Source organism: Protopterus annectens, chromosome 3.part1 (assembly GCF_019279795.1).
Source record: "Protopterus annectens isolate FY-2018-M chromosome 3.part1, PAN1.0, whole genome shotgun sequence".
Lineage (NCBI taxonomy): Eukaryota > Metazoa > Chordata > Ceratodontiformes > Protopteridae > Protopterus > Protopterus annectens.
The window spans coordinates 778,843,174-778,915,262 of record NC_056732.1 but is presented as its reverse complement, the minus strand read 5'-3'; positions in this window follow the sequence as shown (position 1 = coordinate 778,915,262).

The following is a 72,089-nucleotide window of genomic DNA, read 5'->3' as shown; positions in this document are numbered from 1 at the left end:
AATGCATTCACTGTGCAGTGACAGAGACCTAGTTCAAGGCTCCAGAGAGCACCCCTGCATTACCAGGCTATAATTCATACCACACCTTTCAGCCACCTAACCTGGACTTAAACACTAAAGGTGGAGGCATGTCCATATTCATTAAGGATATCCACACCTCCAGGCTAGTTGCTCAGCATAATGCATCCGAGATTATCCAAGTGCTACTAACTCTGGGCAAGACCGCAATCCAAATTGTAGCTTGCTACAGATCCCCCACCATGCCCCAGGATTCCCACTCCTAATTTCTTGATACACTAGAAAATATTAGGGTACAACCCAACACTCTAATAATGGGCGATTTTGACTACCCCACCATTAACTGGGAAAACTACTCATGTACCAACTTTTTTGTTCAACGTTTTCTGGAATTGATAAATTCCAATGCCTTGGATCAACTAATCCACACCCCCACCAGGGGCAGCAGTATCCTAGACTGGGTCATTACCAACATGGGTGACTGGTGTTCCATACCAGAGGTCATTTCCTTGTTGGTCAGATCCGACCACAAGCTAATCAGCCTAGACATCCACATCCCGCCCAACCCCCCATTAGGGAAACCACCGTAAAACATTTCTCCAAAGCCAACTTCACACTTCTTAAGACAGAAGTGGCCAACTTCACGACACCCATGCAGATGGACAGTCGAGGTACAACTGCTGAATCCTACAAAAATGCACTTTATAAGCACTTACACGAGGGCATGGATCGTCCTATCCCTAACAGAACCAAGATGCTATCCTCCAAAAAAAGGAAGCTAATCTGGTGGTCCCCTGCCATAAACATACTCTACAACATTAGAAAAAAACTGTTGCAAAAAAAAGAGTAAAATCCCATGACTGGAGGAACTCCCTGGTCAGCCTCAGTAAGAAGCTGATATCCCTCATGAAATCCTCCAAAGCTAGTTATGAAAACAAAATTACCACTGATTCTAAAGACAACCACAAAGCATTCTATAGATATGTCAAGAATCTCAATGGCAACAATCAGATCTGCTCTGAGTTACTGCACAATGGCACTAAATATACAGAACCAACTGATATTGCCAACATTCTTGCAGATAGGTTCATTGCTAACTTTACCTCCCCCTCATCCCCTAAAGGGCCCATCTCTATACCAGAATAATGCAAAATTCCTGTAATCATGGCTGCACAGGTAAAAAACACACTCTCCAAAGCCAAGAACACAGCATCCATGGGACCTGACAACATCCCAGGCTGCATTTTCCATGAAGTACAGAATGAACTGGCACAACACCTAAGCACCATGTTCAATAATGGCCTCACCTCAGGCTTTGTTCCCACTGAATAGTGCACAGTGATGGTTATCCCACTCCACAAAGGGGAGCCACAATGGACCCTGGGAACTACCGCCCATTAAACTAACGAGCCTGGTCTGCAAGGCCATGGAATGTATCATCATGGAACTTATAAAAAAAAGACATTGGTAATCTACAAACTGTGGACCCTACCCAGTTTGGGTTTGTAAAAGGCAGATCATGTCTCCTAAACCAGATTGACTTCTTTGAAGCAGTCACCAAAGCTGTAGATGAGGGTAAGGTGGTTCACATAGCCTATCGAGATCTCACCAATGCTTTTGAACCATCCCCCGTCTGAAATTATAGATAAACTCACTAAACTGGGTATAAATCCCTATGTCACAAGATGGGTTGCCAACTGCCTCACTGACAGATCCCATACTGTGAAAGTAGCAGACTCCGTCCTGGCTCCTCTCCTGTTTGGTATCTACTTTTCTGAAGTACAGGCTAACACAGAAGTTCTTTGGATAATGAAGTTTGCAGATGACTGAAAAATAGGAACCATAACTGAAACTCCTAATGATGTGGAAATCCTACAAAAGGGCCTCACTGAGACAGATGCCTGGTGTCAAAGCCATGCCTCAAACTCAATGCCAAAAAGTGCATTGTCGTCCCCTTTGGTAAAAACTCTGTACCCGTGAGCTACCACATAGGTGGTAGTCTACTTAACACTGAAAGTGTGATAAGAGACCTTGGGACACAGGTGGACAGTAGTCTCTCCTTTGATAATCACATTGCCACAGTAGCGAGGAAATCCTTCTATGTGACACAAACAAGGTTGAAACAGCAAGCACCAAAGCAGTAAGTCCACAATTAGAGGAACCAGACCGTAGGATGAAGCATAAAATGACTTTTTAATCGTGTCTACTTAAAAACAGTATCAAATCTTTCCTTTACCAAAAAGAACTCTGAATTACATCCAAAAGAACAATTGAAATCAAGCGCTTTCGCTTGGCTCAAATACCAAGCTTTATCAAGATGGATTACATACTAGAAGGGGACCATTAATGTAGGGCTCTCCTCCAATCATGTGACTACAGATCGTAATTAAAACTTAAAGCTATAATTAATTTGAGAATATTGCATAATGTTTTAAAATACAGAATCATGAATTGTTATTCATATTTGATCTGCCATACTAACCTGGCTACACATATTAAATCATTATAACATATTCCATAAATATTTACAAAAAAATGATAATAATAATAATAATAAAATCTGGAATTAAAAAATCTAGTACTAGAAAATCATTCTACAGAACATACATTGCTCTGGTCCTTGTTTATATATCCCAAGTTCTTGTTTAATGAAATATACACACAATAAATATATGAATAAATATTTTTAGTTATTTTTTAAAAATGCTGATATGAAATGTGTATGAATAAATAGTGTATAAGTATATTTAAATGACCAATAACATAATTATAAATCAAAACAATTTTATAAACAGCTTCTAAATGCAATTCATCTACTATTCATGTCTTATTCACAATCTAGCCATTCTTAATTTCAGGACACTTCTTATATTAATATTGTCATTCAGGCCTGGACTACTGGCAGCATCTAATTTAATTCACACCTCATCACAAAAGGTTTCTCATCCAGGAAAAAAGAGGTCATTGTTCTCCTCTACTCATCACTCATTAGATCCACTATAGAGTACAACGCCCCTTTTGGTATGTACTTCACAAGACATCTATAACAACTGGAAAGGCCACAGAAATACCTCACAAAGAGGATTACCAGCTTCAAACAGATGTCCTATGCAGACCATCTCAAAAAACTCCAGCTTTACTCCATTACTCAGAGGTGATCTCTGCCTAACATACAAAGCTATGTCAAACCCAGAGCTGTTGGACATGCTCCACTTAAAGAAATCCAAATCCCACTGAGCTACATGCTCTAGGGGCCTAAACCTTGTCACCACAATAAACAAAACATGCTGGAGGGATAGATTCCTGTCCAAGAGACTTCCCATACTCTGGAACAAACTACCTATCTATATCAAACAAAGCTCCTCCTTAGCACTCTACAAGAAGAATCTTGATGATTTCATGGGAATTAGGAAATTCACCCCAGGGTTCACCTCTGTGGGTCTGCTCGACAGGGGCACAAGAAAATAATTTTCTTGGGTGGCGAAAGCCAGAGTACCTTTTTGGCTAGGCTTGTATAGGCCCTAGGTCCGATAGCCTAGTACCTACCTATGAACCTATGAAGCTATACTGCTTACCTTCACCTAGCCAAATCCTCTGACAATAATTCCCAGTCAGCCATAATACATAAACATACACAGCTAGTCATCAACCTGTATGTTACCAGATGGGTAGCTAACTGACTCAATGATAGTACCCACTCAGTCAAACTAGTGGAAGCCACCTCTAGTAGTAGACCCTTAAAGAACAATGTATCCCAAAGATTGGTGTGGGGCATCTACTGTTTGAGATATACTTTTCTGAGGTGCAAGACAAAACCAGTGGTCTGTGCTTGCCCAGATTTACAGATGACTGCAAGCTGGCCACTGTCTTACATTCTCCTAAGTGATGTGAGCATCATCCAAGAGGCCCTTAACCAAATTAATGACTGATGCCAGAATCATTGCCTCAAACTGAATACCAGGAAATACATCATTATCCCTGTTGTGGTAGATGTCATCCACACTAATTATGACAGTATTTACAATGTGCTGAGCATGCAATCAGGCATGAGGCAACTTGTGCACCAAGGTTGATAGCAACCTGACAGTTCCCACCATGTTGGCACCATTGTACGGAAGGCTGTCTACATGGCCCACCTCCCAAATAAGGGTATGTCATCCAGGAACATCTCTCAACTCCTCCCTTATCAGACCTATTATAAAGTACAATGGCTCATTTGGCATGTACTTTGACAAGCACATCCAGCAGTTGCAGAAACCACAGAGGTCCCTGACCAGGAAAATCCAGGTTCTGCAACACCTATCCTATATATACAGGTGGAAAGTCCTGTCCCTCTACTCGGTCTCATATAGACTAATCATAGGTGACCTATGTCTCGCATACAAGTCAATTTCCAAACCAGCCTTGATGGAGTTTCTGTATATCCATAAGACAAACCCCACTTGTGCAACCTGAATGCAATGCCCTCACCTGGTCTGTGGAATGAATAGTAATTGTTAGCAGGATAGATTTGTGTCCAAAACAATACACTGTCTGTGAAATACACTCGCTCCCCATGTCTAGCAGAGTACCTCTCTATCCATCTTTAAGAAGAAGCTGGATGACTGCATGTGAATCAGAAAAGACAACCCTGGGATCCCACCTGTGTTCCAGCTGGACAGGGGAAACAGGTGCTGACTTAGAAGGGTCATGGGCAAAAATATGAGCTAGGCTTATGAGAGCATTCGGGCAATAGCCTAGTATCAGCCTATGAACCTATGCACCTAGTACTTTACATGTTTCCTGCATGTATTGCAGACTGTCCTGCAATGTTGCCTTAAATGAATCCCTGTGAGTCTGAACAGTGTAGCTACTGCAGTGATAGGGTATTCTCTTGTTCCTTTATTAGTTATTATCATATTCCTTGTCGTTGTGTCTGGTCTGTATAGTACTAAGTCAGCTCTTAAAGTATTTGCATATGCAATTGGTGACACTGTATAGCTCACTCCAATAGCCTTGGTCTTGGTCACACTTACCATTTTGCTAATATGCTAATCACACAGTAGGATTTGTCACCCTTTGTTGAGGGTCTTACAGTAGCTGTTAAAGAGATGGATTGTGGCACTCAGAACTACCTTAAAGTCTGGGCTGAAGGGCCCATAGGTAGCAAAGTTGTGTCAGACTTTACCAGGAGTGTGTGTGTGTGTGTGTGTGTGTGTGTGTGTGTGTGAGAGAGATTCAAAACTCAAATAGCAAAGTGCATGTGTCAGCTACTTTGCCAGGGACTCAAAGTATTGGTTGGACAGAGAGACTGATGGATGTTTTGGATTGACTGCTCTTCTGAGATGTTAACTTCATAGGTGTGCCAGTGTGGAGTGTTATTGGGGATGTAGAGAGAGGGAGAAACCATCCTCACACAGACTGTGACCTCTGTGTGCTTTGAAGGGTAATTGTAATTTAATGCACATGTACTTGTTATCCTGCCATTGTGTAAATCCCTCACTGGTGGTACTGGCAAGTATTTAGGATCCCTGCTGATTGGGCCAGTGCAGGGGCATCACACTGACAGTACATACTGGTGGATACAGATGGCATATCACATCATGAATAATCATTGAGCCCCTGTCAGTCTGACAATGTCATACAGGATTATTTCACAGATTGCCCAGGTCTCCCTGACCATTCCTGACAAACTCTGCCTAGGTGAGTGTGTACTCCACACTTGTTTCTAATTGTCTCACACCTATGGCTAGCATACCTGGTGACCCCTGCAGCAGGACAGCAAGTTATAAGTAGTAGTAGTAGGTGGGTGCTGGCACTGGGTCAGCAGCAGTGCTTACATACTGAGCATGAAATGTAAGGGAATGGATACAGTACCATATACCCAGGTACAATCACTGCACCCCCAGGGGTCTGGCATGCCACAGACACATTCCCCAAACTATGTGGACAGACATCATATATTGTTCAAGTGGTGTGCAGAAATACACATTTGTCTGGCAGGGGAGTCTACATCTTTCAGGCACATGTACACATTCTACAAACATCTGGGTGCTGAGGATGTCAGACACCTATGACGAGGTCACCCTACAACACATATGCATTGATCTCAGTTATTGTGTAGCTCAGATGTTCCTGGAATGTCCACATGCACCTGTAGGAGCACTCATTTATTTGTGGACTGTAGGCTGGAAGACATGGTACTGTAACACTGCCCATAGGGGACACCCAGCAGTTGATGGCACTGATGTGTGTGGACACATAACAAGACAGTCTGTCACAGTAGATAGGCCACTTATAGTATTCCTGGTACCATACCAGGTTACTAGGCTGTGGGCCCTGAGCAGCCATATCCCTAGGCCACATGTTAGCCCATGTGTATGCAAGGCAGCAGCTGATGTCCCCATCCAACAGGGACACAGGTGGTATCCCAAGGGTGTATGTGCCATTAACCATCCAGTTGACCATGTTATGCCTGCAAAGGTGTAGGTAGCTACTCTGCCTGATGTGGACAGGGTGCCCATTCCACTATAGGGTGATTATGTTTGACACACATCCAAGCTGCCAACAAGGCCAGTCCAGGTCACTCACCAGGTGGAGGTTGTTTGTCTGTGTGTGTGTGTGTGTGTGTGTGTGTGTGTGTGTGTGTGTGTGTGTGTGTGTGTGTGTGTGTGTGTGTGTGTGTGTGTTAACAGATTGGTGCATGACCTGCACTTATGCAGCAGTCCCAGCAATCTGGAGTGTGTGATTGCCTGGCATGCCAGAGTGAGGTGACTCCTGAGGGGTATGTATGACACCGGGTAGAGGGTTGTCCTTATAGCCTATAGGTGTAGGATGGATATCAGATGGGCTGGTATGTCCTGGTAGAGAACTTCTGTGATGTCCCCAGCTGCTGCATGTGCCATCTGATGTGAATGATGAATGGAGGATAATGCACATTAATGGTCCTCATTGGAGGAACATGAAACATCAGGATCAGGAGTGCAGTGCATGCTGTAATGCCAGTATGGTGACACTACCCACACACACATACTGTGCTGATAGATGGCAGGGTTATGATGTGGGAGTTAGTGGTGGATAGTGCTAGCAAATTTGGATGTGCAGGATTTGTAAATAATGGTACCCAATGTATGTGTTCCTGTGATGTGCTTCCCTATTCATGTCTTTCAGGTGGAATGTATCGACGCCGCCAGTCAGTGTTTTCTGAAGCTGAGACTGCAGCTATCCTGTATGAACTAAGACTGCATCACACGGTCATGTTGGGGAGGAGCAGACAGCAAGTGCAACAATAGACTGCCCTGTGGACAGAACTAGTGACAACTGTCAACAATCTTGGGCAGCATGGGTTAATGTAGGAACACGTCAGGCACCGCACTATTTACCTTATCCACCATGCCTGGAAAGGGTCTGCAGCTTTGGCCATGAACCATACAGCGACAGGTGTGGGCCTACTCTGCAAGACCCACTAACAGAGGAGTTCCTCGTCAACTTGGGCAGCCACTGCACCCCATGAAACAATACAAAGACATATCGTGGAGGTGTGTGGCACACAGCAAAAAGGTGAGAAGCATCCAGGTAAGGCCCCAGTGGACATCACTTCAATACTGTATCATTCATACTGGCATCCTTGGAGTATCTGAATGCATATGTCAGGTCAAACTGCATTTGTGGGTGGGGTTTTGTAATGCACACAAGTACATATCTATTGTGAATGACAGCAAATTGTGTAGTATAAGAGCTCGTACTGTACATGTTCAGACATGCATCAATTATTCTGTACCAATGCCACATGTGAGTGTGCTGACAATACCTCTCTCCCACAACTACATAGGTCCTTCTGGTCTGGCTGGGTAAAAGCTGCCTGAATCCGATGAGTATGAAAATGTCTTGTTGTGGCTCACCAATACCCTAGGCATGTTAAGGGCATGCATTTTTCCACACACACAAGTGTTACTCTTAGCCATATTGCAATATGTTCATGTTCACTTGTAGTGGGGTTAACTGCAGTGCATCACAGTGGTCATCAAAGGAGCATATTCATAGGAGTGGTAACATACTGGCATGTACATTTCCTTAGGTGTTGCCACTGAGCTATACAGGGGTACATCAATATTGTGTACACAGGTGCAGAGTGTGTTAAGTGAAGGTCCATCACATACTACCACTCCTAGTGTATTTCAGAGGTGTATATTAGTAGCAACATTAAGTGGGCATAGATGCACTGCATGTTTTTGAGGGTCTGTCCAGAGTGTGTCTGTTGTGGTCTGATTGTGTGTCATGCATGTCATCATTCAGAAATTGTGTGGTCTGTATAATGTCTTTGTGTGACCTCACCTGTATGTGTATGTGTGTGTGTGTGTGTGTGTGTGTGTGTGTGTGTGTGTGTGTGTGTGTGTGTGTGTGTGTGTGTGTGTGTATCAGCAAACATTATAGTGCAAGTATTAATTTACATATGTTGTCTTCCCTTCACAGGTGAACATGGGGGTTGGCGTCTCTCCCCCTCACAACCTGATGTCAGTGTCTTAGCCGACTCTGATGATGATGGTGGTCATAGTGAGGTACAGGTGGGGTTGTTGGGGGATGAATCTGTGCCATTGGTTAATATCCCACTTTCAACCACAATGTCCACACACACAGTCAGCATGCCTACACATACCCAGTCCCCAGCAGCCACATATAATGGACAGTTGGAGGGTGGTGGCATGGGACAGGCTAGTGTGGTGTCTATGGCAAGTGTGAGTGTAGACACTAGCCATAGCCAGAGAGCAGGTGAGGTCCCACACAGGCAGCTGGACAGGGGTGCTCAAAGAAGGACTGCCGGTTTTCCAGCCCCTGTCAGAGGTGTCATCTGACACATGTTTCTGTCCATTATGGAGGCCCCGACACATTCTGAATGCTACACCAGACAGATGCTCAGGGTCATGAATGCAGCACTTCCTGCCATGTATGACAACAACTACGTCATTGGTGATGCAACACGTCATTTTGCTGATGTGGATTGACGGTGGGGTGAGACATTGTCATTGCTCGACTGTGCAATGTCTGTGCTTGAGCATGTGGTGGGAGTAGGGTGCTGGCCACGTGGACATAGGTCAGCAACAAGATCAGCTGAGAGCCCACGTGGCAGTGCACATTCACACTCCTGTAGTGGAAGTACCACCAGCACTACCGAAGGGAGGGTGCTGTCAACACCACATCGGAGAAGACCATGGGCACGTTGTCCTGGCCGGTCCTGTCAGGGACACAGATCCAGCAGACAGCAGTCACCATCAAGGAGTAGACTGCATCTGGCCTTGGGCCTGGTGGTGCCAGTGAGACTCCTGGCAGAACCAGTTCCCATGTCCATGGCTGGAGACAGTGAACTGTACATCCTGCCATGTATGGTCCATGGCTGTCCCACATATCCTTGTGTAGGGCAACCACATGGGTTGACTGTGTGCATACAAACACTCACACATCTCTATCACAGGCATGTCACCACCAGACACACACAGCTCCTCTGCATGGCCCAGTTGAACACAACTCCTCCAGACACACACACATGATGGCAACTGTATGGCCTAGCCTAGGCCTCTGGGAAACCCATGCCACACCATGTGCATGTGATGAGACCTGTGTCACATCCCTGTTATCGATGCAGGGACATGCTAATATGGGTCTGATGCACAGGGTAAATATAGTACAGTGTAGTAATGTAATGCTGTGTAAGGTGCTGTCTGCTGGCAATTGTCATGCATACAGATTGAAGCATATGTACCTTTTTAGCCATGATGCATTATTGATGTTAGTACTGCTGACTGACTTTAGTCTCACATACTGTATTCTGTTTGTGTTCCTGATGTCTGTGTCTGCAGGCTGTGGGCCTGCTGACATTACCAAAGATGAGTATGGCAGAGTGGAAACAGTGACCTTTTCATAGCCAAGGTACACCTGTATATGTACATGTTTACCAGGTGTGTATCCATGCAACACTGTGTGAGGGACAATGGGGGCAGACACTGTGACCTTGCATACATAACCCTTGGCAAAGCCAGCTAGCCTTCATACATGTCACCTAGGTGTTCTGTAGTACCACAGGCTCATACATACAGAGGAGGTTACTTGAGTACTGGCATTAGGTCCATCACAAGCCTAGCCATTACTTTAACCCCAACAGATTCACCTATCAGCATCTGTTGACCCTGCCATTTCTTTCCCATCCACTCAACCTCAATGCAGTTGATGAGGTATGCATGGTACTGTGTTTGACAGGTTTGGGGAGTGTATTCCTGACACAGGTCAGCCTTTGTTAGCCAAACTTGAGTATCATCAGCATGCGTGTCTGCTCTCTCAATTGTGAATCTGGCTTCTCGTGCTGTTAGTGCACACAGAGTCATAGTCTTGTACATGGGGCAGCTGTTGAAGGGCTGAGCACAACATTGCCATCTTGGCATGCCACAAACACCTGTGGACAACATGACCCCTAACCAGTGGGAGAGTACAGATTAGAGGCTGGAACAGGTGTTGCAGGCCATGCCTCACCTTTGCCGGTGTTAACATAGCCTTTACAGATGCTGCAGGTGTCTGCATAGCTGCATAGCAGACCAGCCATGCTACTAATGTATTGTTGTACTGACTGAGGACTATTAAGAGGTAATGTCCACATTTGGATTGATGCAGTCCCTTCACCTATGTGGTGAACCACATACAAGCAATTCCTGACAACTGCCAATACTTGTTGCCTGAATTCAACTATGTTGCCATATGGACTACCCAGGTCTGTCACCACACTCTGTGTGTTTACAGGGCTGGTACTGATATGGGAAATAGTACGGACATGTCCTTGCCATATGATGGCATGCTGACACTGTTGTCTGCATTCAGCTGGAGGATAGGACATTGAAAGCATTTCATACACACTGAATGGCCCATTGCAGTATGTTAACAGCAGTATGTGGCTTAATGAGAGACTGCAAAATACACTTCACACAGCATTAGGCTGTACCTACATACGTGGATGGTGCAAATAAGTATTTATGCCTATATACATGTGGATTATTGGGGACACCAGGTAGTCACAGGGCCTTCACATGTCTACATATTGCACACACATAGGCAACACACAGTGTGTGTGTGTGACATTATCAAATGTGGAGTTTGGGACACAACTTATAGTAATGCGACAGTTGGCAGGACATAGCATGCCCACGGCAGGTACAACACACAGGACTTTCTTTGGTTTGCTACTATGATGCCTTCTTTGTGTGATATTACCTTAGCTTACAGTATTTCTCATAACATTAAGGTGCTTATGATGTGCAATAACTGCTTTAAGCAATAAGTACGGAGCTGTATGACATGTTTCTTGTTCTACAGTCTTGGGACCTCTTTTCACTGTGTCAGTTGTTGTCACTGGTAACAGGTTGCCAAACATGGACTGCAACCTTCAGGGTGGTACAGACATACCTCTCAACTGTGCAGATTTCCACAGAATGTCCAGATTCTTGCCTCATATTTTTGGTCCATTTTCTCATAAACTTATGTAATTTTGGCAAATCATTGCCAAATCATTGAGGGTTGATGTCAAAAAAGTAACAGGTTCATAGGTTTATAGGTAGCTACTAGGCTATTGGCCCTGGGGGCCTATACAAGCCCAGCCAAAAATGTACCCTGGCTTTTGCCACCCAAGATAATTATTTTCCTGTGCCACTGTCAAGCAGAGCCACAGAGGTGACCCCTGGGGTGAATTTCCTATTTCCCATCCAATCATCAAGATTTTTCTTGAAGAGTGCTAATGAGGAGCTTTGTTTGATATAGATAGGTAGTTTATTCAAGAGTATGGGAAGTCTCTGAGACAGGAATCTATCCCTCCAGCATGTTCTGTTTATTGTGGTGACAAGGTTTAGGTCCCTAGTGCATGTAGCTCAGAGGATTTCTTTAAGTGGAGCATGTCCAACAGCTCTGGGTTTGACAATAGCTTTGTATGTTAGGCTGAGATCACCCCTGAGTAGGCGATATGCGACGGAGTAAAGCTGGAGTTTTTAGAGACGGTCTGCGTAGCGCATCTGTTTGAGGCCGGTAATCCTCTTTGTGAGGTATTTCTGTGGCCTTTCCAGTTGTTGTAGATGCCTTGTGAGGTACATACCAAAAGGGGCACTGTACTCTATAATGGGTCTAATGAGTGATGAGTAGAGGGGAACAATGAGCTCTTTTTTTCTGGATGAGAAACCTTTTGTGATGAGGTGTGCCACATAGAAGGATTTCCTGACTACTGTGGCGATATGATTATCAAATGAGAGACTACTGTCCACCTGTGTCCCAAGATATCTTATCACACTTTTGGTGTTAAGTATACTATCACCTATGTTGTAGTTCATGGGTAAAGAGTTTTTACCAAAGGGGATGACAGTGCACTTTTTGGCATTGAGCTTGAGGCCATGCCTTTGACACCAGGCATCTGTCTCAGTGAGGCCCTTTTGTAGGATGTCCACATAGTTAGGAGTTTCGATTATGGCTCCTAGTTTGCAGTCATCTGTGAACTTCGTTAGCCAAAGACCTTCTGTGTTAGCCTATACTTCTGAGAAGTAGATACCAAACAGGAGAGGACCCAGGACTGAACCCTGTGGTACTCCACTTGTCACTGGTCTGAAGTCGGATTTGGAGTCTGCTACTTTCACAGTGTGGGTTCTGTCAGTGAGCCATTTGGCAACCCATCTTGTGACATAGGGATTTATACCTAGTTTAGTGCATTTATCTATAATTTCAGAGTGGGGGATGGTGTTGAAGCCTTGACAAGATCTAGATAGGCTGTGTGAACCACCTTACCCTTGTCTACGGCTTTGGTGACTGCTTCAAAGAAGTCTATCAGGTTTAGGAGTCATGATCTGCCTTTTACAAACCTGAACTGGGTGGGGTCCAACGTTTGGAAATTATCAATGTCTTTATTTATAAGTTCCATGATGATACGTTCCATGGCCTTGGAGACCAGGCTCATCAGGCTAATGGGGTGGTAGTTCCCAGGGTCCGTGGTAGCTCCCCCTTGTGGAATGGGATAACTGTCACTGTGCACCATTCAGCAGGCACAAAGCCTGAGGTGAGGCTATGATTGAACATGGTACTTAGGTGGGTGCCAGTTTGTTCTGTAGTTTGTGTAGAACGCAGCCTGGGATGTTATCTGGTCCCATGGATGCTGTGTTCTTGGCTTTGGAGAGTGTGGTTTTTACCTGTGCAGCCATGATTACAGGAACTTTGCATTCTTCTGGTATAGAGATGGGCTCTTTAGGGGGTGAGAGGGGGGTAAAGTTAGCACTGAACCTATCTGCCAGGATGTTGGCAATATCAGTTGGGTCTGTATATGTAGTGCCATTGTGCTGTTACTCAGAGCAGATCTGAGTGTTGCCATTGAGATTCTTGACATAGGTATTGAATGCTTTAGGGTTGTCTTTAGAATCAGTGGCAATTTTGTTTTCATAACTAGCTTTGGAGGATTTTTATCAGGGATCACAGCTTCTTACTGAGGCTGACCAGGGAGCTCCTCCACTCATGGGATTTTACTCTCTTTTGCAACAGTTTCTTCCTTCTGTTGTACTGTTTGTTTATGGCAGGGGACCACCAGATTGGCTTCCTTTTTTTGGAGGATAGCATCTTACTTCTGTTTGGGATAGCACGATCCATGCACTCACGTAAGTGCTTATAAAGTGCAATTGTGTAGGATTCAGTAGTCGTAACTGTATTGTCCATCTGCATGGGTGTCATGACGTTCACCACTTCTGTCTTAAGAAGCATGAAGTTGGCTTTGGAGAATTTTTTTACCATGGTTTCCTTAATGGGGGGTAGGGGCAGGATGTGGATATCTAGGGTAATTAGCTTATGGTCAGATCGGACCAATGAGGCGCTGACTTCAGGTGTGGAACACTGGTCACTCATGTTGGTAATGACTAGATCTAGGATATTGTTGCCCCTGGTGGGGGTGTGGATAAGTTGATCCAGGGCATTGGAGTTTATGAATTCCAGAAAGCGCTGAGCGAAGGAGTTGGTACATGAGTAGTTTTCCCAGTTAATGGTGGGGTAGTTGAAATCGCCCATTATTAGGATGTTTGTTTGAACCCTAATATTTTCCAGTACATTAAAAAAAGAGGAGTGGGAATCCTGGTGCTTGGTGGGTGATCTGTAGCAATCTACAATTTGGATTGCAGTTTTGCCCAGAGTTAGTTGCACTTGGATAACCTCGGCTGCATTATGCTGAGCAACTAGCCTGGAGTTGTGGATATCCTTAATGAATATGGACACACCTCTGCCTTTGGTGTTCCAGTCCAGGTTACATGGCTGAGAAGTGTGGTATGAGTTATAGCCTAGTAGTGCAGTGGTGCTCTCTGGAGCCTTGAACCAGGTCTCAGTCACTGCACAGATATCAATGTTCTCCATTATAACGAGTGCCTCGAGTGAGTGCATTTTGAGATTTAGACTTCTAGCATTGAGTAGCATCACCATCAGTTTTTGCTTGCCTGTTCCTGTTACGGTGGTGAATTTGTCATTTGAACCTTTCCTAAAAAAGGCACTATAGGGGTGGCAAGAACCTTAGCCAGCATCCAGAATCCCAGGGGTGACAGGTGCAGGCCATCTCTGGCAATGTATCATGGTCTGTCGACCATCTCATCCTAGGCAGACAGATACTGGATCCCTTTAGAATGGCACCAGAAGCTTAGCCAATTGTTGAAGTCAATCATTTTATCCTTGAACTGCGGCATCATTCTGCGTGATGGCAGAATGCTACTCAGGGATAGGGTCATACCTGCCTGGGCTACAAGATCGGAGAGCTCTTCCATGTCTCTTTTCATGTAGTCCAGGGAGGTACATCTCAGGTCGTTCACACCAACATGGACAATGACAGATTTGTATTTGTACTTGTGGAGTGACCTGAGTGCGTGGGTTATGTGGCGGATCCTGGCACCCGACAGGCAGCTTACAGTAACCTTCTCCTTGTTTAGCCTGGTGAGTGGGACATCAGTATGCCTGGCTATAGAATCACCTATGACTAGTGTGTTGGGTACGTTGTTTTGCCTTATTGGCTGTGGTTGAACGGCACACTGAGTATGCGGGCTATGTGTCATTTGGGTTGTGTTGGGGGGGTGGAGGTTGCTTGCATTTCTCCTTTGGAGGTCTCTGTTGTTTGAGCCGATTATTATCCAGAGCCTCCGTGAATGTTTTTGTGTTTCTATGTCTGGATTTTGGTGGTGTAGATTTAGTGAGACTATGCGATGAGTGTGGTGTGGTGCAAGTGTTTACCTTCTCCTCTTGACTGTCAAGTTCAGTCTTGATTGGAGAGAGCTTTGCCTCCAGTTTGGCTAGATAAGTGCATCTCTCACAGGTTGTAGTGTTGAGTGGTAGGAGGAGAGGGTTGTCTGTGTACATGAGGCAATTTCTACACTGCCCCCAAGATGCCCTGATTCATCAGATAGACAGTAAAGAACACTGGGAGCTGACCCGTGGACATGCCTGAATAAAAAAAAATTTCCTCTAGATAAGTGAGGAAAGTGAGTACAAGAGCTGTTTTTCTCTAAGAAAGTGAGGAAAGTAAGTATCAAAACTGTTTCCCTCTAGGTAATGAGGAAGGTTGAGCGCTGTAGTAATTAGTAGGTTATTTAGTGCTTACAAGTTCTGAACAAGTGCTGATCATGAATAAGCAAATTCAAGTGCTAAAACTAAGAATATGTATCTGGACTAAACTAGTTACAGGAAAGGGGGGAAACAAGTGCAAATGCAGGCTTTTAAATCAGAAAGTTGAGAGAGATGGAAAAAACTGTCCAAACGGCCAATAACTAAAATTTCTGGGCCAGAACCACTCCTTATGTGGCAGATAGGTTACCTGGTGCTTACCACTCCCACTGATAAGCTAGAAGGCTTCCCTCCAACAGAGAAAGCTTGGGGGCTTAGAACAGTCCTGGATACAGCAAATCTGAATCTGGACTACACTAGTTACAGGAAAGGTATTTATATATATATAGTGCAGAAGGAGTCTATTAGGTAGAATGAGGTAAAGAGATGAGACTGGGGGGAGTGTTCTAGATCAAATCTACAGTGGGGTGGGCAACTGCAAAAGCCTCCAAATTTAAACAACAAGACAGGAATAGGGAGGGTGGGTATGGGAAAACCAACACCTTCAGCAGAGATCTGAAATACTATACAGTGAAGCAAAAATAACAGTGCACAACTCTGAAGTCAGCCAGCAATTATATAAAATTAGTCAAACAACAATTACCAGTACAATTATCAGTACACAACTCTGAAGTACCAGAAAAATATACTCAGCTCTGTATATCTCCAGATAGTTTGAAGAGTACTCTGTCAGGACATAGGAAGGCTCCAGCAATGGTGTGCTCAGTGTTTGTAATGACAGACATTTGAGTTGCAGACTTTGTACCCTTCAGAATATTTATGCTAATTCAAAACCTCTTATTCTATCACCTTTATAAGTTTGTAGGAGGAATATTTAAGAAGGGTCCCTATTATGTGACTTTTGTGACCCCATTATTTATGGCTTTGTAAACATTTCTTGCTGTAAGAGCTTGGGAGGTATGAGTACTGATGGTGGCCATACCTCTAACCTCTGCATATGTCTGCAAATTGTCTTGACGTTTGACACATAATTTCTTTCCATCTGTCATAAACTTGTGGTTTTCTGGCCAACATTTTGGAAAATCATGACAGACTGACATTGGATATTATTGATGGATATTGTCATGTAACAACACCTACCCTTTGGAAAGTGCATTCAAATGCATGACCTATTCTGCTATCTATTTTCCATGTGTATCACAGCAATATGTGAAGGGTGTGCTCAGTGTTTGCTGTTTGCTCTAGCTTTCCATATGACTTTAACCAGATGTCTTTCTGTGAGTGGTTGAGAGGTATGCTGGTGGCTGTAACACAGGTAGACTGCTGCAAGGGGATGTATGTACATACAGACAGAAACACAACACACACACACATACACACACACACACACACACACACACACACACACACACACACACACACACACACACACACACACACACACACACACAGACACACACACACACACATTCAGGACCTGCCCTTGCTGATAACCGAACCTCTACCTGCCCAGTTTTACAAACGATAGTGCTAGATGCATAACACAAACACCACAGAGGTAATATAGTGTTGCAATGTCTGCCACTACTATTCAAGTGGGTGACAACTGCATAGACTGTTAGGATTGCCAGTGGTGGTTTCAGAGGCCCTTAACATGTTAGAGTCATGTGAAACACACACACACTGCTGTATGGCAACATGCATTGAAACCCAGATGCACAGAGAGTTGACACTTCTCATATTAGATGACCTACCTTTCTATTTATGTACAGTACTCAGTGATATGACTAATGCATGCACCACAGTGCCTTTGTGTTAGGAAACTGTGTAACTGCTTGTAAGGTGGATGGCATCTGTAGAGGATGCATATAGGTTGGCAATGGGGAGTTAACAGGGTGGAAGAGGCACACAAAATGGCATAACAATCATATACACAATAAAGACAGTCACAGGAGATATGCATGCAGAAACACATACACAGTTGTCAACAGACAGATTTGTTACTCTATGCATCCACTTGTATGTACTATTGTGCTACATACACATTGCATGCACCTCAGAGATTATATACCTGAGTCATAACTTACTGCCTCTTACAACAAGTAATCTTGGAAATATCTTCATGGATGTTGGGATAAACCACCCAAAATAGTGATTTGTCTCATATATTGCTCTTACAAACCTGGACAAATGATAGAGTAACAGACTTTGTATCAACATGATGTTTTAGACAGGTATGAAGTCTGATGCTGACATGTCCATCACTACAGTAACTGTGACATATTTGGCAATGATTTCTCATAAATGCCCATTGTTAGTGGACACAGACCACATATAGGTTGCAAACATCTGGATATTTCATATACATCTGTACAAATGGCTGGTATGGGCTGTATAGTTTAACATGGTGCATGTAAGGCAGATGCCATTAACAAGCACTTTAATGTAATGTCATGGGGAGGGGGAACAACAGGCCTTAAAATGGTATAACCAACACACACAACAGCCACAAGGGATATGCTTCACACACAAACATACACAGTACTATAGCTGCCAATATTAAGATTAGAACCCCTACCTATCTAACTATTTGTAGTAAAGTATTACTCAGTTATTGCATGTGCCACACAGCTTATAGGGCTGAAAAGTGTATACAGGTACTTCTAAGGTGAATGACATCAGTAGGCCTTGCAAAGTAGGGCAATGGGAAGTGTACTGGGTGGAACATGCCTCAAAATGGTATAACCCACTCTAGTTATTTGTACTACAGTATTGCACAATTATTGCATGCGCCACGGAGCTTATAGGGTCTAAAAGTGCTTACAGGGGTAAGGGCTTGTCAGGACTGAGATTAGAACCCCTACCTATCTAGTTATTTGTACTATAGTACTACACAGTTATTGCATATGCCACAGAGGTTACATAGCTGATAAGTGTCCAAAGGTACTTTTAAGGTGAATGACATCAGCAGATCTTGTAAAGTAGGGCAATGAGATGTGTACTGAGAAGAAAGGGCCTCATAATACTTTAACCTACAAACACACACACACACACACACACACACACACACACACACACACACACACACACACACACACACACACACACACACACACAAAGGCTAGTGATGTGATATTACAAATGATACCGCAGTACTATTACACAATGGAGCTCACCTTCATGCTGGCACATGTCACTGGTTACAACTGGTATGCAACTGTACACAGCAGGACATCATTCTATGCCTTTCAGGGTATCACTGTCTATGATTCACTCTCTGTGTGTCTCCCTCTCTCTCTCTCTCTCTCTCAATCTCTCTCTCTCTATCACTGTCTCTCTCTTTTCCCCATGTCTATGTGTGAGTATGCTTGAAATATTGTTATATGTTGCCCATATATATATGTTTGTGTATCACATGCAACAGATGCAAATATATCACATAAGGGTGACCTACAGCTTGCTGAGGGTAATCCTGTCTGATGGATGTTGGTAGAGACAGCTACGGAATACATAGCTGTCTGTATGCAAAGACATATATGCACAATACAGTTATATACTCCAATGTGGGTTTAGACATGGACTGTAATTCTCTAAGTGTAGGAGCATGCCCAACATGACCTTCTATAGTAAGAATGGGACTCCATTCCAGAGATAGATGTAATCCAGTCCGGGGTTTTGTGTGCTACAGCCATATCTCTCAACCTATTAGTGCAAGAAATCTGGAGATAGCCTGCCAAACTGGGGGGACAATGGCCCAAACATAGGGAGATACTGTAAATATTGCTCTTATTAATGTAGAAATTTGCTTGAGTAACAGGGTTTGTTTTTGCAGACATTTTCTGACATATATGATATCTGACACTGAAATGTATTGTGTCATTACTTGCTGACAGAAATCCTCAGATCATCACAGTGATTTTCCTGAGAAATACAAGATGTATGATGCACAGACCAAAATTATGAGCCAAACTATAGACATTCTTGCCCAATCCAGCCAGTTGAGAGGTGTGGCTACAGTCAATTGGCTGATGAAGCTGTGCAAACAGTCCAGTACCTCAGTGATAAACTGGCTGGGGATCTCCTGTTTGTGTGGTATTCTTCTTAACTGAAACATCATATTCTGGTGTGGGTACAGAGTGCATTCTACTGAGCAGAGATGTCCATTATATGTGTGGTATATCCCAAATAGCTCTGTGATTTCCAGGTATGTCAGTGGCAGAGCAGTATAGAATAATGTGGTGAACCACTGACAGACATTTGTTTATAGGTTGATAGGTTGATATGAGGTTACTAGGCTATTGGGCGTGAAGCCCTTATGACCCTCACAGATGAGAGGGTAGCCCATGTTAAGACATGTCAGCACCCAGAGCCCCTGTCCAGCAGGGATACAGTTGGAATCACAGGACTGTATTTTCTGTTTCCCATGCACTTATACAGGGAGCACTTCACAAGGGGTGTTGAGGCACTCGACTTGATGTGGACAGGTTGTGGATTCCACAGATGGGGGAGTCTGTGAGACACATATCTGTCACACCAACAAACCCTACTGATATCACAGACCAGGTTGATGCTGCACCTACAAGTTGATTGAGTGGGCCTTGACTTCCATATGTGCAATAGTCCCATTAAGGCAGGATCTGGATTGCTTTGTATGGTAGACAGAGGTCACCTCTGAGGAGTCTGTATGGAACTGAGTAGAGGTACAGTGCTGTTAGTCTATCTCTGTAGGATAGGTGTTTGGGGTCCTGGATTCTCCTGGTGAGGAGCCTCTCTGGTCTCTCCAGCTGCTGCATGTGCTTTGTGAGGTACATGCTGAAGGGGGCATTGTACAAAATAATTGGCCTTATAAGCTTAGAATACATGCATCTTAAGACCTATTTGTCCCTGGATGAGATACCCTTACTTTTAAGTTGGCCCATCTATGAAGCTTTCTGTACAATGGAAGCAACATGGTGCTCAGACTTCAGGTTGCTATCAACCTGGGTGGCCAAATGTCTCACTACTGATTGTGTATGTAGGACATTGTTGTTAATGTGATAATATGTGGGCATGCCAGTCTCCCCAACGGGAATGATGGTGCATCTGCAGGCATTCAGCTTGATATCATGTTTCTGGCAGCAGTTATTTGTTTTGGTGAGACCCTGTTGTAGGGAGTCCACATCACTTTGGGTACTGATGACTGCTCTCAGCTTGCAGTCATCTACCAACTTGGTCAGCCATAGGCCAGTGTTTTTGGCCTGCACCTCAGGGAAGTATATCCTGTATACCAGAGGCCCCCAGATCGATCCCTGGGGTATGCCACTTATTACGGTTTGGATTGCTGCCTAGTTGACAGAGTTCATGTACTATGGCCAATCAAAGAATAGTGTGTAAGGCTTTGGCCAAGTCAAGGTGGCTGGAGCGCACCATCCTTCCCTCATCCATGCCTTTGTTGGCTGTCTCAGGGAAGTTATTTAGAGGTCACTGACATACCTCCACTTGAGAAAAGCAGACTGTGTGGGGTCAAGTATTTGGAGTGTGCCAATGTCCCTGTTAATGAGGTCCGTGATAATCCATTGCATGACCTTGTAGATAAGGTTAGTTAGGCTGATGGGTCTTTAATTTCCTGGATTGGTGAACACTCCACCTTGGTGTAAAGGGATGAATGTGGCTGTCCACCACTTAGCTGTAACAAAGGCAGTACTTAGGTTTTGATTGTGTAGGTTTGCATAATGATGCTGCCAGTTCATGCCTGGGTTCATGTAGGTTGCAGCCTGGAATGCATTCAGGTCCCATGGAGGCTTTCTTCTTGGCTTTGAGAGGGCAGTGATGCCCTGTTCCCTAGTGATAAGAGTTGGGTGTTCAGTTACTTGGGAAATCCTGCTTTCCTTATGGGGGCAGAGGGGAGACATTCCGGCTGAATCTGTCAGCTAGTAGATTGGCTATATCTGCAGCATTTGTGGATGTGATGTCCTTGACTACCAGTTCTGCACAGTTCTGGGGGCTTCCTTTGGGAATGTAGACATATTTGAGGAAGGTGTTTTGATTGTCTGTCTTAAATGTGGGAAATTTGGACTCAGAGTTGCCTTTAGAGGATTTCAGTGGTGCTCTCATTTGTTTGTTCATGCTAAGGGGTGAAAACTTCCAATTGTGCACCTGCTCCTTCTCGGTCCTGGACAGCAATATTATCTTTTTGTTATATAATTCCTTTATTGCAAATGTTTGCAGACAGGTTTACTCTCCCTTGCAGATGATGATGTCCTGTCATGTATTCCTGATTCCATGAATCTCTGTATATATGCTGGTATAGTACATTTTTGTACATTTGGACATTGGTGCCTGCTCCTCCAGTGGGGTAGGGGGCCATCCAGCTGTTTATACCATACCTCTGCTGGTTGTGATCAACTTGGGAAACATTTTCATTCTATCATGGCTGGGGGGGGGGGGGGCAAGAGAGATGGTGATATCGAATGTGGCCGCTTTTTTGTCAGATTTTGCCAGGGAGGATGATACTGTTACTCATGTTAGTTACTGCCAAGTCCAACATATGTATCACATCTTGTGGGGGTATCAAGTAACTGTCCTAAGGATTTAGCATTAAGTTGTGGGAATCTCTGTGCATTTCTGTTCTGGCATGGTTGGTTTTCCAATCAATGGTTGGGTAATATTAGTCAGCCAAGATCAGGGTAAAGGGCTGAATCTTGATAAATTTGTAGAGGGCAAGATATGTGGGGTGGGAGTCCTGAGTCAGATATGCTGGCCTGTAGCTACCTATAATTTGCATAGGGGTCTTGACACTTGGAGTGTCTCGTGTGTATGTCAGACTGTATGACCAGCCTGGAGGTGTGTGTCTGTCTAATATACATTTATACTTCACCTCCTTTGGCTTTTCTGCCCACATGTTGGGTTCTGGCTGTGTGATAGGATGAGTGACCAGGTAAGGATGGGTTGCTCTCGGCAGCTAAGCCCCAGGTTTCTGTGAGTGCACAAATGTCACCATCTTCCAGGGTTAGAGACATTTGCAATAAGTACATTTTCCTGTTTAAACTCTTAGTGATTAGCGAAATGGCCTTTAATTTGCATTTTGTTGAGTGTTTTATGTTGGTAGTATTGACCCCATGACTTTCTCTAAAAAGGCACTATGGAGGAGGTAAGGGCCTTTGCCAGAGGCCTGAAGGCCAGTGAGACAGATGCAGGCCATCTTTAGCAAAGCAGTGTGGTCTGTCGATCATAGTTTCCCAGGCTGACAGGGAGTGGATCCCCCCTGGGATGACACCAGTAAGGAAGCTAATTGTTACTGAAAATAATTTTCTGTTTGTATTGAGCCATCGTTTTGGGAGACAGTAGAATGATGCTTAAGGCTAGGGACATACCTGTAAGGGACACATATTCAGCAAGCTGTATCATGTCTGTCTTCCTATAGTCCAGGGAGGTACATCTGACATTGTTGACACCACCATGGACTAGGCCAGAGTGATAACAGTACCTGCTGTGGAGTGACTTGAATGCATGTGTGATATGGCAGATTCTGGCACCTGACAAACAAGTAAGCATGACTTTCTCCTTATCCAGCCTGGTGAGGGGCACATCTGTGTATCTCACAATGGAGTCTCCTATGAGTAATATGTTGGGTTTATGGTAAGGCCTTAGTAGTTGTGAGACACTGGTGTGAGGACTATGCATGGTCTGTGGTGTGTAGGTTTATGGAGTTCTCATGTGTTTTTGCCTCTGACATGTCCTTTGCTTGGGGATTTGTTTTGTTGGGGACTCTACTTAATGTGAGTGTGTGGGGGCAGGAGAGATGGTGATATCGAATGTGACCGCTTTTTTGTCAGATTTTGCCAGGGAGGATGATACTGTTACTCATGTTAGTTACTGTTAGTTATTGCCAAGTCCAACATATGTATGTAAAACTACAATCCACTCTGCTACAGGCCCCATGAAGGCTCAGTGTCTCTCCAACCTAACACCACTCTTAAGTATTCAACTCCGGTACCACCTTTAACATTCCTAAAAGAAAAGTGTAGTCCGGGTCTGAACTGTCTGCAAACAGCTACAGCTAACTTTGAACCTAACACCACTCTTAAGTATTCAACTCCGGTACCACCTTTAACATTCCTATAAGAAAAGTGCAGTCCAGGTCTGAACTGTCTGCAAACAGCTACAGCTAACTTTGAACCTAACACCACTCTTAAGTATTCAACTCCGGTACCACCTTTAACAATCCTATAAGAAAAGTGCAGTCCGGATCTGAACTGTCTGCAAACAGCTACAGCTAACTTTCAACCTAACACCACTCTTAAGTATTCAACTCCGGTACCACCTTTAACATTCCTATAAGAAAAGTGCAGTCCGGGTCTAAACTGTCTGCAAACAGCTAGAGCTAACTTTGAACCTAACACCACTCTTAAGTATTCAACTCCGGTACCAACTTTAACATTCCTATAAGAAAAGTGCAGTCCGGGTCTGAACTGTCTGCAAACAGCTACAGCTAACTTTGAACCTAACACCACTCTTAAGTATTCAACTCCGGTACCACCTTTAACATTCCTATAAGAAAAGTGCAGTCCGAGTCTGAACTGTCTGCAAACAGCTACAGCTAACTTTGAACCTAACACCACTCTTAAGTATTCAACTCCGGTACCACCTTTAACATTCCTATAAGAAAAGTGCAGTCCGGGTCTGAACTGTCTGCAAACAGCTACAGCTAACTTTGAACCTAACACCACTCTTAAGTATTCAACTCCGGTACCACCTTTAACATTTCTATAAGAAAAGTGCAGTCCGGGTCTGAACTGTCTGCAAACAGCTACAGCTAACTTTGAACCTAACACCACTCTTAAGTATTCAACTCCGGTACCACCTTTAACATTCCTATCTGAAAGTGCAGTCCGGGTCTGAACTGTCTGCAAACAGCTACAGCTAACTTTGAGTATGTGTCTAACTGTTTGAGCCAATCTTCATTTTCCCCTGGAGAGCACTGTGCTTTGGCTGTAAGCAGACACCCCCCCACCACCACCACCACCACACACACACACACATCTTCCACTTTCTCTTATTCCCTTCTGTTAGCAAATAGTATCAATAACTGATCAATACTGTGTGTTTGTTTATTTAAACTATACCACAGTAGCCTACTGATACAAGGTTATCCTGGTTTTCCACCTGAGAAATTAAGACAAGACTTACAGTTTCAGAACAGTCCTTGGTCAATTGTGATTGTTCTTAACACATACTTGTCTTGCTTTGGCTCATTAGCAGCAGTACAAAGAACTGCCTGCTCACACCCTTGTTCTCCCTTCCCCTTCCCTGTTTATTACCTTAAGACAATCCCAGAGTTAATAAATATTACCTGTGGCAGGCACCATTTGTAAAACTACAATCCACTCTGCTACAGGCCCCATGAAGGCTCAGTGTCTCTCCAGTAAGTGTTTTACAACTGTAAATGCCTATTTATGTTGAATTGTATTAGACATTTTACAACTGTATATGTTTATGTTGAATTTCAAGCCTGTACTCCAATCTGCTTACTTACACTATCAGACTATTTACCCCACTCATAGGACCAAAAACTGGGACTGGGTTAGCCCCGCTCCGCTTCGCCCTCGCTACACTCGGGCTCGCTTCGCTCCCCTCCCTGCCCCCTTATCCCACCTGCCTCCACTGTGTCACATTTATAGCCACTAGGCCACACCCCTACTTCCTCTCCAACCTACACAACTTCCTCTCCAATTTCCTCCCCCCCACCACTTTACTGTTTAACCACTACTATTCCTCTGAAGCACATTGACCCCACCCATTGATGACATATAACATGTCTATAAATAATTATAAACTCCATCCTCTTATCTTACCACTCTTAATTCTGCCATACTTTCTTACTAGCTATGAAAATCTCACATTCGTAGGTTTCTCTTATCCAAAATGCCAAACCAAGACCCCCCTACCTCCACTGACTGCGGAACTTGCCCACTACTACACTGCCCCAAAAATTATAAATTCCAACCACTTGCTTCTAAAAAAACCACTCCAATCAACACCAAAATCCAAATATGAACTAAAACTACTATTCAAAGTTATTAGACTACTAGCGTATCTAAGAAAAACATAACCAAAGATGGGGACATCCATCCTAATCCAGGCCCAACCTTAACTCAAAATCCTACCAGCCCACCACTCTCCCACCGACTGGTCAACTCCCTCCTAATATGCCACTTAAACATTAGAAGCCTAAACAATAAGATACATAGCCTGCATGCTGTACTAGCCACATACCTCCCCAACATAATGTGTCTATCTGAAACATGGCTCTGGCCATCAACCAAAGACAATGAGATCCTGCCTCCTGCTTACAATATACTTAGGGCAGATAGAGTAAAGAAAAGAGGAGGTGGAATAGCCGTATTATATAATAGCACACTTAACATCATAACTAACCCTATACAACCACCCAGGTCTCTAACGCTGAAATACTAGCTCTAAAAATTCTACTAAATAATCATAAGGGCATTAACCTAATTGTCACCTATATTCCCCCTGGGAACAATGTAGAAACACTAGAGGTCATTCTACATTGGATAGCCAACAACTACCCTCAAGAAACCATTGTCGTGGGTGATGTTAATATTGACTGGAACCAATGCACAGCACAGTTGAACCCCATCCCTGTTAACCTACATGGATTCTCTCAGATAATATCATCTACCACACGTACAGGTAACAATAACCAAAAAGAGAGTATACTAGACTGGATACTCACCAACAGTCATCCCCAGAACTATATGTCTGGAACTCTCCCTAATGATCCTAGTGATCACCTGCTCACATACATCATGAAAGACAAAATTAATTGTACAAGCTTACCTATTTATAGGTCTATCAGATCCAAGAAAAACTTTGACCCAACTAAATTTCAACTTGAACTCAAATCATGTAACTGGACAAAACTAAAGTTCCTTCCCCTTGATGAGGCAGTGTCATCATTTAACAATTTATTCCTTACTATACTTGACTCATGCCCTAAATGCTCAATAAGAATTAAAACTCAACTAGCACCCTGGCTAACAACAGACACCAAAACCAAAATAACAACTAGAGACAAAGCGTGGGATAAATGGCACTACCAAACTACCCCTAGATCGTATCAAATTCCAACAACTTAGAAATGAGACTAAAAAAGCCATCATACTAGATAAGAAAAATTACTTCTACAATCTGCAACATAAACATCAGAATAACCCTCAAAAGTACTGGGCAGGCATAAATAAACTTCTCCAACCAGGCAAATCCACTACTCTGACTCCAGGAACATTATCTGACAAGAGCCAAGAAGATATAGCCAATTCATTCAATACTTTCTTCACAGAAACCATCCAGTCATTAGCTAACCAACTTTCTCCTCCCCACACTTCTATAAACACTATACCCGACTCACCACTCTCTTTTAACTTCCAGCCAGTGTCCACATCCTTTATCAGATCCCTTTTGAAAAAACCGAAGCCAACCACCCTTTCAGCCGATCTTCTGCCGGCTGAATACCTGCAAATTGCTGCAGATGTCGTAGCCTACCCTGTCTCAATCCTAATTAACAGAACCATAACCGAGGCCTCAATCCCCTCAATTTGGAAAATATCCTATGTTATTCCACTCCACAAAGGAGGTTCATCCACAGAACTATCCAACTATAGACCTATAGCCATACTATCACCACTTGCCAAAATTATGGAAAAGTGCATGCACAACCAACTAATGCTCTATCTAACCCAAAATAAACTACTCACAGACTCTCAACATGGAGTCAGACCCCATCATAGTACAACCACTGCCCTCCTCTCTTTTACTGAAAACATTAATCTTAACCGGAATAATAAAAATATCCTCCGCTCTCTTCCTGGACCTATCGAAGCCTTTGATATGGTAAACCATCAGTTACTTCTATATACTTTAAAACCCTGTATCTAGATACTCCAGCCCTTGACTGGTTTCAAGCTTACCTCACTGGGAGACAACAAGCAGTAATGTGGCAAAACAAGCTCTCCTGCCTACTACCAAATACCATAGGAGTTCCTCAGGATTCCATATTAGGACCTCTCCTCTTTTTCAGTCTTCATAAACGACATCCAAACAGTCATCCCTGAAGCCACCTGCATTCAATATGCAGATGACTCGACTATAATATGTTCCAATGCCTCTCTTGCAAATCTACTAACTACCACCCAACATAGCTTCACCAAAGTCGAAAACTGGCTTGCCAACCATCTCCTGATCTTAAATCCAAACAAAACCAAGTTACTTCTCTTCTACCCAACCAATAGATCTCCGACTGAAAACTTCACTATAAAATCCAATAATGGGACCATCATCTCCCCAGACACCTATACAAAGCTATTAGGAGTAAACATTGACAATAAACTCAGATTTGATATACATATCAACCAAGCCATTAAGTCAGTCAACAAGAAACTTGGGACCCTATATAGAATTAAAGCCTTCCTTACCCGAATGCCAGGGCAGCCACAGCCCGTTCACACCTTCTCTCTACCCTACTATATGCCTCTCCTGTCCTCACTCACCTTAACAAATCTGATCTGGCCAAGCTCTCATCCTGCTATAATCACATTGCCAGGTTCGTTACAGGCCTACCCTACAGAACACACCACTGTACTAACCTGAAAAAGCTTGGATGGATAGAATTCCCACACCTTCTTCACCAGTCCCAACTCATAGAGGCCTTCAAAATCCTTAAACAACCTGAGAATACCCCAGCACTAAAAACTTAATGACTCCCTACTCCAATCTAAGCTGCCTTCGCTCAGCAAACAGACTCCTTGTCCAAACAACTAAATCTCTCAACCTAGGTGGTGACGCCATTTGCCAACACCACTGGTAAAATATGGAACTCTCTCCCAAATAACATCACGCTTGCAACTTCTCTAAGTCAATTCAAAAATAGTCTAAAACTTCACTTCAAGTCACACTGGCTATGTCCTTGTTCAAACCCAGACTAGCTCTGTGCCATTAACTAAAACATAAACAACTAGCTAAGATGATAAGTACTTTGTATACTGTGATAAAGAAATATGTATCCTGTCTAACTCTATGTCATTATACTGCCTACCGTCCTTGCTAATATGTTATTAATGTTACATTTGTAGTAATCTCAGAAATAGTAATGGCAGTCTTGTACTTGTATGTAAATAGCCTATGTTTTAAGTTCTTTCAGCTCATTTACTGTACCTAATTATCAATGTAACTCTGTTGGAGCTTTTCTTCCCGGGCCTCTGCTGAAAAAGGACATGTATCCAGTCAGACCATCCCGGTTAACAACTGTAAAATAAATAAAATGTATCACATCTTGTGGGGGTATCAAGTAGCTGTCCTAAGGATTTAGCATTAAGTTGTGGGAATCTCTGTGCATTTCTGTTCTGGCATGGTTGGTTTTCCAATCAATGGTTGGGTAATATTAGTCTGCCAAGATCAGGGTAATGGGCTGAATCTTGATAAATTTGTAGAGGGCAAGATATGTGGGGTGGGAGTCCTGAGTCAGATATGTTGGCCTGTAGCTACCTATAATTTGCATAGGGGTCTTGACACTTGGAGTGTCTCGTGTGTGTGTCAGACTGTTTGACCAGCCTGGAGGTGTGTGTCTGTCTAATATATATTTATACTCCACCTCCTTTGGCTTTTCTGCCCACATGTTGGGTTCTGGCTGTGTGATAGGATGAGTGATCAGGTAAGGATGGGTTGCTCTCAGCAGCTGAGCCCCAGGTTTCTGTGAGTGCACAAATGTCACCATCTTCCAGGGTTACAGACATTTGCAATAAGTGCATTTTCCTGTTTAAACTCTTAGTAATTAGCGACATGGCCTTTAATTTGCATTTTGTTGAGTGTTTTATGTTGGTAGTATTGACCCCATGACTTTCTCTAAAAAGGCACTATGGGGGAGGTAAGGGCCTTTGCCAGAGGCCTGAAGGCCAGTGAGACAGATGCGGGCCATCTTTAGCAAAGCAGTGTGGTCTGTCGATCTTAGTTTCCCAGGCTGCCAGGCAGTCGATCCCTCCATGGGATGGCACCAGTAAGGATGCCAATTGTTACTGAAAATCATTTTCTGTTTGTATTGAGCCATCATTTTGGGAGACAGTAGAATGATGCTTAAGGCTAGGGACATACCTGTATGTGACACATATTCAGCAAGTTGTATCATGTCTGTCTTCCTATAATCCAGGGAGGTACATCTGACATCGTTGACACCGCCATGGACTAGGCCAGAGTGATAACAGTACCTGCTGTGGAGTGACTTGAATGCATGTGTGATATGGCAGATTCTGGCACCTGACAAACAAGCAAGCATGACTTTCTCCTTATCCAGCCTGGTGAAGGGCACATCTGTGTATCTCACAATGGAGTCTCCTATGAGTAATATGTTGGGTTTATGGTAAGGCCTTAGTAGTTGTGAGACACTGGTGTGAGGACTATGCATGGTCTGTGGTGTGTAGGTTTATGGAGTTCTCATGTGTTTTTGCCTCTGACATGTCCTTTGCTTGGGGGTTTGTTTTGTTGAGGACTCTACTTAATGTGAGTGTGTGTTGTGTAGTTTTGGGTGATGTTTACTGACTCCATACACTGCAGGGCACCTATGTTACTGCACAATTTGTTCTTTTGTGCACATTCTCCATTTGTCTGGCCAGTGGTTCCCCTTCCCCTTATGTGTGTCTCTTTGTCCTTTTGTAGTCCAGTCACAGGCTTTGCACACAGTGGCTGCTGTTATGTATTTGTATTTCTGGTGTGAGCAGGGTAAATGCCATAATATCACACACAGGTTTATGGACTTCACACCTCTAGTGTACCTATTTTGCAGGTTGTCCATCATTGCACCACTACATCTGCTGTGGTCCTCAGATGGTTTGTGTTGCTATGTTATTATGAGGCTACATGCCAAACCATCATAGACTGGCATTTGGACAGGCCCATATATAACAGTCAGACACAGGTCCACACATTGGGACAGGGTGTTAATAATGCTCTGCCAAACATAGACAGTTAGGAGACTGGTTTGGTATTTGCTTGCTTTTTCTTATGGGTATGATGTCTGCTTCTCCATTGTTTGTCATTGATGTTTTGACATGAATCTTTCTTGTTTTGCAAATAGTTTGGCAGGCAAATGCAATGTTAGGACAAGCAGAATAGATATATGAGGCATACTTGTGCTCCTTCTGTGACAGCCTGTCATTCCAGGGGTATGAATGGTGGCCAGTGACTTATTGTCTGTGCTGACACAGTAAGGTGGCAGCCATTTATAACCTGGCAGTACACTGATTTTCAGGTACCTGCTGTCCTACTAGGTAGGCACTGTGTAGGTTACTCTGAGCTGTGTACTGTCCATATGTTTGGCCCCCTGTCCCTGACTTGTCCATATTTCCTGCAGTAATGGATACTGACTTCTGGACAGTATGTACAACTCCTACAACAGGTGTAGCTGACATGCAAAAATAGTTGGCTCAGAAAGTGTTGGAACATGGCCTCTGTCAACCACGGTACTGTACCTAGGCCACTAAGCCACAACAGCCAAGAGTAAGTGCTGCCCACTTCCTGACAGTATTAACCATGCATATACATAGCTCATTGACCCCAGCATATTGTGGACATGCAACAAGTTATCAAGTTGATTGGGACATCCCTGGGAATGTGTGCTCTGCTGCTATTACCCTACAAACATAAATATTACTGCAAACACAGGTGTGTTGGGGGGCATGCCTGCCAACTGTACACATTTGCACAGACTGTGCAGATGCTGGTTTTACATTTTTGTTCCATTTAGCATAGTGCTTTGCCTGTCTTGGAGAATACTGGTATATCACTAAAGACCAAAGGTTAGAATGTAATGGCAGACATTTGAGTTTCAAATTTCATAACCTTCAGAGACCTAATGGAACTGCAAGACCTGCTGTGATATCACTGTGTAAGTCTGTAAGAGGAATATTTCATCATTGCCCCTATTTGTGGGCCTTTGCCAGACATTTCTTCATGGTTTTCTATTGCTGACTTGCTGGGGGAGGCTGAGGGGTGAGTATGGGACCTCAACATTGACATTCATGCATGTGACCTATGACCCTCCAGTATGCTAGTCCCCTACATACACCGCGGTGAGTTTTGTCTCCTAGGGGACTGCTGGATACTTTGGAGAACCCATTACTGGATGGACATTTCCTGTTGTCCCACATAGCTGTAATTTGTCTGCTTCTATCCTGGTAGGCCATCCCATTCCCTTGCATACATGCAGCAATAACTTAGATATGCTACTAAAACATACTACTCCATTTATTTACTGATAAGAATAGTGACTTACCTTATGCCTGTGGCAGTTGTGAGGACAGTGCTTGAGAGCTGACTCTGTCAGATGTATGGAGTATACAGCTTATATGTGGTAAGGTACAGGTAGTGTGATGTGTGCGGCATCCATTTTATTATGTGTGTGAGTCAGAGAGAGGTGTCAGTCCCTGGGTCCCTAAGGTGTCAGTGTATGTGCTATGCATTTCCTCTTTGACAAGCCCAAGGCATACTGGGCATGCCTACGTCTGCCTACAGGGGCAACCTCAGGGGGATTCTCTTCTGAGTCCCCCTGTGCCTGTGGGGACTTTGGCAATGGTGGGGGTTTGAGTGCCACTTCCCTGTGAAGTTCCTGCCGCAGGTGTTTCTGCTGGATCATATTGTGTAGCATGGCAAATACTAAGAACATGTGTGCACATGTGGCTGGAAAGTACTGCAGGACTCCATCAGCTATGTCAAGGCAGCGGAATCATGACTTGAGCATCCCAAATACATGCTCTACAATGTTCCTAGTTTGTGAGTGTGCCTCATTAAGGTGTTCTTCAGTGGGTATGTGTGCATTTCTGATGGATGTCATCATCTATGGTTCCAGTGCATAGCCAGATTCTCCCACGAGATGGCCATACAGGATGTACCCCCTGGCAAGTGCTTTGTACATCTGTGAGCCATGCCATATGTGGAAGTCATGAAAACCGCCAGGGGTGCCAGCACACACATTCATGTTAATTCCCTGGTCATTGCGCACAACCTTGCAGTTGATGTAGTGATAGTCTTTACGGATCACATACACTCTACTGTCTTCACTGGGTGGTGCTTTGATGTGGACGAGAGTGCAGTCTATGGCACCCAGTACCTCTGGGTAGTGTGCTACATGGTGGAAGAGATGCATATTGGTGGTAGTCTCTTCAGAGGTGATGGGGAAATAAATGTGCTCACTGGCATGTCTTAGCATGACATCCAGGAACTAGTGGAGTACCCTGGATGCAGATCCCTGTGAGACTCCCATGATGTCCTCAGTAGGTCTTTGGAAAGTACAGGTAGCTAGTATTCTTAAGGCTACACATACCTTGGTTTCAACAGGGATGGGTTCCCCTCTGTTGGCTCTGTGTCTAAGCTGAGGCCAGCAGAGCTCGATGAGTTGCTGAGTATGTCACTGTCCACCCTGTAGCACTCTAGTATCTCCAGCTCATGTAGCCCCTGAAAGGTTACCCTGGGTCTCAACACTCTCCTTCTCCTCAGTCTGTGCCAGTTGTCAGCATTATCCTCATCACCGCCCTCAGTCTGCAGCACATAGAGATGTAGCAAAGCAGCAGCCCGTATCATTTTGTCAGTTAAAATTCCCAAGTGTGTACTCCAACGGTGCAGAGTTTGTGGGAAAAACCTGACTGAAGGGTGTTTGCATAGTTTATACTAGTGTGCTGCAGATGTTGCCTGTGTGATTGGCTGACGATGATACATTCCACCTGCCAGCTATATTACTGTGCGGTTTGAATAGGCCACTGTGAGTGGCAGAGGCCTTATTACTTATTTGTAGTTGATTGTCTTTATTCTGCTATTTCCCATTTTTTTTCACATTTCCACACCTTTTAAGACCTGTGGTGTGCCGCGCAAGCTGCTGCAGCTAGTGTAAACATTGCTGAGCAGAAAGGGCCCTCCCCTGGACAGGAACATGCTGAGCATTTCTTGTACCAGCTAAGCATAGCTAAGGAGCCCCAGACACACCCCCTTGCTTAGCTGTGCTTAGCTGAGTGCAAATAAAAGCCACAGAGCTGTAATTTGCTTAAACCATGTATGACACACACCCTTTTTATGTTTCCTGCTTCTTCTGCTTACACCACCACATTATAGCTCCTACATGTTTAGGTACCTGTGGACACAGTCTCCCATTTTGCTAGTCAATAAATGTAGCTCATTTACATACCCCTACTGGTTTATAACCTAGTTACACCACTACACCGGAGCCTATGTCCTTAGCAACCACTGTTACATGTTATTTTTATGAGTCTGCATGTTGCTCAGTATAATGGCAAAATTGATATTTCACATTTAATTGCGTTTTTACAATTTTTTTATTTTTTCTGCACGATCATATTTACACACCACTTAAACACTTAAACAGACATATATATATATATATATATATATATATATATATATATATATATATATATATATATGTATAAATATATATATATATATATATATATATATATATATATATATATTCAAACTTAAAAACTTCAGCGGCATCTACTTCATAAGGAAAAAACACACTGGAACTGATGAGTTTAATTTAGCGCTTTCATTCTTTAATATCCAAGAACTTCATCAGAATTAAAAGATTACAGATATTTTTTTCATTAATATATACATGGGGATTAGGTTTGAGATTTAAATAAAACTGGGACGTCCATATACTTTTCAATTAACTTTCGGTATGGAAACAATGGGCCAATGAATACTTTGTAATCATTAGAAACAAAACAAGTAATCTCAATATACATTGGACATTGATGTTTCTAAGACATGTTTATGCATTTCATGATGAAAGTTGTTTTGTTTCTAATGATTACAAAGTATTCATTGGCCCATTTTTCCGCACTGAAAGTTAATTGGAAAGTATATGGACATCCCAGTTTTATTTAAATCTCAAACCTAATCCCCATGTATATATAAATGAGAAAAATATCTGTAATCTTTTAATTCTGATGAAGTTCTTGGATATTAAAGAATGAAAGCGCTAAATTAAACTCATCAGTTCCAGCGTGTTTTTCCTATGAAGATGCTCTGAAGTTTTTAAGTTTGAATTAATGGTGTTCTTCAGTTCATGCAAATGTTTTTTAAAGTAATATATATATATATATATATATATATATATATATATATATATATATATATATATATATATATATATATATTAAAAAAAACTTTTGATTTTTATAATTTTGCAACACTTTGGCATGCCAGTGGCCATAGTTTTGGCCATTGGCATGCCTAATGAACATAATACATGCATTACTTTAAGTTGTCATGCCCCTGTTTTTATTTTTGCAGAAATGTATGGGGGTTACTAACCGCATATTTTTCTGCTGCGGATATGGCTCCAACAAGGATGTCTGTCTGCTTCCTGGATTGCAAATGCACCTCATTTGCATGGTTTTCACCAGCAAATGAGGTGATTTGCATTATTCTATTGCGTCTATGCTGGAATAGTGCTGAGAGGCTTGTGCACACCCACAGCCTTGTTTACTGGATCGCACAGGCTCCGAACTCCAGGTTCGAGTCATGCCACTATGTCGACATGGTGTATTGGCTTTATTGAATCCCGATAATTGTCTTTACAAGTGATGATAGAAAATATGATTCTAAGTCTGGTAAACCAATGCCACCTAAAGACCAATCTGTTATGTGATGATTTAAAGTTAATCTGGATTTGTTGGGAAAACAAATAAATCTCAAAATTAAAGAAATAATCTCTTTTACACTGTTTTTAGGGGAGAGAAAGACTGTATTATATATTAAAGTTTTGGTAGTATAATCATTGTAATTAAGTAAAGTCTCTCTTCCACAGTAAAAACGTTCCATTTAGTAATAAGATTCTGTATAGAACTTAGACTATAATTATAGTTAAACATTACTGTATTTTAATATTATCTGTTAAGATTATCCCTAAATAGTTATTTTTTTTTATCTTCTGCAACATAGTTAGAAAATCTTTTATCCATTTTATAAGTATTGCAATTTATAGGTAAAATTTTGTTTTGTTTTCATTAAAGCTAAGTCCTGATTTCTTCTGGAAGATTAATATTGCATTAAATACAGCAAATAGAGAAAGATTACTGTTATTAAGGGTCAAGAGAATATCATCTGTAAACAGTTGGAGTTTGGACTTTAAATGATTGTTTACCTAAATTCCATTGATATCTGAATTTGATCTTATATAATTTGCAAATGGTTCCATAATTAAAGAGTAATGGTGAGAGGGGACATTCCTGTTTAGTTCCTTTACAAATCCTCATTGATTCTGAAGTGCATGAACCTATTTTTTGTATGCAAAAGAATTTTCATAAAGGGGATTAATGAGATGCAAAAAATTGTTTGAAAATTACATTCCTCTAAAACTAATAAAAAGCACTTCCAATTAACTGATTCAAAAGTGGTATTAATATCTAAACTTACTAATGTTAACTTATCTTTGTGTTATAAGCATAATCTATTATTGTTAGTATTCTTTTATTATCATAGGAATACATATTTGTTACAAGACCAGTCATTATTTACCAGAAATTGTAGAAGTTCTTGTATTCTGCAAGAGTGAATAACGATAAATATTTTATAATTTATATTTAATAGTGAAATTGGCCCATATGAATAACATTTTGTAAGGTCTTTAACAACTTTTATCTATAGACATTAGTTTATAAAGTCAATTATCATGCCATTACCAGGAGCCTTATTAGGTTTTAGTTTATTAATTTCAGCTTTAAGCTCAGACATTAAAACAGGCATATCAATTAATTTCATCTGATCTTTGGATAATTTATTTTTAGCATAATTTTTAATAAAGGTTTTAATTATATCTTTTGAGTCCATTGTTGGATTATATTGATTTATTTTATTGAAGTAAGTCCTAAATACTATTAAAATGTCAATTTCAGTAACCTGTTTTACCATTAGGAGTAAATAACATTTTGATATAGTTAGATTTAATAAGTATTTTCATTCTAGTAGCTAACTTATGCATGGATTTAGGATTTATAGAAAATTTATTTATTTTATTATTTTCTAAATTAATCATAGTTGTATAAATTAAAATTCTAAATATTTACTATTTAAGTTCATTTCTTTTGTCAAGTTATTAGTCCTTTTTGACTATCTAATTTTACCTTATCATTTTTTTCTTGTAGATCTACCAGTTCCTTGTGCCATTGCTTTTTTCATTAGAGCATACCAACTTATAACTTTACCAAATAAATATGCTTTTAGATCAACCAATAGATAAACCTCTGAGATATCATCTGTATAATTAATTTCTATTAAGGTCTAAATTTCTTTGTTAAAGAATTCTTTAAAATATTTCATATTGGTTATATAAGCAGATATCCTTTTAATGGCAATATTGTTATAAAAATGTAGCATAATTTCAAAAGCTATGTGGTCTGACAAGAGTCTACTTTAACCATATCTATTCTAGTAGTTAAGTCATTTAAAACGTATACTCTATTCTTGAATGCAATACATGTCTGTGTGAGAAATGGGTAAAAAAATGAAAAAGTCTGAAAATTCATCAATATCTTTAAAATGAAATAAATCAATAAATTCTGTTTATGCTTTTTCTGAAGCAGGTTTCCTTCATTCACTTATAAAAATATTAGAATTTGCATAATGTAATATACAGTTAAAATCTCCCACTAATATAATACTTTCTTTTGAGATTTTGGGTTTTTGTGTCCATGATTAATTGATGCTTAACAGTTTTAAGTCCTTTTCCAAGAATCCAATACACATTGATGAAGGTACATAATTTTCTTTTGATAGCTAGAGTTACTGAACAAAACAGCATTTTGTCATCATTGTAAGTACTTATGATTATAGGTGTAGGCATAGAATTCCTCCATAAAATATCTAACCCTCATTTTTTCTGATTATATTGATAGCTAGATAAAACAGAGTACTATTTTATAGTAAGGCTATCTATGCCTTCTTGTAACAAGTGTGTTTTCTGTAAAAAAAGAATCTAGGAATTAAATAAGTTCAGAAATTTGTTTAAATTACCTCTCTTGCAACCATTAGTTAATCCATTAATATTAATGGAAATACACTTTAAGTATGTCATACTGCAAATAAGACAAAAACATAAATAATATGTTCATAATTCTGAAAATATAATATTACCAATGAACCACTCCCAAATGTCTTGAACTGCTTATTGATAACTACATATCCTACAACCCCGGAATTATTAACTATATACTTACACCAATAAAAGAAAAAAATATTTTGTAAAAAGCTAAACTTAAGTTTCTGTTTTCCCTCTTTCACCTCATGGAGTGTAAAACTCCTAGTTTGAATAGTGAATATATCCAAACATTCCCACCCATCAACATGTGTAAGTCCAATACCCCTCTTCTACTTAAAAAAATGATAATTGAAAGAGATCAATAATAATATAACACACACTAAAAACTCTATAAACAATTTGTTATAGCCTAAATGACCCATATAATAGTGTAATTATTAAAATAATTTCCTATTTGAAAAGAAAAAAAATGAAAGTATAGGGAAAAGTAAGTAATTTTATAAACCGTATTATTGTACCAGCCTAAATTATTGCTAGAACACATTATCTCCCTTTGTATTTAATTAAACAAAACTATAAAATGAAACTTTTTAATTCCTCTGAAAGAACATTATAAGACCTTACTACAGATATACACAATACTGAAAGAAGGTGAATAGATTTAACATGTTAAATTCAGTATTAAAATGTTCTTTTCTTGCAATAATATGTATACTGGATTAACAAACAGTGTCATAAGAATTCCCCATTCATTAACATTTAGTTTGCATTTAATATTATGTTTGTGGATCATTATTGGTCAAACTGATTATCTAGTAATTCAATTAAATTGACAGAAAAATCAAGTTTACCTCTTATCAAACAGATTTGAGTTTGTAGCACATGAGGTCTTGAGGAACAGTTATGCATTTAATCAAACATCAAAATCCCTTCCTATCATCTACTCTGGAGTTGTTTACTCAAATGGACTTCAATAAGCATAAGAATAAAGGTACATAATGATTTTCTGACACACAGTATACTCATATCTTTATAGGAAAACACACATACATATACATATGCACACAACCATATACATAAACATAAACAACAAACTACCAATATCACTACTTAAATAATATGGTGGCAACCTGAATTTTGAATTCCAATAAGGGAGTTTGGTAATCCAGATGAAACAAAATGTCAGCAAAGTAATAATAAACACATATTAGCAGTAATATTTCAGCAATCAAAAAGTTTGCTTAATCTTATGTCATAAAGGGTCTACTTTTTTTTCATCATTTGACTCCTTAATTACATTTATAGAATAGATAGAATGGAGTCCTTGAATCTGTTCATTATACTTGCCTTTTAGTCTCTCACAATAAGTATATAAGCAACCTACTTCTCATCTGATTGAGTATGAAGTCAATACACCAGTCCTGCCCTTTCGTTTTTATGACAAAAGGAACCTAAACTGCCTGCAAAAGCAGAACAATACAATGAAAAATAAAAACTATACTCAGCTAGAGAAGGGTAAATATCAAGGGACAAAATACAGGAGGCACAATCATCAGTGTTGGACTCCAACAGCCAGAAGCCACTCAAAATGAAGTGTAAAGAGACAGAACAGCACCAACAATCAATCCAGCAGTGTGAGCAGCAATAAAACACTCACACAAATCTCAATGTTGACCTTTTAATCATAAACAAGGAGCTTGGATATTAATTTCCCCTTCCCCTGATGAATTACAACATGACAAAAACCACAACCTTATATTATTCACTATGAACTGTAAACTAGAAAGAATGGCAGCAGCCCTAGTGAATCAAGGAAAGTCCAGTAAGGCATCATTAAGTCCAACTCCATACTTCAGGCAACCACTGAAAAATACAATGCACAAACACCTGACAATGACAACCCCCCAGATACACACATATAAAACAAAATGCTCACCACTGAAGAAGAGATGGAAACATTAAAAAAGATAAGCCCCCATTTACACCCAACATATGATTGAAGAGAGCTCTTCCTTCTCTTTCATTGTTTTATCTAGAACCTCTTTATATATAGTAATAAGTAATCAAAGAGACAGAGAGAGAAGTATTGGGGAAAATATGGCATGAAATTGAAAGAAGAGAGAAATGAATGAGATACTCCGTTCTCCACAGATTAATAGTAATCATCTAAAGTGATGAGACGTAACTAGATTGAATACTGCTACCTCTAAAGCACAATTAGACATTTAAATAGATTAAATTACTCAGTAAAATTCAGTCTTTACATAACAGGTGCAAAAAAATTCTTGTTAGGTTAAATGGAGCTTTTAAATTTGTACATTACACTTTCCCTTCAACCTTTCATGCCAAGCATCCATGCCACCCGCTTCCCATTTGATTGATAACTAACTACCGTCAAACAGTCTTTTCACTTTTAAACATTGAAGGAGGCTCTCGACCATGACAGGAAATATCAGTAAGTTCAAATAACTCAAAAAAGTAAGTGCACAAGTTTATAAAACATTGAATTTAACAGAGCTATTGTTTGCGACTTTTCAGATAATCCAAGCTGCCATTTGTTTCCTTTTCTCTCTGAGACTGAGTTGCAACTAAGCAAAACTCCCACATCCACTCTAAGCCCCACCAAACAGTTTACCACCTCAAACCAAAGCAAACACATACACACACATGCACACACACACACACGCACACACACACACACACACACACACACACACACACACACACACACACACACACACACACACACACACACACACACACACACACACACACACATATGAGAAAAGAGAGATAAAGAGAAAGAAAGAAAAGAGAAAAAAATGCACCACTCTAGTGTTAGATCCACTCCTCACTCCACCCAAACAGGAAAACAAGAAAAGCCACAGACAAAATGAGCAGTCAAAGAATCAGAAGAGAACAAAAGTACCACATCCAAAAGTTCAATATCAAAACATATCATCAGAGCTATCATTTGACCAGTCCAACCACTATAGCAATATCTAAAGCATCAAAAACATATACAAATCACTATATTTATCCTTCTACACCCCACTCAAAACATTAAAAAAAGCATAATAACTAACATATGTTTTAAACTTGAAACATAGGCACTCATACATTTAATATAATGGTAACATGCCAAGCTAACTAAAACCATTCTATGATTATTTATTAAAATTAAATTAATGTTATAATGTTAAAAGGGGAAAAGCGAAAGTAAACTTAAATGTATAAAAAGTGTTGATAAAATAATAATAATAAGAGAATTAATAATCCTATGTTTACTTATCTAAAAAGATTTATAGTAGTTACAAGACATTCCATACTAATCAATGATGTTAAATATTAAATTAAAGTAAAATAGACAGATTTATCTTGAGGAAGAGTGCTTCCAAGTTTCCTTTTTTTTAAGTTATATAAAGGAAATGAGCAAACTTTATCATGAGAACATAGAAATACATTTGTATATTAAGGTTGAATAATATAATGCAATTAAATTAAGAGTTAGTTTTCCTTTAGTTTCTTTTTCTTTTCACTGATTTTTAACCATTTCTCTTGGTTTGTATTGTCAAGGAGCTGTTATTCAAATTCATGTATTCAATTTACTCTAGTATTTTATTAGATTTCAGAAATGTCATAACAGTGTCCATGTCTTCAAAGGATTTGGTTTCAACAGGAAGAAATATTTTAAGTCTGGCATAAAATAGTAAGCAGACTTTAATTTGTCTTTTATTGAGTTATTTTATTAAAGGTAAAAAATCATTTTCTCTTAGACATTACAGCAGAAGAATAATTATTGTCAAACGGTATTATTCTGTCTTCTAGTTTGATATTGTATTTGGACCAAACTGTTTTATTTAAGTAAAAAACAATTCAAATGTTTACAATAAATGTTAAGACTAAAAACACAGAGTCATACAACAGACATATCTGACATAAACTGGACACAAATAATACGAAAAAACAAAAAAACAAAAAAACAAAAATAAAAATAAAAATAATAATAAAAAAAAACCCCCTTCATCTCATCATACAAAAACAACAAAAAAAAAAAAGCCTAGTACCTAAAATGCTGGAAAAATCCTAAAAGCAAACTGTGCTGTTTTTAGGTTTGAAAAACATCGTCTCGCCCTCAATATAGGTTTTAGGTTAACTTTCTCATTCAATCCTGGGACACATCCTGCCTTACATCTAACTTCAAGCGTAATCCTCAGCATAAGTGTATGATTAATCAAGAATAGTTTATCTTGAAGTTAGAGTGACTTGTTGAATGACACTATACAGAAAACTGTGTGAGGACCCAAAATCATTAACATTCTTACTAAAAATTAACATAACTACCAATAATAATATGATACTGATGTTCCTAACCCTCTCACGTGAGTGTTCCCTCTGTGTGCGATGTGCTATGATTACCATGCTGTGCACCTATGGGTACACAACATTACTGCTCATGCAATTCATTACCAGTGTCAAATCTCAAATTGTGCCTCAATTAAATCTATACTCAAAACAAATCCTGTCCCATTGTCATAGTAATCCACAATTCCACATGTAATACATGTGCACCCAAACTCATACTAGCACTCATGAAAAACTAATTTATAACTATATGAATAGAACAAATTAGGTTTATTCCTATTCCTAATGTTTGGATAGGTATCAACCTCCCACTAATCTCCTGATCAAGTGATCAATTATCCAGTTCATCCAACATGTTATGGACCTGAATAACTTTCAATAACTAAATCCATCTCTATCCTCCTCATAAACCTATTTTCACTGAGTAAGTTAATCATACTCCCCTTATACCATTCAAAGTCCATCACCACAATGGGGGGGTCCTTGTCCGCCAGGCCTGATCATGATGGTGTTATCAGACTTCAGAGCTGTTAAAGCTAGCCTTTGATTATAGTTCAAGTTACATACCTTCTATTATGCCCTTTTATTAGTTTCAAAAATGGGTATAAATTCCTTCAACAACTAATTTCAAAAAGTATCCAGGGTGGGGCTGAGTATATGCGTATATGTACTAACACCTGAACCTGGGCAATTCCTATATATTGTTTTACTTTCCATTTTCTAGTTTAGTTGCACATTCCTAGCAAACACATCGAAAACAATCTAAACAAGAATCCACCAAATCACTTTCGATGTGGGAATGAAACTCAATACTTGTGTTTATTCAACAAGTCACTCTAAACTCACACTCTAAATTTGTTGTTTTAAGAATTAGTTCTTTGTCTTTAGATGAAAAAATTCTAACAGTAGTAGATCTCTGTGAAGGATTGTTTTATGAGGAAGGTGTGACCAAAGATCTATGTGCTCTTTCTATACCATATGACATAGCTTCAGGCAGGTCTACAGCTTATCATGCTTTCTCCTTCTATTTTTTCAGGCAAACCAAACACATGAATGTTGTTTCCTTAGACCTTTTTCCAGATCATCTATTTTATTTAATAATAGAATATTTCCTTTAGTATGGATTCAGTATTGTTTTCATCTTCGGATAATCCCCCTTCCATGTCATTTAAGGCATCTTCTATTCCAGATAGTTGAGATTTCTGTTGTTTTAAACTCTCATGTATTTGTTCCACCTGCTTTGAGCATTTTTCTTTAAAGTTTTTTTTTAATAAGAGACATTTTTATTAAACCATCACTTACCTTCTTTAAAGTTATCTAATCTGTTCTCCATTTTGTCCATTTTCAGAGAAATTTCTTGTATGTTAGTAAGAACAGACTAAAGTTCTTTTTCAAGGATAATTCCTGTGAGTTTGTTTTTGTGTGACTCATTTTGGGATTACAAATGAAGAAACTTACCAGATAAAGAATTGACAGGAAAATGCTGAGTTACAACAAATGGTTTTGATAATATCCTTCAGAACCACTTTAAGTAGCTACATCAAGTTTAAAAAAAATCAATTAAGATATGTTAGAAATAAAATTTCTTGTCAGAAACAAAAATAAAGTAGCAGGTCAGGATAGGTCTGCTCCTAGCCTGTCAGCATCATAGCCATGCCCCCCATTAATGAATGTTTTAAAGTCAGTGTCACTATGGGTAAATGTCATGGTAAGTGCTTGTATAAAGAAAGAGTAGTACAAATGGAGGACAGAAATATATGTGTCCATTAAGTATGAGTTTGTTTACATTGATAATGAATGTAGCAGTACAAACATGTACAAACAATATGATGGAAGCAATGTGTGAGGTAATAAGTGGGGTGAAATTACTATTAGTTTTGTCATATGTAGTTGATTTTGTTTTGATGGTAGAGGTGGAAGTGAAAGTAGATAGGTTGTTTGAGAATGTGAGTCTGCAATTAAACAAGTAAGGCTTTTGGAAATGTTGTAAACATGTTTAGAACATGTTTACCCAGAATGAAGTAAGCAGTTTTGAGGTAAGATGTGGAATGTTAAATCATGCAGTTATTCCTAAGGATTAAGGCTCAACCTGTTAATGAGTTTCTTCCTGTAACAAAGAGTACTTGTCTTGATTCATTTCAGTTTCATTTGACTGATGTGTGACTCTGAGGAAGTCACTTTACCAGACAGCATTCCTGGTCACTCCTTAAAAGAAATATATATTTTTATTAACCTTTGAAGTAATTATACATCAGAGAGAAAAACAATTCTGCAAGAAATAAAAAGGATAATGTTAGGGTGGGGGCATTTCAGTTGCTGTATAAAAAGTAGATACAAATGTTAAATATATTTGTAATAAGGAAATGGCATATTTAGGTTTGACCCACATAACACAAGTGTAATGTTTAATATTAGGGAAATAGTGAGTAAATTTGATGAAAACCTATATGGATGTTTTCAATACACTTTTTGTGGGTATTAAAAGTGATAATAGAAATATGTCAGATAGTGGGAGTGCTTTTATATAAAACAAAATGAGGATGATTAGGAATACATAGGAATGAAAAAAATATAAAAGAAAAGAGGGAATTATTAAAGGGAAACCTATGAATGAAGACTGAGGCTTTTAAAGATTAAATTGTTGTTGGGAATGTGCAAAGAAAAGAATGGTATAAGAAAACAATGTCAGAATAACAGAGGTAGCAGTAAAAAAGGCAGGAAAGGTTTAACTAAGTTTCTTAAGGTAGGGATTTTCTTTGGAGAATTTTGTTAGATAAGCTGCCGTATCAAAGTAGTACTAAAATAAGTTGCAAATTGAAAGAATATGCAATAGGTTCATGGGTTCATAGCTAGGTACTAGGCTATTAGCCCTAGGGCCTATATAAGCCTAGCCAAAAAGGTATCCTGGCTTTTGCCACCCAAGAAAATTATTTTCCTGTGCCCCTGTCAAGCAGAGCCATAGAAGTGATCCCCGGGGTGAATTTCCTATTTCCCATCCAATCATCAAGATTTTTCTTGGAGGGCTAATGAGTAGATCTGTTTGACATAGATAGGTAGTCTGTTCTAGAGTATGGGAAGTCTCTGGGACAGGAATCTATTCCCTCCAGCATGTTCTGTTTATTGTGGTGACAAGGTTTAGGTCCATAGAGCGTGGAGCTCAGAGGGATTGGGATTTCTTTAAATGGAGCATGTCCAACAGCTCTGGGTTTGACATAGCCTTGTATGTTAGGCAGAGATTGCCTCTGAGTAGGCGATAAGCGATGGAGTAAAGCTGGAGTTTTTTGAGACGGTCGGCATAGGGCATCTGTTTGAGGCCAGTAATCCTCTTTGTGAGGTATTTCTGTGGCCTTTCCAGTTGTTGTAGATGTCTTGTGAGGTACATACCAAAAGGGGCGTTGTACTCTATAATGGGTCTAATGAGTGATGAGTAGAGGGGAACAATTTCTGGATGAGAAACCTTTTGTGATGAGGTGAGCCATGTAGAAGGATTTCCTGACCACTGTGGTGATGTGTTTATCAAAGGAGGGATTATTGTCCACCTGTGTCCCAAGGTCTCTTATCACACTTTCGGCATTAAGTAGACATTTGTCAATAAGGCAATGGTGGAGTCTCTAGGATGTAGGATCTTGGGAAATGGTATTAAGGCACATTTAGAGCTATATAGAATGATGTTAGCAGTAAGACTAACATTAGTTAGATGGCTGAATTGCTTGTGGTTTTTTGATCACCCTCTCCATAGGTGGTATGAAAGTCATGGTTAGAATTATAGACTATCTTATCTGATAGTTTTCGGCTATGGTTTTCCTGACAATCGTGAAATAGAAAGGTGGGTGTAGTGAATTAGTCTGCACTGTGGTGTTATTAAAGTAGAGGAGATCACCAGTAAACAATGTACTGCAATGTGGGGTGCTGTGGGCATGTATTCCTCTGAATATAGACTCTGGTAGTTTGGATTTTACTGCAGTTTCGGGGAATAATTTCTTATTTGATACTGATCTGCCTCATTGCCTAATGTATTCAACTACTGCAGTGAGCATAGTTTTTAATATGAATAAATGAGGAAAGGGAAGGTATATAGAGATATAGATATAGATATAGATATATAGATGTAGATATAGATATATAGATATAGATACAGACATATTTATAAATGCAATAAATACTTTGGTATGGCCTCTGAGCAGAATTTGGATCAATATCCTGTTGGAATCAGAATCTGAAAACTTTTATTTTTGTCAGTAAACATTAGAGATAGGTCAGCATTTTTACAGAACAGCAGAAAGCCATCTCCCTCAATGATGCCTGGCCTATTGTCACTGAAGATAGTATAGGCTATATTGTTATATATGTTATATGTTATATGTTATATTGCTATATTGTTCCAGGAACCCACAAATCACCCTTATGGCATGATTCTGTTATATATATTCTTTGGGTTTTTGTGCCCATGCTTTAATCAGAAGCCATTTGTTTGTATACATTCATATGGCCATCTAGTTATTTTAATTGTTGAGTATGTCAGACCAGAATTTTATTCAATGGCACCTGCTTATACTGTGGTAAAAACAGCTGAGAGATAATCATTATTTTAGTAACCATGATCAGAGTGTCTGCCAGATAGTTCGATGTAAGCAGCTTAAGGGACTAGAGGAAACCTTGGACAGATTAGTAGTGTGAACAATCATATTGAGGCTTCATCACAGTATATCTATTCACTGTTTTTGCTGTTTTTATGTCTCCTGCAGCTGACCATCTACAGACTCTCATGCCTTTACTCAGTCGTTGGGTCTGCCTACCCATCCTGGCCTCCCCTAGACTAGTTCTGAATAAGGACTAGTAACATAAAGTAGATGAAGGCATCTTTACTCCATGTCATACTGCTGCTGGGAGAATCTTTCTGCTACTTTCCCTATCTTTAGCATGCTTAGTAAAACTTTGTAGGGGGGCACGCAATGGGAAGTCTACACATATCTACTCCTCATTTGCACAAGGAAATGACATCAGCAAGCCACCACACTCATCATCAGGAAACACTCCCAGGTTCCCTAGCATCTGCCAGGGAAATTTAACCACTTTGTCTGCCCCAGGCATTCACTCCCCTGGAAGTGGATACTGCTTTCCTGTGCCATTAGCTCAGTCACTTAAACTTCTAATCAAATTCAGGTCACCTGAGTCATAGTAAGGGCTTTCTTCTTCTAGACCACAGTTCTGGCTCTATCAGTTCTGAATAGGATAGAGTAGTGTACAATTGTAGCAATGAAGGAAAAAAGTAGAAGGTGACATATATAACAATGATATGAAATAAAATTGAGAATGCAAGTGATAAGTAAATGGCAAAATTATCTTAGAACTGTCTATGATCAGCTGAAAGGAGTGGAGTAGTAAGACTTGCAGGAGGGAAGTCTTGCTTTAGTTTTCAGTAAAAAAATGACTGGTGCGTTATATAAGAAAAGAGGAATGGAAGGACCTAGGTGGCTGAAAGGTTTAGTATGTAGGCAACTTTTAATGCACAGAATGTGATAGACCATACCAAGAGGAGTAGGGATATATTTGGAAAAATGGAAACATTTTGTGGTACTTAGTAATGGGAATAGCTTAGAGGTGTGTGGAACAGGATATTATCTGCAGCATGAGTCCTCAAAAAACAGTTAACTGAAATTTTGAGAACTCGACTAGTTCTGCTTGGAAAATAACCCAATAAAGGAAACACAGACCACAATGCTACAGTGAAATAAAAATGCTCAATGTACTCCTTGGCCCTTTTCTCAGTATTGCAGCAAGAGACTTCCATGGTCTGCCACCCACTGAGTTGATGTAATAGTAACAAGATTGTGTAATATGAAGGATAATGACAGATTATAATATTAATTAAAAAAAAACTAGATTTATCATTATCCAAGTATTTCCTTGCCCAGTGCAATGTTCTACATTATTCTTAGCTGATTCCCAGCATGAAGGATAGTGATAAAGTACAGCACAGTTCAGTTAATTTGCAGAGAGGTGAGAATAAAAAATGCACTTTACTTTTATAAGCTATTGTAGTCTTCCCTGCTGCTTAAGAAATTGATTGATTGGCAGAATGTGTTTCAAGAGGTTTTGTATTTTTAGCAGTACAGCAAACCTCAGTGGTGCATTAACAGAGCACTTGGAATGAGCATGCATTCACTTTTTGTATACTGTGGTGGTCTGTTCTGCCCTAGTAGGATTAATTGCCAGGCAGGCTCAGTGGAAGGAGGTTTTGTGCTCTAAGCACAGCTCAGTGGTGTATTTGCAAAGTATTTGGGGTGGTGTGGGTGAGAAAGATGATCACATTTATTTTGTGTATGATAAAAGGAGACATAGCCAGAGGATACAGAATTTGTAATCTGATATGCAAAAGTTTAGAAGTATGGAAGCGATTGAAACCTGCAGTTTGAATTCCTGATATTAATGGGTGTAAGTGTGAAAAGTAAAGCAGAGAATGAAAAAGGAAAATAAATGAAAAATAATGATAATTTTGAGATAGAGAGAAGTAAGATACAGTTTGGTGAGGTTCAGGTGAGGGACAATGAAGAAGAATCTGTACATGAAACTCAGAAAAGTGAGGGAAAGAATGAAGAAGAAGAGATTATAAAAAAAAGGAAAATAAACTACGATGTTGGTAGAAAACAGGTTTTACACTTTGCCTGCAGGTGGAAAAGAAGGAGGGGTAGAAACAGGGGTATAGAAGGAAACTGATAAAATCAACAGGGGGATGGTCAGGGCAAGAAAAAGAAATGCGAAGTTGGGGAAAAAGATGTAAATAAAGGGAAAGATTAATATTTATAAAGTTTCAGCCAATGTAAATAGCATTAAGACCAAAGTAAGTTAAATATTGGAGTATGAATGATATAAAAGGCAGATATAATAGGGTTGTTGGTTATGAGAAGTACAGAGATAGAAATGAGAGAAATGTTTGATTTTATGTGTGGGAAAAGTAATACAGATAACAGGTATTGATATGTTGCATGGTTATTGCTATGATGATATATAAGGAGATGACGTGGTAGTAGTATCAAGACAGTTGTGTAGTCTGAGCATGAGAATAAAGCCAGTCAGATTAATCATCGTTAATGAATGTGGGAATAAGAAGAGGTTATTTGAAGCACTGAGCAAGTTTGTCAGAAAGCATGTGATAGCAACTATGCCTATTATTTTGATAGGGGATTTTGATTTGTAAATTGTGGAAGAAAAAAGGTATGTTAATTCATGAAGTTAAAGTTATGGGAGACTCAATGAAGAATGAGAGATTCATAGGATCATAGGGTCATAGAAAGTTACTACACTAATGGCCCTAGGGCCCTTACAAGCCTAGCCAAGTTCTACCCTTATTTCCACAATCAGCACCTTTTGTCCCTGTCCAAGAGTGGCACAGGTGAAACCCTGTGGTGAATTTACGGTTACCCATCCAATTGTCCAGACTACATTTGAAGAGGGACAATGAGGTGTTCTGTTTAACATGGTGTGAGTCTGTTCCAAAGGTGTGGTAACCTTTGGGAGGCAAATCTGTCCTTCCAGCAGGTTCTATTAATGTCACATACCAGGTTAAGGTCTTTAGACAGAGTAACCCGTGTACCATTTGACTTATGGAGATGCAGCATTTCCAATAAAGGAGGGTCAGAAATTGCCTTCTATGCAGGGCAGATATCACCTCTGAGTAGTCTGTATGAAACAGAATAACGTGACAGTGATTTTAGATGATCCACATAGGACAAATGCTGAAGACCTAGAATTTTCCTTGTGAGGAACCTTACACTCAGCCTGGAGTCTGGATTTCTCTATATTTGTCTCCCTCCAGGTCCATAATAAGGCTCTTCACAAGTGCAGTTGTAGGGTTAGATCCTCAGCTGGAGTATCCAAGTCAAGTTCTCCAGCACCCTGTCTGTAAGACCAGTGTTTTTTGTTTCTGCCCCATGTAGCTGACACACAAACACTGTGAGATTTGACTTTATACACACACACACACACACACACACACACACACACACACACACACACACACACACACACACACACACACACACACACACACACACATATAAACACCAGGGAAAGGATGGGACAGATTTACCTGTTGTATCCCCTTCTGCTAAGAGTATAAGGTAGTTATCACCACTATCAGGCACTCAATGCAATTATACTGTGTAATATTAATACTAATACAAATGTTAGTAGTTGACCAAGATAGCTAGACTTTTGGAGTGGTCCACATAGTGTCACCAAACAAATATAAGCACTCTCAAAGGTTAAATACTTTCTACAAGGACCAGCCACAATAAAGGTTCATTATATGAAAAAAAGAGAAAAAATATGAAAGAGGGAATTTGAGAACAGAAATTGATTTTATAATATACTCAGAAGAAATGGAGGATATAATATAGTTATAAAAATGTAAAGTTTTCAAATCATAAAGCTATTTGGTGAAATATTGGTGATAATGAAGTGATAATTTAGGAAGGGGATAAAGATACTAACATTAAATTTGGAGAGCAGAGAAGTGACAAGACAGGAAAACCACAATCATGAAATGATCATTGGTCTACAAGTCCATTTTACAGAGAATATTCACATTGTTGGGTGATGTATAAAGAGAAATGCAAGAATGTTTATGATCAGGTAGATAGGAAATGGACATGAAGAGAAGGGGAGAAGTGTTAGACAGTAAGAAGTAAGTGTGAGCACTTGTTAGAAGAAAAAAAATAACCATTTTATAATACAGAAAGAAAAATTTGTATATTCAATGAAAAATAAGATGGTTGATGTATAAATAGAAATTTATATTAAATGTGAAGAAGGAAGAATCACTTCCATTCCTAAGAAATGAGGCTAAAAGAGACAATGTGGGGTAAAAGAGGAAATAATATGTGAAGGGGTAAGTAAATTTACATTTCAGTAGGGAAAATGAAAGCATTTGAAAAATTAGAGACCATTTACATTGAATAAAACAGACTATACTGTGTTTACCAAAATTATTCGGGAAAAGATATAAAAATAAGATATGTAGTTGTACGTGTATGAGTATTTGGAGACTCAGACATATGACTGAGAAGTTAATTGTTGTAAAAGAAGCAATAGATTGTACACAGATTAAAGGGGTAAAGGAAGAGTGGTTGTCTATGATACAGAGAAAGCATTTGGTAATGTTAATCTTAAGGAGCTATGATGCATTTTGAAGAAGTGTGGATTTGGGAAGTAATACATGTGTAAGGTCAAGAAATAAAAAAATCATGGCTTAATGGTTGGACAGAGAAAAGAGTAAAAGTTAATAGAAGTGAGCAAGGGCTGCATATTAAGTATGAGCTTCTTTGTAAGGAGATGAATGCAGTTGTGCAAACATGTATGGATGGTATGGAGAAATATGGGAGGTAATGAGTAGGCTGAAATTATTGTTATTATTTTCATTTGCACAATGTTTGTTTCTTGTGGTAAGGAAAAAGATCAGAATGATTCAGATGGCTACAACAGTAGAATGGTTGTTAGTGAATTTAGGGCTACAAACAAACAACATAAATGGGTAGGAGCTATAGTAAAATGTGAGGGATAGGTTTTACTCTAGGTAAAAATGAGTATTCTGGTGTTGGATTCTGAAGGTGTGAGATAATTATGTTTCAATGGAATAAAAGAGGGAACATTATGGTGAGGGCATTTGAATTGTCATATAAAATGAAAGTATGTATGTGAAATATGGATTCATTCATAATCTCGAAATACTGAAACATTGAATTTCAGTATTTGAAGACTATGAAACCGAATCCACAAAACACCGAAACTACAAAACCCTGAGCCCAAAACTGAGAAATTCAAAACACCGAACAAACAGCATACACTACACCATACATAAACCACAACACCCACATCTCAACATAAACAAACAAAAACTACACACATGCACAACTCATACACAAATAAGCAGGGGGGAAAGACCCCCTTCACCCCCCACACACCCCCTACTTATATATACTAACTCCAAGATTGCACAAACAGGAAACAAAAGCAAACTCACACATGCACATTCTCCAGTCCCTCACACACACATCAAACATATCAGCACACTCAAACACTCTCTAACCCTGACTCAAATCCCTTACAAAACACTCACTTACCTGACAAAACACCTAGATCCACACACGGCACCAAGCACCATAAACACACAATCCCGGACATCATGTAGCATAAGGCCATAACTGCGAATTTGAGATATTCAAATTTGCGATTATGAACTTTCACTATTTTAAACATTCGGGTTTATAATCTCGAGAAACTGAAATTTGGAATTTCAGTATTTTGAGATTATAAACGGCTCCCATGAAATACATATGTTTTAGGGAGAGAGGGATAATTAGGGAGGTGTTCATGTTTTCAGTAAAAATGGAGAAATAATCCATTTTTTGTTTTCATGGAGTTCAATATAATATTATAGTAGTATATAATAGGGAAATTGGGGAGGAATTTGATTAACTTGGATTTTGGGCTTCAATATATTTGTTTTGGATGTTAAAAATGAGTAAGTCAGATAGTGGGAATGTTGTTATGTATACAATATGAGAAGGTTTGGAAAGATGAAGGGATAAGTAAAAGGACAATGGAGTGTGAAAATGATGAAAGGGGAGAGCATCAATGAAAGATGATGCTTAGGGGGATAGTGGATGATGGGAAAGAGAAAAAGAAAGAATGGTGTATGTACAGATTTTTATGAATTGGGGATTCTCTGTGAAGTTTGTTAGACAGGCTGTTTATTTAAAGTAGTATGACGTCTAAAATCCAGGAATACGTGTAACTTTTTAGTGTGGCAAAAACATCTCCACATTGTTTTTGGATTGTAAAATGATCGGTTTTGGACTCTGTTTAAAGAAATTTACAAAATAATTAAACTGATAAAAATATGATACTGCAGTGGAAGTTTAAGGGAGGAAGCAATTATTAGAATGCTAAATACCATAAAATATTGTGTATTGCGATATGTTGCTTATGGAGAAGTAGAAGTGACAATGTGTTGCATAATAAAGTGACAGATGATGACAATGTATTAGACAAAATAAAGAAGTGATTTTGGCAACAATGATGGAGAATTGACTTATTTGGAATTAGAAAGTGAATAAAAAAGAAGTGTATAACTGGTGAATTGCATTATATAATCACGGTAGTGTAAAAATAAAGCAACTCCTTCTATTTTTGAACCCTATAATCTTTTTCATCCATCTGAGTTGACGCCAATTCAGGGAGAGTACCTTGGTTTAACATCTTATCTGAAGGAAGGCAGAGTAGTAACAGGTATGTCATATACAGTAAGGTTGCATGCTACTTTGTAAATGATGAATGTTAAGGATGGCCTATCTGTAGGGGCAGTTTACTAGAAATTAGATAACGTTTTGATTGAACATTTACAGTTGTTTTTCCATTTACAATTACATTTGTCTGCAAATCTTGATTGGCATGGTGATTGGTAATAAAGTAAAATATGTAATAGGAATGTCAAGTATGATATAGGCTTAAAGAAGAGGAGATGGAATCAATAAATGGTAATTTTAGGTAGTGAATACTAAGCTTTAATATTTGCATTTTAGATGCACATTTTGTAAAAGGAAATATGTTTTTGTGAGTATTCAGTATAAAATGCGCAAGCCAACTTAGAATGTTTCTGCCACAGGTAAATACAAATAATTATTATACAGTTGAGCAGAGTGGAAGAATGGGGGTGCTTTAGCTGAAGTTGACAATGTTATGGACTGCTAGACAATTAGTTAGTAGACATGTTTCAGAAATATTTATTCATATTTGTAGGGGATGCTGTGTAAAGAAAACTGTTTGTAAGGATGAGGGGAGGAAATATTTGGTAAAGAAATAAGTCAACCTATAGAAAACTTTACACTTTCTTATGGGTGTAGTAAACATGGGCAGTATGTCAGTGCTACATAACTTAGGATGTTGCTTCTATACAAAACTAAGCACTTGTCAGGTCTTTAATTTTAACCAGACTAATAGATTTTTCATAGGCACATGCGTTTTTATCCATTAAGTCATCAGGCTGACCATATGGAGCCTAGTCGTAAAACACAGAGTATTGAGACAGATGATCTGTCAGATTGTTTGATACCAAGTTTCCTTGGAAGAAGCTCATAGGTACTGTTCTAGTTATCACTACATAACTTGAGCACCCATGTTTTCATATTTTGACATGTAAGAGGAGTTTTTTCCATAGATAGGAGATTCTTTGGGTGAGGAACCAATGTCTGTGACAGGTATTGTTTATATTGGAATGATGTTTGAAGTCTTCAGAGTGCAAGGTTTTAGTATTGCCAGTATTTATGAGAAGAATGAGGCCTAGTAGGGCAATATCTTTAATTACTCTGAAAGTATGGCAGAAGTCACTACATCATCAGGAGGCAGATAAGAGTGAGAACAGCTGGATAGCTTAATGAACATACTTATATGAATTTTTTATTAGTTTGAAGATATTGAAGTCTTTCAAACTGGGAAGATATTTGAAGAGGTACATTCCAAATGTGGCTCATTTAGCTGTTTAAAACTTTCATTTAAAGGCTCACTGCTGCTTTTCAGCTGTGAGTAACATTTCTACAGTTTGTTTCCCACCCTCCCTCGCTGTTGGCATAGTGTTTTTATAGTTGGTGGCTTTGCAGTTGCCCGACCCTAGTGTAAATTTGATCTGGGACCCTCCTACCAGTCTAGTGTCATTACCTCATTCTACCCAGTACAGGGAGAGCATTTGAGAAGGCCAGTCAGCTTAGTTTCTGCTACTCCTTTCTCTCTTTCCTTTCTCTCTTTCCACAAAAAAAAAAAAAAAATCTGCTTTTACTGTATTTGTGTTTTTTCCTACTTTATTTTGCTTTTGCGTCATCTTAAAAGTACTCAGTTGTATTTATTACTGCTTGGTGTAACTCATTCTAAGCCTTTTAGTTTAAGCACCTGGGCTTCAGACCAGTTTTACATTAAGAAGGTTTGTGGTCTGCACTGTAGTGGCAGAACAGGTAGCTTACATCCTTCTAAGTTGGGAACTGATGATTGAGGGCTCAGTGTCTGTTATTCTAAAAGTGTATTAATTCTGGTTTAAGCACTTGGGCTTGAGGCCAGTTATTTTACATTAAGAGGGTTCGTGTTCTGCACTCTTGTGGGAGGAGAGGCTGGACTCTGTCCTTCTGAGCTGGGAATTTCTGGTTAAAGGCTTATAGTGCCTGCATATTTGAACTGCTTCTTACTGAAATTGGTACACCTTGTTTGCTGTAGCATAGACTAGATCCAGGCCTAGCTTTGTTTGTATAACTTGAGCACTAATCAAGGCATTCTTTAAAGTATTCAGTTGTATTTATTACTGCTTGGTAGTAACTTGATTAAAGTGTAGCTATCATTTCTAAGTCTTTTGGATTAAGCACTTGGGCTTCAGACCAGTTGTTTTACATTAGGAAGGTTTGTGGCCTGCACTGTGGTGGCAGGACAGGTAGCTCACATCCTTCTAAGTTGGGAACTGCTGATTGAGGGCTCAGTGTCTGTTATTCTAAAAGTGTATTAGTTCTGGTTTAAGCACTTGGGCTTCAGGCCAGTTATTTTACATTAAGAAGGATCGCGGTCTGCACTCTTGAGGGAGGAGAGGCTGGACTCTGCCCTTCTGAGCTGGGAATTTCTGGTTAAAGGCTTATAGTGACTGCATATTCTAACTGTTTCTTACTGAAATTGGTACACCTTGTTTGCTGTAGCATAGACTAGATCCAGGCCTGCTGAATCTAGCTTTGTTTGTATGCTTGTTGTTTGTTTATTTCCCTGAAATGCTAATTCCACCTAAAACGTGGCCGTTTAGCACTTCTGTGGATCCCTAGTGATATCTGCATTGCTTACTGTACTTATTTCCTTGTTTCACTTGAAAGAAAGTTACTGTTTGTCATTTTTGCATTTAAGTTACCTGTAACACATTGCATTTAAGTTACCTGGCACTTGCTCACTAAAGCAATTATATAAGTCAGCTCTAAAAAATTAAAAGCACTACACCCTCACAAACTCCCCTTGAGTACCTTGTTCCCCATTGGCCCTTTTTTTCAATTATAAAGGAATTCCCAATACTATTCTAGCATGTCCAAAGGTCAGTTGTCAATCTCCTCTCCGGTCCAGCTGGTGAATCTGGGAATCTTGAGGCAATGTTACAACTGCCTCATGTACACAGACAACCCTCTCCTCCTCCCAACAAATTCCTAAGCAGCAGAGACCTCCAAAGCAGACACCCAAGCAACCGCTACCCCAAAACAAAACACGTGCAACACATAGCTCACAAAGCCAGTGTGCCGAACAGTCACAGCCCTTAAGGCTAAACAACACACCTGATACACTTGTAATAGGTGACTCTATCATCAGGCACAGTGACGTCCCGCTCACCAGGCTGAACAAGGAGAAGGTCACAGTGAGCTGCCTGTCGGGCGCTAGGATCCGCCACATAACACAAGCACTCATGTCACTCCAAGGCAAGTACAAATATGACTCAGTCATTGTCCATACTGGTGTGAATGACCTGAGACGTATCTCCCTGGACTACATGAAAAGAGACATAGAGGAGCTCTCTGAGCATGTAGCCCAGGCCGGTATGACCCTGACCTTGAGTAGCATCTTACCCTCACCAAGAATGATGCCACAATATGAAGACAAGATGATCAATTTCAACAATTGGCTTAAGTATTGGTGTCATTCAAAGGGGATCCAATGCCTGTCAGCTTGGGATGACATGCTCAACAAGCCACGATGCTTCGCTAGGGACAGCTTCCACCTGCCACCCCTGGGCTTTTGGATATTGGCAAAGGCTCTTGCTACCCCCATAGTGCCTTTTTTAGGCAAGGCTCAAAAGACAAACCCACCTCCATAGGTATCACAAGGGATAAGAAACTAAGAGTAATGCTACTCAACGCCAGAAGTCTAAACCTCAAGATGCACACACTCAAAACTCTCCTTAGCATGGAGAACATTGATATCTGTGCAGTAACAGAAACCTGGTTCAAGGTTCCCGAGAGCACCCCAGCACTACCAGGTTATACCTCATACCATGCTTTTCGGCCCAAAACTTGGACCGAACCAAAAAAGGAGGGGGAGTATCAATATTCGTCAGAGATACCCACACCTCCAGGTTGGTGGCACAGCACGAAGCATCAGAGACTATCCATGTGCAACTAACAGTGGGTAAAACTGCCTTCCAGTTTATAGCCTGCTACAGACCACCCTCCCAAACACAGGAACCCCACTTGGCCTTCCTGAGAATACTGGAAAATATGAAGGTCTCTCCAAACACCATTATATTGGGTGACTTCAACTACCCAAACATAGACTGGGAGCATTACTCTAGCTTCAACACCCTAGCCCAAAGGTTCCTAGAATTTATAAACTCAAATGCTATGGAACAACTTGTTACCACTCCCACAAGAGGGGAAAACATACTGGACCTGATCATCACCAACATGGGGACACTATGCTCCAGACCAGAAGTGTATCCCTCACTGGTAAGATCAGACCATAAACTAATCTCACTGGATATTCACATCCCGACCCCACCCCCTGCCCAGAAAACCACAGTGAAAAACATCTCTAAAGCAAATTTCACATGCCTCAAAACCGAGGCGGAATCCTTCAAAGCCCCCGGGCCTGTGGAAAATACAGCCCAGACCACAGAATCATTTATAAATGCATTCTATGAACACCTTCAGGAATGCATGGATCATGCAATCCCAAATAAAACCAAGACTCAATCCTCCAAATGCAGACGTCCTGTCTGGTGGACCCCAGCCATAAACAAACTATACAATAGAAGGAGGAAGCTACTACATGATAGAGCAAAATCCCAAAAAGGGAAGGCATCTCTGATCAGTATTAGCAAAAAACTACGGGCACTCATAAAATCGTCTAAGGCCAGCTTCGAGAGAAAAATTGCACAGGACACTAAGGATAATCACAAGGCTTTCTTTAGTTATGTTAGGAACCTGGGTGGGAATTCCCAGATATGCTCAGAATTAGTCCAAAATGACAAAAAATACACCGAGCCCACACACATTGCCAACATCCTAGCTGACAGGTTCAGTGCAAACTTCTCCCCCCCCCACCAAAAGGGCAAATATCTATCCCAACAGAGTGCTGCCCCCCTGACATCTCAGATGCTCAGGTAAGAGCCGCCCTCTCCAAAGCAAAAAACACAGCATCAATGGGACCAGATGGTGTCCCGGGCTACGTCCTACATGAACTCCAAGAAGAGTTAAACCCAAACATAAAACTACTGTTCAATCTTAGCCTTACTACAGGATATGTACCCAAAGATGGCGTACAGCAACAGTGGTCCCTGTCCACAAAGGTGGTGCCTCAACGGATCCTGGAAACTATCGCCCCATAAGCCTGACTAGCTTGGTCTGCAAAGCTATGGAAAGGATCATCATGGACCTCATAAATAAAGATATTGGGGACCTACAGACACTGGATCCTACCCAGTTTGGCTTTGTTAAGGGCAGATCCTGCCTCTTAAACCTGGTTGATTTCTTTGAAACAGCCAGGCCATTGACGAGGGGAAGGTGGTCCACACAGCCTATCTGGACCTCGTAAAAGCCTTCGATACAATACCCCACTCGGGCATTATAGATAAGCTCACCAGCTTAAATATAAACCCCTATGTCACTAGATGGGTTGCAAACTGGCTCAAGGACAGAACCCACATGGTTAGAATTGCTGGAGCCATGTCAGACTCCAAACCAGTTACAAGTGGCGTCCCACAAGGCTCAGTCCTGGGACCTCTCTTGTTTGGTATATATTTCTCGGCGGTACAGGCCAACACGGAAGGATTGTGGCTGACCAAGTTCGCAGATGACTGCAAACTGGGTGCCATAATCAACTCTCCAGCCGACACAAGCATCCTCCAAAAGGGCCTCATAGAAACAGACAACTGGTGCCAGAGCCATGGCCTCAAGCTAAATGCCAAAAAGTGTATAGTCATCCCCTTTGGCAAAAACAAAGTGCCCACAAATTACCACATAGGTGGTAATCCATTAAGTACAGAAGAAGTCATTAGGGACCTGGGGACCCAAGTTGATAGCATCTCTCATTTGACAACCACGTGGCCAAAGTGGTTAGAAAAACATTTTATATAGCCCACCTAATCATGAAGGGATTCACATCTAGATCAGGGGAGGTCATCGTGCCTCTTTACTCATCCCTCATCAGGCCCATAATTGAGTACAATGCCCCTTTTGGGATGTACCTTACCAGACACCTGCAGCAACTGGAAAGACCCCAAAAGTACCTCACCAAGAGGATCAAAGGGCTCAAACAGATGCCATATGCTGCCGGTTAAAGAAACTCCAGCTCTACTCAGTGGCATACCGCCTGCTCAGAGGCGATCTGTGCCTGACGTATAAAGCCATGTCCAACCCGGAATTAATGGACATGCTGCACCTCAGAAAATCCAAATCCCATCGAGCTACGCACTCAAGAGACTTGAACCTCAGCACTGAAATAAATAGGACATGCTGGAGGGACAGATTCATAACTCAGAGGCTCCCTTCACTCTGGAATAAAATCCCAGTCCAGGTTAGGCAGAGTCCCACATTGACTCTCTTCAAGAGGAATCTTGATGAGTGGATGGGAGATCGTAGGTTTACCCCAGCTATCACTTCTGTGTCACTGTTAGACAGAGGCACAGTATACTAACCTCAAAAAAAGGCATAGCAAAATTAACTTAAAATGGGTGGCGAAAGCCAAACACACTCTGGCTAGGCTTATAAATGCCCTAGGGCAGATAGCCTAGTATGAACCTATGAACCTATGATTGGCCTGTTGATGGAAAACATTGATAGAAATTATGACACCAATAGACCTGGAGGATACACCTTTGAGAAATTAGCATTATAAGTTCATAGTTATTTACACGGCATGCGGTCTAGGAGACAATTAAGGGGCCCTAGCGCAAATTCCCAATTGCCCAGAGCAGTGTCTGGTAAAGTGACTTGCTCAATGTCATACAGCAGACAAATAAAGTGGAGGAAATCAAACTATACACTACAGTAAGTAACCCATTGACATCTTGTAGTATTAGCCCTTTATGCTGACATGTACACCTTTTAGAAGAGAAGGTAACACTGACTCTTACTGTGTTCATTTGATCACAGATACTTTTGGGAACCCTATGTGCAATGCAAAGGTTTATGTTTAGAGTAATGAGTTGATCAGTAGGGCAAGAAAAGGGGAATCATATTAAAGGCTTTAGCAATGCCTGGATAGGCAGTATGGACGCAGTATCCTTTGACCATGGTATGTGCTACATTTGCAAAGAACACAATCAGATTAAGGAAACTGGATCTACCTTTCTTGAGACAAAAATGATTTGCAGTAAGGATTTATAAGTTATATATTTCATTGCTCTCTAGGTTGACCGAGATACACTGGATTATTTTACAGATCATATTCGTGAATCTAAAAGGACAATGATTGCTAGGATCTTTAGTGGAGCCACCCTTGTGTAGTGTCACATTGATGGCTGCTCTCCATAGATGATGTATATGTTCTGTGGAGAGATTAAGGCTGAAAAGTTCAGAAAGAAGTTCATCAATGTCTTACTCTGCAATAACTAGAAAAAGCTCACTGTATAGTTTGAGTCCATGCTGCTAATGTGTTTGACTCTGGCTAAGGTTTTTTAGATCTTGTCCATAGTTATTTTGGAGGAAAGGACCTTTAACGATTCAAGGAATGGAACACAGGAATAAGAGGGAGTAGTAAAACTTGAACTAAATTTGTCTGTTGTCAATGGTTTGTGGATCATGATATCTATTTGACTAGAGTTCAATACAGTGCCCACTGTTAGTTCCAATATTGCTAATATTATTTACTGCCTAATACATATTGTTGGATTAGCTGCTGCCTGCTTTCAGTTTTTATCCTGACATAGTCTTCTTAATGGATTCTCTGCTAGCATGTCTAGGTAACTTTTTGTGGTGGATAATGTGAAATTTTCATAAGACACAAAGTTTTGTTTCCTCTTATTAGAAAGCTGTTGTTTTTTAATTGGAAGTTCTACTATAAATATATATATATATATATATATATATATATATATATATATATATATATATATATATATATATATATATATATATATATATGCATTTCCTGTTATACTTATGTAGCAATAGGGATGGAGTTCCCGATACATTGGCTTATATGGCTGTAGAACTAATGATATATGTAGCACTCTTAGGGATTTGGTCAATGGGGTGATGCTAAGACTCTCAAACAATGATAGTAGGTTGACATTAGGGCAATATCTGAATATGGATGAGTAGTTCTGTTATAGGTAAGGGATAGTTTTGGGCTACATGGGATAAATATTAAAGTTAATTATACAGACAGGAGATAGAGCTGAGACAATCGGTGCTCCTCCCCTATGATAATTGCAGTTTTAAAACTCTTGCTTGCATTTTCAACTTTCTAATGAATCAATGAGTCATAACTCTTTGCAATTTCTACTTATCAAATTAATAATTTTAAAAGTATAGATTTTTCCTCACAGAAACAAAAATATGCCTTGGGTATAGTCTGGGTCATATGCCCACATCCCCTAACTAATATGAACAAATATTAGGTAAAACAACTAGGGAAATTGGAGAAATCTACACATAACTGTGTTTTTAAAGTCATTGTCTTGGTGAGTTGCAGCTACCATGAGTTTGCCCATGATCATTAATTAGGATTCCTACTTTTTAAATACATGAAGAATATTGGTTGATGGTGGTGCCAAAAGGAATCGTGTGAAATGGAGATTGACTGTGAAATTAAAAAGCCACTGGCTATAATTAATGGACTAGTGCAGGGGTTCCCAAAATGTGTGCCGCGGCTTCCTGGGGAGCAGTGGCTTCCTCACAGGGGCACCGTGAACTAATAACTTAGTGAGGATAGAAAAATTATGTTGAAGGACAGTAAGATTATGTTAACATTTTATTTGCACTGTGCTGGTTTAGTTTACACTATGTCGCTCAGTATGTATTCATTTCTATGGCTTAATTCTCATAGGTTTATTACTCTTTTTTTTTTCATTTACTGGTTACATTCCTGCTAAAAGATATTTTCATTGGCTTCTGCTATGTGTGGAAGTTTCACTATTACTGTATTTGGATTTCACCCTTTATGCTAACAATTTATTAAATACGGCACTGACATTCTGATCAAGTTTGTTTTTTAACTGAAGGAATTCAAATGGGAGTGGCCTATTATACTAAACAGAAGAGACTGCTTCAGGACTAAAACAAAGATATTACCAGCAAAAACGCTCTGTTCTAGTTACTGAAAAGCATTGCCGTTAGCGTGTTCATTTCCAATAGTTTAAAAGAAAAAGAAAATGTTTACATTTAACTTGCACGGTAATTGTTAATGTTACAGCATTAGCGTCAGTATGTATTCATTTCTGTGGCTTACTTCTCATAGGCTTCTTACTCTTGTTCTTTTTATTTATTGGTTATATTGCAGCTAAAATGTACTTTTGTTTATTTACCATTTTATGTAGAAATTTCTCAACTATTGCATTGCTTCGGGACTACAATGAACATATTGCCAGCAAAAACGCATTGTACTAGTGACTAGCCGCAAAATAAACCACAAACTAATAAGCATAATTACTAAGCTTATTAGTCGCGGTTTATTTGGCGGCCGCACTAAAGGTAGACGGTAGTGTATGATTCTGAGTATGTCATCCTCAGATGAAGTTGGCACGTCATCCTGAAAAAATAGGTTCACATGGCTACAAAAGAAGCAAAAAGTAAAACAAACTTTTGAAACAGTACAAGGCATCATTTTCAAAAAGGGCTTGCAAAATGCTTGGCGCATAAAAAGGATTCTTTTTTTTGTTTTTTTATTTATATACGGCCATTGACAAAAGTGATGCACTAAGACTAAGTTAATGTTCAGTATTCTGTATATCTCCCACTGTAGCACACAGATGCAGAAAGCCACAAAGTTCTATGACTTGTTCAGCCATTTGTATTATGGCTATGATATCCTTTGCTCTGTATTTGCTATGCAGTGCTTATCACATCTCTAAATCCAGCCATTTGTTTTCATAAAATTATACAATGATCTTTTCCAAACTTGAGACTTGTTTTATCATAAGCAATGCATGCATTTGTAATGGCAATGTATACAGTAAAAGTATCCACAGAGAAACTCCTCAGCTGCGGTTTGTGTGATTTCAGTACTGGGCAGTTAAATCAACTGAAGATCAGTCAAGTGAGTTTCCTGACACCAAAACTACTTTCTCGGGGTTAAAGGATTTTATACAAGTGTTGCTGCTACATTTATGAAAAATGTGACTGACTTGAGTGAAAGAAGCTTTTTAGAAAACTATCACTCCTCATTTTTACTAACCTACACACATCTAGAAAATTACTTTTCTTGCAGCTTGCTGTTACTGGAGTGTTGCAACAGGAACATTCAAAAGTTCTGAAGTAAAGAAAAAGTAAAATAGACAGAGTACTTGTTAAAGCTTTTGAGGAAATCCAGTCGTCTCACTTTAGATGAATCAGAATAATGTTCAAGACAGCAGACCATGTTGGTTGTGTATGGAAGAGTGGTCCACCTATCCTGAGCAGCCTAGTATTCCCCCTATATTTTTATATAACTGTTAACTCTACAGCCAAAGTTATAGATGGTTTTTGGAGCTTACTCACCTACAGGGGGTCTACATGTATGGTACATGTCATTGTCTGTTGCTACCTATGAGCTTCTTCATCCCTCCACCACCAATTGTTTACCATCCAAGGATTTTAAACCTCTGATAAAGGCACCAGCTTCAGAAACACTTTCCCATTCCTGCCATCCTCCTGCAAATTGAATGTGAATGTATATGAAGAGGATCACCAAAGGAACACTGCAGCACTAAATCCAGAAAATTTATTGGAAAAAGTTAAGTACTTTCGTCAAAATCACAAGACTTCGTCAGAACAAGAACAAACAGAAAATGCCATATTTAAATACCCTAACCCTTACAGCCATTGGTTGACAAAGCAAACATCATTTCCTGTAAAATGATTAAGCAGTTTAAAAAGACAGTAACACATAATCACAGTAACTGTCCACTACAATACACCAATTGCCACCTACCAACCACATAGACATTAATGTATTGTGTATTGAAGTATGATTTAAAACACATATCTTGAATAAAATCACATAAAAAAGCTGATTTTAGTTGTAATACAGAACTAATGGATAACTTGTCATTGAGCCCAGGTGGTTGACATGCATTTAATTAAATCTGCCACTAGATCTCTAAATATTCAAGGAATTCATCATCGGGCCCCCCTCGTGAACCCAGGTCTACTTGTTCAAGTAAAAATATTTAAATAATGTGTCGGATGTACCTTTATATGCTTAAATAAAGCATTGGTGTCTTTGTTTTTTAGTATATCATAGTTGTGTTCATATATTCTTTGTCTGAGGGCTCTGATTGTCTTCCCCACATAGTACCCCTCATATACCATACAGGTTGCAATATATACCACTCCCTTGGTGTAACAGTAACACCTCTTAATAGTAATAATTTTACCATAGTTCCTGACTCTAATGGAATCAGTGTCCAATATATAAGGGCATTGTCCACACCTCCCACATTTAAAAGTTCCACCAAGGCCTGCCTTTAACTTTTTTCTCTCCAACAGGCCTTTCAAGGAGGTGCCCTTTTTGTAAATCACAAGAGGTTTTTCCCCCAACCTTTTGTTGATCTTCTCATCCAAACAAAAAATGGTCCAAAAATCATAAATGATGCTTCTAATGTTAAAAAAATCCCTGGTGAAGGGCAAGACACATGCCCTAGTAAAACTGTCAGTTTTACCAAACCAGAGGTTCTATTCAAACCTTCAGGCTTCTCCAAGAGTGTAGAATAAATACCCCCAGCTCTTTTTGATTTGACTTCTTTAGCTATGTCATTGACAAAGTTAAAGGGGTAACCTCTTTTCTGCAACATACCCATTAGGACATCGCATTCTTTAATAAAATCGTCCTGGTCAGAATGTGGGAGGTGTGGACAATGCCCTTATATATTGTACACTGATTCCATTAGAGTCAGGAACTATGGTAAAATTACTATTATTAAGAAGTGTTTCTGTTACACCAAGGGAGTGGAATATATTGCAACCTGTATGGTATGTGAGGGGTACTATGTGGGGAAGACAATCAGTGCCCTCAGACAAAGAATATACCAACACAACTATGATATACTAAAAAACAAAGAAACCAATGCTTTATTTAAGCATATAAAGGTACATCCGACACATTATTTTAAATTTTTTGCACTTGAACAAGTAGACCTGGGTCCACGAGGGCGGCCCGATGATGACTTCCTTGAATATTTAGAGATCAAGTGGCAGATTTAATTAAATGCATGTCAACCACCTGGGCTCAATGACAAGTTATCCATTAGTTCTGTGTTAAAACTAAAATCAGCTTTTTTTATGTCATTTTATTCAAGATCTGTGTTTTAAATCATTCTTCAATACACAATACATTAGTGTCTATGTGATTGGTAGGTGGCAATTCGTGTGCTGTAGTGGGCAGTTACTGTGATTATGTGTTACTGTCTTTTTAAACTGCTTAATTATTTTACAGGAAATTATGTTTGCTTTGTCAACCAATGGCTGTAAGGGTTAGGGTATTTAAATATGGCATTTTCTGTTTGTTCTTGTTCTGATGAAGTCTTGTGATTTTGACAAAAGTGCTTAACTTTTTTCAATAAATTTTCTGGATTTAGTGCTGCAGTGTTCCTTTGGTGATCCTCCTCATATATTTTTACTTGGTTTTGGTGTTCGTTGTTTCTAAGTTTGAATGTGAATGTAAGTTTTCATCGAAAACGCTTATTTCTGCTTTTATGTTTTGTAAATTGTAAACGCATATGGAATGTGCATATTTGTGCTGAAATAATGGTTGTGTTACCTATTCTTACTTAATAAGTCATACGCCTGCTATCTTGATGCATTATCTGTGCTCGCGTTGTAACTGTTTAATTGCCTGTGCTAACTATATTATTTTACTGTGAAATGCATGTCTGTCTAGTGCTGCCAGGCATAGGGTGCATTTAGAGCTCTGGTTCCCAAAGAAAAGTGTTGTTTTTTAGACACTTAACTGTATTTCATATTGCTTGGGATTACTAGACTAGCGGCTAACAAATTAATGGGTCCGGGGCTATGGAAACACTTTTCCACTGCCGGTTCTGTACTATGCCACATAGATACTGATAAATATATATTAACCTTGCTTGACATTTCACTGGATGCTTGTTTGTCCACAGGATCTTTTTGCTTTTCTTGGACTGAGTCTCTGGCTGGCTCAGTATGTGTGTGGGGGGTATTACACTGATGGCCTGACTTTTACACAAACACACACACTTTAGGAGGAAAAATATGAAAGAGGCAGAGTAGAGTAGACAATTAAGCAGGTATTTCAGGAAGAAAAAAATGAAGTACAAACAAAACCACAGACCATGTAAGGGCAATTAAAGGGTAGGATAGTTCTAGGTTTGCAAGAATCTTTACAGAAGTAAACACAGTCTATATTTCTATTTACTTCTCAGCCATAATATTGGTATGGTTAGAATTTGATGGGGGGGGGGCACCTTGGGAAAACCTGGATTCAACAAGGGAGCTGAGAATCGAAAAAGTTTGGGAACCACTGGACTAATGGATACTGTTAATAAAGCAGAAATATGTATTTGATAGAACTAGATAAAAAGAGACACTTTGACAAGACAAGCCACAGGAAACTAGGGGCTTTATGTAGATAAGAATTTCAACTATATATGGGAGGTAGATTATAGAGCTATAGAAAATGCTTTTTATTAGTCTTATAATTACTTGGAAAGTAGTTAATAGGGTTATGGCTTTCAACAGAGATTAAGCAAAAATACTGACAGTGCTAAGCTTCTTAGAATTGTATTATTCAAATAATTGCTTGGGTCAAGTTATTGGATCACTGTGAGCGAATACATTATTTTATAGCAACTTATGTTGATGATTTAATACTCTTTGGAGAAGAATGGAGAAAATTATATTTTATCTAAAATGTTGAACAGGTGTTGAAGTGATTTAGGATTAACAAAAGATTTACAAAATTCAGTATAATTTATGAAAATGAGTAAGAGATGAAAGGTATAAATTGTTTTAGAACAGTTCCATGTCCTGGGGATAGCTTCTGGGGCTTCTACACTCTAGCAAAGAAGTGAGGGAAGGTGACTAGAAAGATGGAAGATAATGCCATTTTGTAAACCATGTACTCAGTCCCTTTCTAAAAAGTATGCCCCATGATGTGAGTATGGTCAGGCTTAATTAGTTCAACAAATGAAACTGATATTATTTTGCATACTCAGAATGTTCTCTTCTAGATACTAACAAAAACCATGAAAATTTTAAGGCGGTGGATAAACAGCAAATAATCTGTGTAACTACTAACTTACATATACATTTTGGAAAATGACTTACATTGAACATAGAGCTAAAGAGCAGTAATTTAAAATAAAAAAGAATCTGAATATGACTGGATAACATATAACCTGAGTGTCTTACCTCAAAGTGTAGACTAAAGGATTCTCTCAAGCTGTTCAGTAGCATATTCCATCATGGGTCTCATTAATGTGCCAGTAAGAAGCCCAGACTAAGTGTGATAAAATTTCTTGTACACCTTCTGGAATGCAAATCATTATCTGGAAGTTAAGTGTACTGATACTGAAAACTCTAGATAAAACACGATAAAAGTAGAGAAAAAGCATAAGTTAGATAAAGACATAAAACAATATAAATTATAAGTCCCCTTCAAAATGTATACTGCAATAATGTTTGCTGCAAAATAAAAACATTACATTCACTGCTGATAACTCATTACAGAAGTTCCTAAATGAAATACATATTTGGGACCAAAAATAAATAAATGCTAAACATTTTTATTTGTCTCTAATGCATACTACCCTAATGAAAAATGGAAATGTTTAGTAAAAAGGAAAGGTAATTGCATTTGAAAAATAAGAATAGCACACAAAAAATAAACATATCTCCTCACTTATTCCTTCTTCATACAAAAATGTACATTCTTAGTTGTCTCACAATAAAGAAATGAAAGCTCAGAATAATATTTAGTTTCATTTACAATTTTGAAGGTAGTAATAATGCACTCCCAAAATAACTGACAATGCTGGCATAAATTTGATTGTTTACAAGTACGCAAGAATGCATGTAAAGCCTACAGAAAAGAAACTAATAAAAATAGAGGGTAAATGCCATGCTGTTGTTAAGACAGCATGCTAGCAATGTCTTAAGCATAATATGCACAGAAGTGGCTATACTCACGCCCATACAAATATGCACACTCTCTCACACACAGACTTACACACACACACACACACACACACACACACACACACACACACACACACACACACACACACACACACACACACACACACACACACCCATACACATACTCACCAATCATACTTTATAAACAACTTAAAGGAACTACTTTTCCAACTTTATCCATCTGATAAATCTGCATAACATTGTACATAAACTGCATAATACAATAAAAAATAAACATATCATCCAAATCATATTAGAAATAATCAGTCTAGATAACTGGTATGTGTAATATTAACTCTCTCTTGCTTTCATTACACAATTTCACCTGCATCCTGTGGTCCACCTCAAGCAATAGTGAATAAATGCTACATACTCAGACCCTCACTACAGACTATTGTTTAACTACTTAACCTCTTAGATAAAGTGTTCATAGCAGAGAAATTAGATGCCAAGATGAAAATGTTCCTTGTTTCAAAAAGACTTAATAAAAAAGACTGGACCATAGAGAGATTACATATGTTTTGGGCTTGAGCATACCATCTCTGTTATACTGCACCAAACAGCAGAAACATGACAATATATTTCATCTTAATAAAATATCTTACATAATTTTGCAAACATTTAGAAAACAGTGAATGGCATTATCAGCAAGGAAGGATACATAAATGGAAAGACTTCTCTTGATATTGATAATATGTTTAGGGTCTCTTTTGTAACCATAATCAAGAAATTAAACAGCACCTTACATTTCAATAATATGACATTTGGAGACAGTATTAATAACAGAACTTGTATATTACTTTTTTCCGTATAAGCTCGGTTACAATAAAATAAATATTTTCTTAAATTCAAAGCTATGATACTTTTTATGGATTATCTCAGAGCTATACTAGAATGTTAGATGAGTTAATAACTTACACAGTAACCATGGTCATAAACAGGATTCTGCAAATGGCATCATGTCAGTGAACCTGAAGAAAAATAAAACATTGCCTGTACCCAAAATAAGAAGTATACCAAATCTAGAAAGATGCACATCTAGCAGTATACTCAATGCCATTTGACAACAACTGAAGAATAATATCAGAAACAAACATTACCTTGAAGGTAACACCACTTTATTACAGATTAATATCAATTTAAAGAGGCCACAATGCTAATACAGCCACAGTCAGACTTGTGGACTACAGGTCAGTTATTTGAGACAGAGTTAAATATGTTTTTGCACGTTTTCCTCAGTTTATCCAAAACATTCAATATGGTAGACCATTCATTATTGAAACAGAGACTTGGTGTTGTGTGTTTCAGTTCATCTGACCTTAAATGTAGAGATAGTTACTTAACTAATTATACAGACGTTATCACTTGAAAGAATATTATTTCGCACCTTCCTATAGGAAGTCAGGGGTGCCACAGTGGGTGGCTTTCTGCACTGCTGAACATCTTTTTATGCCTGCCTTTTGTGCTTGACTAAGTGGAGTGAGTGATGAGTAGTGACATCAAGACACATGAGAAGGTGACCTTCACTGACCATCTTAGCAAGTAATTTACTGTGAAAAGACAGGTAAGGGAGCACTGAATACAACAAGCATTTTTCTATAGTTTTCAAATGGCTTGCAGGCATTAATCACAATATGGAATCGTGGAGATTTCATTATTTTCTGTGGAAGAAAATGGAAACATAAAGCAACTGGTAATAAAATAACGGTCATAACTTCTTTTGGTGTAACAAGAATCTTCGAGGAAAACTTTTGGAAATACAGTAGTGACATTATTCTTATATAGACTGTCAGTCCAGAAGACAAATGAGAAGCATATAATTAGCTGATTATCCTGCTTTTTAAAAAGAGAACAAAGTATTTTTAATTTCCTCAGGCTAAGTGGCATGTCTTGAAGGAAATGGAAACATGACAGTTATGCTAGTATCTGTTATGAGATTGTTTTGCATACTAGCTTCATGACATACAGAGAGTGGGAGCCCTGACTATGATCCGGATGATCTGACTTCAGTTAGTGGCTATGACCCCAGTGGAACTGGGGAGGGAGCCATGGGAAGGATTTGCAACACTTCCCTTACAGATTCTGGCAGGGATGTTAGGGTTTCTGCATGGGTTCTAGCACTGCCTTGGAGAAGAGGTTAACGCTGTGATTGTTCAGCAGACAGCCACTGAATTATCCATACCATGAGGGGGGTAGAAGCCAGCTGACATTTGATATGATGATTTGCATGCTGTCAAGCAGAACTACTCAACTAGGGCATAACAAAATTCTCCTGATGTACTAAGACAGCATATGTGATGCTACATTGTTGCTGTACTCTATTTTTCTCCCTTTCTTTCCCAATCCAGTGATGGCCCCTGTGGTCCCAGCCACAGATGGGATACTGAGGCACTTAAGTAAGAGCAGTTGGAGTAACAATGAGCATATGATGGTCATCTGTATCAGTACATGGGGAGGAAAAAAATCATCTGGCATATCTAAGAACAATGTTTTTGAGTAATTATGATGTTTAATGGTTTGCTTAAGTAACAAGATCAACAGTGATTTGTTCCCCACAAGTACGCCATACACTGAGGGCTATGGCAAGTTGGTAAAACATATTCAGAACTGCAAAACAACCTGTTGCATCATCACCTGTAAGTCAATGAAAGAATGACAGACTTTTCTTAGCACTGTATAGATTTCAATTACTAAACAGGGTAAGATGAAGTTAAAGACAATACTGAATTTCTCTGAGAGCATTATGATCACAACAAATTTAATGACAACTACTGGGGTTTAACAGGTAGTATGTAATTTTATATAATGTTGCTGTGACTAAAATATATTCTCTGTGTTATCCTCCCACTCTCTTATTTTTTTTAATTTCACTGTTGCCATTCTCAAAAATTAGATTTCTTATGTATGACCCTTAGAATTATTTAAAACTAAGTGATAGCATTTATTGAATAACTGTAATCTACCTTTCATTCTTAGCTGGGTGACCTTGTACTTTTAAGCTAAAAGTGCCAAGTTTTATAAAATCATAAATGAGAAATAATGATGAACAGATTTACCGAGGCATTAATTCATTAGAGCTGGTTGTATTCTAAATGTTTCCAATTATTCTAAGTTTAAAACACATTTGAACTAATCTGTGCAAATTACATAATTAAATATTGAAATGCATAGTTTTGGTTCTTATTTTAATTGGATGAAAAATTCTTAATTCTTGCAGAGAACTTATTTAAGGATCATTGTTGGCAACCATTAGAACTTTCAAGTATGTCAAAAGCAGGGTTTTCAAATCCATGCAATGTTTTTTTTTCCTTTTGGCTGCCCCATGCCTCCTTGATGGTTGTTCCATTGTAAATTACTTGCTTGATGACGTTAAGCCAAAAGCAGATAACTTTACATCCAAAATGTGCTGTTTTGCAGAATATTCCCATCTATGATGCTGAGTGACTACAGAGTTAATATTTATGAGCTCAAGGGTTGTGGCTAGGATACAGGAATTGTTTTGCTCTGGGCCATTTAAGCCCGGGTTATTTTGTAGTTGCTGTAACTTGTGATCATGGACTGATTTATTTTGGTGAGCAACTCCTAGTCTTACAGAGTATACTCTTTTATTTTTTTTTTTTAGTGACATATAAATGCTAATTAATCTTAAAGGCTCAAAA